Genomic DNA, 67,772 nt, shown 5'->3' with positions numbered 1-67,772 from the left:
CCCTGTACCATGGCAAAACGGACATGAACCGAACCGACCTGCAAATGTTCATCTCAAAGGAACACTACCACACTTCTACAGGCCTGGACGTTGGACAGGATTTGAAGTTCAACATCTCTCAGAATGCCGCCGAGTCTATAACAGGCTTGTTTATGAATGAGTTCGCGCGCCGCGCAAGCCCCCTGGCAACGAAGCAGCTTGTCTATCCTGCAGTTGGAACGGTTGGAACTACCAGTCAACCTCATGTGATAGACAGTTTGGGTACATCCAAGAACCTTACGGCCACCTTTGAGACAGTGGCAGCTAGCATGTCAAAGTACATACGCGACCTCTCTCTGGAAACCGAGCCTAATGAAGGCGAGACCCAGAATTGGATAGTGTTCATCCGAGTCGAATGGGGATTTCTATCTCTACCAATTGCGGCTCTTCTAGGGGGATGCTTGTTCTGTCTGCTGTCCATAGTGGAAACAAAACGACTAGGCCTTCCTGCGTGGAGAGGAAGCTCATTAGCAGGGTTGGCACACGGGCTTGATAAGCAGTCAAGGGAGCAGTTGAGAGAGGCGGATGGGCTGTCGCAGATGGATGAGCATGCCAAACTCTACAAGGTCCGCTTCGTGGACTCTGATCTAGGTCCAGAGCTGAAGTTGAGTCATGCGCAAGCGCAATAACGTAGATCCAATGAATTAGATTTCGTAATGTAACAGATAAAGTCTTTCAATAATTGACCGTGATAGCCTTGCGATGACCGTCTGTATCCTTTCATGAATAATGTAATTGGATGCCGCTCAGTGCCGGTAGTATTCGAGGAGTTCCACTATTCCTTCTCTGTCGAAACCAGTGACTCAAACACCATTCCACGAGGTATCTCTTTCCACTGCTTACTCTCGTCAAGGAGCGCCTGGCTCGCCTCCCACTCCTTGCGGACGATCTCCGCATGAGCCTCGCTCCTCGGTGTAATCTTTGCAGGGAAGGGTCTCGGCTGCACCAAGAAACCGTCGATGAGATTGTCCGCATCTGGTACAATTTCGGTCTCCTTGTCGTCAACGGCCCTGTTAAGATTGAAAGCCCATAGCAGCCTCGAAATGCTCAAGAATAGCGATCGATCGGCGATATGCATGCCCTGGCAGAGGCGACGCCCAGCCCCGAACACATAATGGTCACGCTTCGCGGGGTCGCCATTCATCGCCGACTCGAATGAGTTCTGGTCGTCGCCTTCGTACCGAGACGGGTTGAAAGCTCGAGGGTCCTCAAACTTATCCTCGTCCATGTTGATAGCCCAAACGTTCAGCATAACGCCAGCCCCTTTGGGAATCTTGTAGCCCATGTACTCATCATCCTGAATGGCAGCATGCGGCAGACCGAGAATCGCAGTTGGCATCCATCGCAGAGTTTCTTTGACGCAAGCTCGGATGTATGGCATTGAGTCCCAGTCATCTACATTCGGGAGTCTCTGAGTGCCGCACACCCGGTCGAGTTCCTCTTGAGCTTGTTTTTGTGCAGCAGGGTACAGAACCATGGCTTGGATGAAACCGACCAGTGTTGCAGCGGTCGTATCTGAACCGGCCTCAAGAGCAGAACCGGAGATATATCCAGCCAGCTCATCAGAAAATCCTAGCGCCTTCTGACTTTCAACAATTCCCACGGAGAAGCAAGGCTACTGAGTATTAGTCTGTGGGTTTTGTGCGGCATGTAAAACCTTTGGGACTCACTTTCGCCGTTCCCTGAAGAACGCGCTTCTTTGCATCCAACCAGTGACCAACGTATAGAGCGCTTTCTTCCTTGTGCAGCGCCTCGGCGTATCTCTTTCCAGGAGAGATGAAGCCCAGATTCCGCAGAGGCGGGTATACGTCGAGGAGAGCGGCTGTCTGTGACCCTACGACCTCACTCCACTTCTCGACGCAGTGATACAGCTTCTTCAACTTCTCGTCATGGATGCTCGTCGTTCGAAAGCCAAACACCATCTGTGTGGTGAGAGAATTGGTAAATCGGCGAATATGATCAATGAAGAGACCAGGCTCGTCCAAAAAGCCAGAAAGCATCTGCTTGCTCTCGAGATCCTGATACGGAACATAACCCTTGGCCGCGCTGATATGTAAAACCTGATGAAAGATCTTTCGGATCATGCGCCATCGCTCGCCGTATTTCTTTCACCTGTCAGTATTTGAAGCCCATAATTTCTCTGCATCGGCGACCTGAACTTACCATGAGAACCACACGAAGATTGTTGCTGACTACATTTCCAAGGTAGACATCGGTGCGTGACGAGTATATGCCGCTGCGCTTGTCTAGAAGATCTTTGACCGCCTTGTCTGAAGAGAGCACAATCATGACCTGGGTTCCCAGGATGAGGGAGTACACAGGGCTGCCGAAAATATTGTGGTTAGGAGAACATCGGTCCAACGCGCCTTTTCAATTGTGAAACTTACCCATACTCTTTTGCCCACTTCTTGAACTGGTGATGCGGCTGAGCTGAGGGCATTTGATGCAAATTCCCAATCAAAGGTAATGTGGGAGGCCCAGGAGGGTAATCTTTGGGTCGTGTTCCAACATTTCGCAGTTTAAAGACGATGATGGCAAGGATAGCCAGCGGAATAAAGAACGTGTAAGCCATGACGAGTGACACTAACCAAAGAGTGCGGTAAGCTATGTCGAGTCGAAAGACACGGGGAGACTGGCCCAGATAAACCATTCAGCATTTTCATGTGTGATTACTTCGCTCTAGATTGTATGCAGCCAAGATTTGACACAGCGGCTGCCTCCGAAACACTCTGTTGGCAGTTTACGATAGCCCTGAACCAGCCGCCCCTCATCACAAACCTATCATCTCTCACCGCGGGTAAAGCATTCGGACAGCTAACGTTGCGTTATGCAAGGACGGACGCAGAGACAAGGGAGAATTTCCACCTGTCTTTTGTCCGAGTGCTCGTATCAGACGACAGAAGAGCCACTTTTTGGAACGCAGAACCATAAGCTGCAGGAAGGTCTGTTGGTCCCCATATGCAGCCAACCAATGATCTACGGGGCGAATTCCGGCTGGGGAAATGCAATGTAACTGCTCGATGCGCGACCGTTGATCGTCGACCCATTTGTCATTACAAAGTGCCCTTGAAGTCGCGGCGTATGAGGATTACCGCGATGCCATCATGCAGTTGAGGTGACAGTATCACATAAGCTCTGCACAAGTGCTGACGCCTCGGCAGTGAGCCGATTGATATGCCGTGAGTTGCGAGACGAAGGGCCAATCATGTCTGCGTCTATCCATAAAGCCGGGGGGCAGACACGTCTATTCAAATCCAGGACAATCGCTCTCAGCCTGTTGGCATTCATTCATGTCAAAGGTGGAGTGCATGAAGTCCCACAGTCTTTGCATAATCCATCCCTGGAATGACACCGTCAGCAACACTCTCGATTATTCCATTCGCCTCTGTGACAAGTGATGACAGTATGTTCCACAGCGGATCAATCAAGAAGCATACTAATCAAATAGCAAATGATGTTAATCAATCCTATTCCAGAAATGACGACTGCTCACAAACTCTCCCATAGATGCTCTCTTGCAGTTGCTTGAGGGAATCATCGTAGTCCTCAAAGAGGTGAGACGCTCCAGAATTCACAATTGTGTTTTCGTAATCCAAGCTTGATAACGCTTTTCCCCTGCCGTATAATGCGTGTTAAAAAAATTAAAACCCCTATAGTAGAAACCCGTTCAAGTCATACAAGTCTCCTATCAAATGTTTCTTCGCAGATCTCTGTAGAATGCAGGATGTCGGCTCTCAACTGAGCATACAAGCACGTCGCTGTCCTCGAATTGACATCGATAAAGCCAGCAGGGGAGAATCATCCTTTTTGTACTAATTGGCTGTTTTGTCTCTCCTTCAGTCTCGCGTTATACTCAAAAAGGGAGTGTAGCATTGGAACTTGTTTCTGGCAGAAAACGAGGCCTTGCAAACCTTCGCATGAACCCCTGACGATGTTCATGCAGGGGCGTCACACTTGGCTCACCACGTCTTCAGCATCTTAAAGCTCCCCACCAATGTGCCCATCAATCGCACCATTGATATGATTGCTCTTACTAACACGAACTTATTGGAATTCGTTATATCTATTGGAGGCCTGCCAGATCTGCGTCCCTCTCCAGCCTTACCCGCGTGTCAAGGCACCGCTGCTCAGGCGTACTTGACGATGCTGCGACGTGAAACGGCTCACGATCTTTCACCAGCTTCGCCACAGATGTCAGCGAGTAATAAAATGCAACCAGAGTTCCTAGGCTCGAGACAGATTTACTGAAAAGATTTATCAACTTGACCTGACAATGCATCCTCTCAGCTGCCCAGCCAGAAGGCAAGACATTGTGGCGAGTTGGATCGTGAGAGCCCTTGCTAACATGAAGGAAGCTAGAGTCGTGGCAGGGGGCTTGGCAGGGCATGGTCGATAAACTTCCCGCACACTGGTTCCCGCTGCGGGTAATCCATAACATCCCCTTCAAAAGTCTAATGTGTTGAGGTTGCATCGCGCAAGGACTCGAGTGATGAATGCAATTGACGATCAGAAGAGAAGTGTTCATTAGAAAACTAACTATTCCTGTCCTAGGTGAAGAATTCTGGACCTGCGTCGTAGGTCTGAAGATAATGGTATCATCAAAAAAGTTCAAGTACCCGGCGCCAATAACTCCCAAGAGCCAACGAGACTTTCATAATCGACACATATTGATTATGGAATAGCTCATTGACATTATATTTTAAGTGAACACACGAACCGCCCGCCAGTGGCTACGCTCATGAAAATCCCTTCGGTTCAACGACTTTTGGTGATGAAATCTGCACAATGTCATGCTGGACTTCAATCGGGCCCGACGGTTTCCTCACCGGCCCAGAATACCTCCGACCCGCCTCGATGTGCGTTTCCACCATCGGAGTCTGGTCAGCCCCATATCCACCAACATCTATCGTATCGTGTTGTTGCTGACGGAACATCATCGGCGAGGGCACGCTCTCGCTATCCGTCTGGTTAGTGCCTTGAATCGGCAGCGGCGTGTTGCGGCTCGAATCGGTGTGGCTGAGGTCGTAGCTCGCAGCGCCGTAAAGATCGGCCTTGCTATCGGAGGAGTCGGGTCTTCGCTTTGAGTAGCGGTTCGGGCTGCCGCCTGTGCTGCCCTGAGGCGGAGTAATGGCAAGCTCGACATCCCGGTGCTTTGAGGTGCCGGCTGTTCTGCTGGAGCCGTAGGCGTATTGTCCTTGGTATTTGGAGGACTTGGTGATGCGGCTTGAAAGAGCGGGGATGAACTTCGATACAAGAGGGCGGAATGTTGGGAGGCACGCGCAGGTCAGGCCGCAGCAGAGCTCGCCGACAGACCAACCGGCTGTCTCGACGTTTTCCCAGGTAAAGTCTTCAGCTTGGTGGAGGAATCGGATTCGGACAAAAGAAATGGCGCATGTGCTGTCGATACGGTTAGATATTGTCATGGTATCACCACCGGGATTGGAGCACATACAAGAATCCAAGGCAGAAGATACCGACCAGAACGTACTTCTGGCCAGGAGCGAGCTTCAAGTTGCCAATGACTGGGAGAGGCAATACAAAGACGAGCAGGTCGGTAATGATGTTTCCTGCGGCGTTGATGTACCATTGGGGGTAGTTAGGAATGCAGGTGCCTTTTACGTCCTTATCCCAGAAAGTGGGAATAGGAGTGCAGATAAAGATCTCGACGAGGATTTGTGAGATGCTCCAGCCTCCGACGAGAATCATCGCGGCGATGAAGACCTTCTTCATCTTTTGGATGGCAAGTACGCGCCAGTACTGGAAGAGGAAGGTCATCTTGATGCCGGCAAGAGAGGCATTGTAAAAGACGATTGTGATGTAGAAAGTCTGTGAACTGTTAGAAGTCTGTCCCAACCAACTATCGAGGATTGGTGAATATCATACCCTCAAGTAGGACTTTATTTGATCCTCATTGAGGAAGTAGACATGCGTGCCGAAACCATTTCTCGTGTCTTCAAGGAGTCAGCAATAGAGTTGAAACAACAGCTGTGACTATTACTCACTTATCGCAACAGAGAAGCCGCAGGCAAATATTAAGAACTAGCACATGATATGAGCATGATGTTGAGGCTATGTGAAGGCCGAGGATGATTGCTCACAAAAGTGAAGATAGCGGCACCGTCATCGATACCAAACTGTCGAAGCAGGAAGACTCGGGTGTATGTTCGTATCGTTACGGCGAGGAAGGCGACTGAGAGCACAAATGATGTGACGCCGATGATGAGTGTTTGCCGGCTATCGTTCGGGTTGATACCAGGAGGAGCCTCCATGATGCTTGCTTTGGTGACGCTCTAGCAAGCACTGGCGAGTCCTGGGAGGAGGTGAAGAAAAGGAAGAGACCAGGTCGTGAGCGAAAGCAGCTGTGGCGGGTCTGGCATGCAAATATCTGGTTTCGTCTATATGGTTTGCGCTAGTCAAGCTCGGCGATGGGCAGAACGAACATAAACGTGGCGGTGGGATAGACGGACGGGGAAACAATGGGATGACAAGTCACTGAGGACGTTGGCCTGTCTTTATCCACGAAGCTTGGCTATCTTCTGCCCGGGCCACGGGGTTTCTCCTGGATCAAAGGATTTGGTTCGGACCCGGATCTCACTCACGTCTGGGAAAGGGGAAGAAAGGATAGAGGGTGTGAGACACTACACCACACGAGGCAAACCCGCAAAGAGTGCTACACCACAACGAGCGCAAACTCGAGGCCCGCCAGGTTTTGCCATATTCCGTGTCTCATATGGGTCTAACGTGGGGAACGTCTGTAGGGATCGACGGATCTATTCCCAAGGATCCTCCTCTGGTCGATTGCCTTTTGGAGCCTTTGGGGATGGCCAGGAACCGTGCGCACGGTAAGACATGTTGCGAGAATCAATGGGGCGTCTTTAACGGTGGTGGATTTGGACGATGCCACATGGACTGGCCCTTTGAGCGACGACACTACCTACGACTACTCGGACCTGTCGAATTGGATGTCTCGTTCCCCCACCGGAACACAGCCGTTCGCCGCGGCGGCGCGAAAGCTGTTGATATCGATTTTGACGTTTAGATGAACCTTGGCCACGCTCTCTTGCGGGCGGGATGTGGGATGAGGAGGGTGGCAGCAGCACCGGGCAGTGGACGGTCTGCGGTGTTGCAGCACTGCTTGTCAGCAATGCGCCTAGGGTTCCAGGGACGCAACGGTATTATTTTGGTCGCGGCATATAGGACGGTCATCTCCCGTTACGCTGGCATGGTGACGGCGCATCCATCTACCTCTTCCCACGAGCCAGGGCCATCTTGGTACGGCATCTTTGCCTTCTTGGAGGAAGGTGAACGCGATTCAGTATCACCGATAGAGAGACTCGTGGTGTCTCAGACCACCTCCTGGCATGTGCAAGTATGGGTCTCGACATGGAGCGGGCCTTGGTGGACTTGGTGGCCTGCCATCAAGCTGGAGCAAGACGTCTGTGTGTTGACGAGATAACCCAATGATGGCCGTCTAGACATGGTGACGACCTTGACCCGCGGGTGTCCGTAGTTGCATACCGTCCCTGCTAGCCGTTGGAGAGCGGCCGGGGTAAGCCCATTCCGAGGCCCGGTGAAATGAGGAGACTTGACGAGCATCGCGGGGATTTTCTCAGGGTCATAGCTGACTCGCATAGGGACGTCCCAAGAGCGCGACTCTGGTGGTATTCTGTATCGACGATCGTCGCTGGCGGGAAGTCAAATGGAAATGGGCTGGTCGGTAGGCACTCTGTTGCTTAATAGCAGAGTTTGGTGAGGATTAAAACAAGGCTGATGGTCCTCCAAAGACGCTATTGTTCATCTGATCCGGGGACAGACTTTGGTGGCCGGAATCGGGTGAAACAGAGACAGCGTCTAACACTACGGGCCGGACGGCGGACTTTCACTGCTGGAGACAATAAACGCGCGCGGGTTGCTCCACGATGCGGCACTGCAAGCGGGCTGAGGGTCGTTTCTGGACTGGGGCTTCGTCTAACCGGACCCAGAACTCGCAGGTATTTGAGAGAGAGGGAGAAAGGCGCATCGAGTTTCAACGTCCAGACGGCTATGAATTCTAACGCCTCCGACGGTACTGGCTGGCGGCGCTCAACTGGGCAACTTCGGCGACTCAAGCCGAACAAGTGGCAGGACTGGCGCTGGTTCAGTGGTTCTAGCCTCCCAAACTGGCGTCGGGGATTACCTTGTTGGCGTGTGAGACTAGGGTCTTGTAAGTCATGCCATCGAATGACTCTCATTCAGGGCACGCAATGGAGGACGAAGGTCTGAGCGCAAAGCACTTTGTCCTCGGCACGACTGGCCGGACACGGTCAATCTTCACCAACGCTGTTTTCTTCGGGCAATGAGAACAGATTCTTCAGCGAGAATCTTGATAATCTTGCCCAGTTGCCCAGGACCCTTGGTGATACTATCCCCCATTGAGGACAGTCCACAGCGGTCGCATGGGGAATAAACTTTGGCCCATTGCCCGCTGATGGATCAGTGGCGCTCGTCACAGCTCGAGATCGGCGGACTTATTGGCAGTTCTTCAAGCCTGCCCGGACGCCATGATGTGATGACATGCGCCTCTTTGCTGCTGGCACAGGGGCACGGCCCTGGTGTCAAAATGTCATGCTCCAATTCTGCGTTACTGCAGATAGTGTTGCTGTTCCCAATGTGCTTCTCGGGGCAACTTTATCGTCCATCAATGGAACAAAGCATGGCGAGAGCACCTGGTGAAGGAGGGGTGCGATTACCCCGCCTACCATTGACTCTGTCGCCTATCGAAGGACATGATGTCTGGCATGTGCACGGCCATCATGTTCGTTGTTGTTTGCTGCCATATCGCTCACTTCATCTCCATCGGTTCAATGCCATCCATCCCACTCGGATTGCAAGCGTGTGTGCACAGGGCATCTCGTGGCCATCATAATGAGATGGTGACAGTTGCATGGCGTCGTAGAACTGATCCTCTGCAAGCCCAATCACACCGGATGACGATATACAAACTATTGGGCGAGTCGGATGAGTATCCAGATCTCGCGAGGCAAGCTTCTTCTGGTGGACATTGCGCTCCGATGTAAGCCCGTCCTTGCTCTCTCTCAAAAAGCCTCACGAGGAAAAACGGGCGAAGGAGGTCAAAGCGACACACCGTCTGAATCCTGCATCCGGGCCGCACCGTCAAGGGTTCAACGGCTAAGTTGTCAAGAGAACGGTGTGTGGACTGTGGCAAACAGACGAGCGTTGACAATCTGGGATGGCCATGATGTCCGTGTTTGGTCTCATGAAATCGAATTCGCGATAGTCCTCCGTGGTTAGGATCGCTTAACCCCTCTTGCACATGACTCTGAAATCACCAGATTTTTCTGGTTCAAAAGTATCTGAAACAGCCTGAGATGTCGCACCGGTGGCCAAACGTGACTGCAAATCAAGCTGGTACGGCTCCGCAGGTGAGGGGCAGTGTGCTGTGATGGCTGTGTGATTGTGAAGTGAATGAGTCGCTCCCCGGATCAGAACGTGGGAGTCAGGACTGGTGATGGCGTCTGTTCCTGCTGCCCAGGACGGGGTTCGACCAAGACCCTTGGGCCCACGTGCGATACATGAACTGAAGCAATCGCGGATTGGCGACTCTGGAAGGTGTAGACACGGAGATGTGGTTCCTGCTTCATCGATTGTAAATCAATCACGAGTTGGCAGGGTGCTCGTTGAATCGCGAAAGCGACGATCCATGGCGGACCTGCGGAGATGTTCCCACTGAGTAGAGTAATAAGGTCGCAGGCAGCGAGCCGAGACGCAGCATGGTGCTTATCTCGCACAGAGTCGCTTGCTGGCGAAACGGGTTGCTCCATTATTTGCCCTGCTTGCAGTTGCCCAACTCCACTGTCCAATCCTGCTTGGTCAATTGGACGGATCTTGGTTGAGGTCGGATTTGCAAATATTACAACGGGATACGGCGGTTGTTTCTTGGGACGCATCTGCTGCCCTCCGTCATTTCTCACATGCGTATGGACACACCCTGCGATGGATGCGGCGGTAGAATGAGGACACCGAACTCCGTAAAGTTGCAATCGCACTAAATACGTGCAGAAATGCTGCTTCTATCCGCTGGTTCAATACACCCATGTTGGTAAACGGTTGGTGAGTGGTTGGTGCCTGATTGTTACTGAAGAGAGTGCCGGGATATCCTGAAGAAGTGCGGTGGTAAGCAAGTTACGGCACTGCGCGAAGCTCCAGTAGCGCATCCGTTGTAATTGCTGTTGTTCGGCACTGATTGTTGCTCATCTTAGACCAGTATGCTCAGCGTCATCTCGCAATCACCGTCCAAGTGCCGTGTGTGCGTGATCCAGGAGTAACAATCATTGTCCGTCCTCATTGCCGGGCATCAATGCCATCATCCCGATCCGAGGCTCCCCGGTGAATGTAGCTTGACCGATGTGACATTCTCGGTAGCAATGCCTGGCTCGCGGGCTGTGTCCGTGTCCTTTCGGTGTGGTCGGTGATAACAGTGGTACGGATGTCAATAATCAGGCTGGGCTCTTCGCAATCAGCGGGTCATCGTCCTTGATTACTTGCACGCTTGAGGAAATCCAGCACCGAGGAAGCAACCTAATGACTCGCAGACTTTGGGAAGAAGCCAGCAATCATGTTAAATAAGGAGGAATGCCGCTGCTTTTGATGTCTTGGGCCATGCAACGCTATGCTGACAGTGCCCCTGGCATGTGCATCCATAGCGCCTTAAGGCGCCCCTAGCCTTTCTAGCTTTTAGCGGCGTCTGTTAATGAAGGCTGACGACGCGGCCAGCTAGTTGCGGCTCGGGGCAAGACTCATCCGAGATGTCAGCTGTGGACGTCGTTTCAATCGATTTCGAATGCAAGACGTCTGGGCAGTGAATGGGCGAAAGAACATTCTGCATGTCCGGCGCACCGCGGTCCAATTAGAAAAGGCTCAAGTCGGTGATGTTCGCATTCACTCATTCAGTCGAAGGACCCCGGTCATTTGTCCGGGGGCACTGACATCACCAACGCAACTCAGCTGATCTTGGGTTTAACTCTCTCTCTTTAGCAGTGCTGTCAGTTACATTCACTTTAACTATCCCATTGTTTGTGCGTTGCATTCTGAGTTTTGTTTTTACTGCTTCCTGCTTCCTACTTCTCGGCAGCCTCACAATTACCCCACAACAGTTGACAATACGGGGACAACACTGGTGGGACAAACTCGCGATGCTGAGGTGGACCTCGTTCGTCGACCCTCAGAAATTGGAATAACGCTCCGATGTCGCAACAGCTGGCCGGCTGGCGCAATGGTAGCGCGTCAGCCTCCTATCCCATCGGGAGGTCTTCACAGCTGAAGGTTCTGGGTTCGAGTCCCAGGTCGGTCGAAGAGCATCACAAGATGAGTTGTCTCATTTGTTTTTTGTCCATTTATTGCGTTTTCCTGTCTCGCGCCACTGCTTGCCGCAGTCTAGCTAGCACTGGAAGAAAGATGCCTATCTATTAATACGCAAGTCAGCTGGTCAGCTCAGTACTACTTTTACCCACCACCCATCCGCGCTCATGTTAAACAACTATTTGAAAGTCTCGAGCTCGAGTGGAAAATCTCCAGCGAACAAATCAATTGTGGCAAACAAGTCTGCACAGTTCAGAGGCGAAATCTTAAACACGCCAGTCTGTATCACTGTAGGACTGTCGCATTCAATGACTGATTTAGCAGGCTAGCTTCGTGGACATGGGCAAGCGTTTGAAACCATTCGAGTTAATCCATCCATTCATCATCAATTTTTATTTTAGTTCACTCCTAAGATTTAAGGAAGAACAAAGCTACCAAGGTAATCCGCCTTTCCAACCGGGACACCCTTCGCTCTCAAGATAGCATATCCAGCATTGAGGTGGAAGAAGAAGTTGGGGATGCCATGGCTCAAAGCCGCCTCAGTTGCAGTGAGCTTAAGTGTCTTTCCACCGAAAATAGGCCTTGTAACATCATGTCAGTCTTCTGATTACAGATATGGCTCGGCAGCAAGGTTACTCACAACTCAACCTCGGAGCTAGCCTTGGCGTTGACAGTGGCGGCGTCGACCTTGCTGAGCAAGTCAAGCGTCTCCTTGATACGCGCGTGCAAGTCCGCAAACGTCTTCTCCTTGTTCTCGAAAGGCTCCAGCTCAACACCGGTCAGACGGCCGATGTTGGTCTTGACAGTCTTGGTAGCATTCTGCACCTGGAAGGTGAGGGGAAGCTGGTCTTCAATGATGCGAGCCTCGGCGTAGGTGTTCACGTCGACTCCATTGGCCTTGGCGTGCTCCTCGGCCTTGGTGAGAATGTGTTGAAAGGTCTTGAGACCCTTGGTGAAGGTGGGAATGGTTGCGTCGTAGACAGATACAGTGGCCATCTTTGCTTAATTGGGGGGATTTGATGATGAAGGAGGAGAAGAGGTCGGAAGGTTCGGGATTAGAATGATGGTTTTATTTATGGTCAAGGTTTATGTTGTGCATGCGCTGAAGTCGTCCGAAACAATGACGGTTCGACAGAACTTCAGACCATCTTTATATCGCGGGGAAGTTGAAGGGCTGTGATTATCGAATACTGATTTGTAATGGCGTGCTTGGTCAGCCCCAGATCAAAGCGTATGCAAGCCAATCTAGGAACAAGCGGTGACAGTCAGGCACAGTGAGATCTTACGCAGATCCTCCACTGTTATTCGACGTTCGTGTGTCGTGATAGTCTGGGGATTTTACGAATGCCCTAATCTGTCCTGCAGTGAGAGGTCCGGCTTGGGGTTGTCACCATCCTGGTGGAACGTCACGTTATCAGCTGTCAGATGGCGTCATCGTTTTGTATCGCGAACGCTGCGATATCGCTTCAACATTGACAACATGACATGAAACTCTGCATGATAGACAGCCAATTGACAATGCGACGCTCGAATCACGTAAACATAAGAGAGGGGAAATCGGATGATGCCACCGAGCTCGGCCATCGGCACCGAAAGCCTTGACGATGATACTCCAGGTTACCAACTTTCACAGAGATAGGCACCATGAGATGATGCCACGCAAGACTAGCGAGAGATTTGGATATTGTTTTTACTGATTTTTCAGACAGATAATCGCGTTGTGCCTCGAATCTTCTACCCGGCCTTGACAAGTCCAAACACTGCACCAATAGCGGACTAGTATCCACGATTCGAGTACCTTACCTATCTTTTGCGGAAAGCAACGCCTATCTCAGTCACCAGGCTTTTGAGAATCACTTTCAGAGATTTTGGACAGCACTTGATCGGATTGGAACATTAGTTAGAAAGTCGTCGCGAGATGACTTCACAGAGACCAAGGGAAACATGCACGTGTCTGTATCAAGCGATAAAGATAAAGCCAACGTTCAAGCTGAAGGAGAAAAAGCAGCTCGGAGACACAGACCGAATTCAGAGATTGATCCAAGTCAAGCTCTGTGGACATGAATCCTTTGCATGCGTGTATTATTTGTGCTTCGCATGCCGGCAAACATTCTAGCCTGTCGCGAGATAACTTTTCTCCAGAAGGTACACTCAAAATGTCCCCCATAGTTGTTCCCAGACCAGCATCTTCAGCTTAACCGTCCTCGACTATTGCTGTGAATGACTGACGCCGTTCTTACCTTCGCGGGGCAGGGCCGGCAGGATGTGAACGTCTACTTTGAGCATCGCGTTCATAATGCTCAGTCTACCATACCAAGACGAGATATCAACTGAAAGACTGGACTCGATGTTTCAAACGTGGACTGGGAAGGTTGCGCATATGCGCCTTCTTGAACCATCTACCCGACAGTCTTTCCTATCTCAGAGCGGGCCATTGTCTGCCGAGAAGTCACGTTGAATAAGCTTAGAGTTCCATTTGACAGGTTCGAGATGTCTGGAATACATAACGGGTAACTTCATCGTGCGTAATGCGCAAAGTCTATCGTTGGATGCTAGCCGCATCGCGGAAACACATGGGGAAACCGCCGAAATCATATTTCATTGCCGCGCGACAAAACAGCGAAGCAATGTTTGCTGATATTTGATTCGTCTGATTGCCAGCCGCGTTCCGAAGCTGCATTAATGGAATATCAGATGTTACCCGGTATGCCGCATCGCGCGGTTGGTTTATTCTTGGCCACACAGCCCTATCCGTCGATCGCTTCACTGGAATTCCTTCTTCGGTGGAATGTGTCTGGAACGATTTGTCACTGGAAAGCCTAGAACTCCGTGCCAAAACTTCAGACGACAGGTAATCAGAGTATTGCACCTCGACTGGGATGTGCCGTATCACGATTTGATTACTTCAGTCATAATACGCTCAGCCATCTTCAAGCGGGCCAACTGTGTTTTCAACACAAGCCTGTAAGGCAAAGAAGTATGGATTTCTATGAACGGTGTGTCATTGGGAAAGGCAGGAAATATTTGGAAGTAAGTTAACGATACCGCGAAATATTCTGTAACTTACTAAGTAACGGCCACATCATTGTGCTTGCCCGAGCGGCGTCTGTCGGACGAGACTGTGGGAGTTGTCCCTGAAATAAAGAGGCAGAAGTCTTTGGCTTATATCGATTTCACTCTTACAAGTTCTCAGATTCTGCATCGGTAAGGGCAATTCCAAACTTGGGGAGAAGTTATGCTGAAGACGGGCGAATTCCATAACGGAAGATGTATGGGAAACAGAGCTACACGTTCAACATCAGACTCGCGATTATGTGAAGTTTCATATAACCGATAGGCCTGATGCTAAATAACTGAGAGTCCTATTAAGGTTTGTAAAAGAGTGTTCCGGATTCACTCGACACGGTGCAGGTTTCCCAGCAGAATTGGAGCTGCTTTTATTCATTGAAATAGATGATGGCGTACTGTTGCAATTGGAGAACTCTGCTATCAGCCATGGGTGTTCGATTAAGAAGACAGTGCCGCACGGTCTTCATTACGAAGACCAAAATTCTAGAGTTAATGACAGCTATGGTAGTTGAAAAATGAATCACATCTGGTGCAGAACCCAGCGAAGCATCGCATGGTAGTAGCCCCTGAACAGTGAAAACGCAGGCCGAGGAAGAAGATTCAGGAATACTGGAGTGTGAACAAATCATACCAGACCTTCGACGCTGATTCTTCCCTCGCCGCAACTACCAGAGCGTATCCCTTCTACGCGCCCCCAGAGATCCTCATGCCCCCCCCCCTGAAGTAACCTCAAAAAGCTACACTTCGGACTCTCCTTAGCTTGCTGCATATCAGTTACTTTGATAGCGAGAAATAGCTACAAGGTGGTAAGAGTCAAGACAGAGTGATAATATTGCCTATCTTCTACAAGTCTATGTGACTACGTCTCTCGAATAACACTTAGTAGCCTTGAGTCTCAGTGTTACTAGAAACACGTCTGAAGACCAGTGGGTTTCTCACCAATTAAAATGGTATCATCGGTTTAGAAGGATTCGTTATCGGACTTCAAGGCTTCGAAATATAAAGTCGCCTCAACTATCGTAGAGCGAACGTACAACTCATCAAGAAGCTTGCGCAAGGTGTCGCATCAAATGATCAAAGTTTCCGGCTTGAATTCGATACAAGGACATCCGATTGACTGCTTTGATTTCCGAACATCACGTTGAAAGTCGAAGACAATGATCCCGCACAACCAAAATGCTTACTTGAAGTTTGTTTATGAGAGCGATAAGAAACGAGATATTCTGTCACATCTTCTTGCTACTGATCACACGCTCGACTAGCGATTGTCGTTGTATGTCTACTACTGCTATGGCAACGAAAAGCTTGTCACAACTCCAACGCAGATCACAAGTGCGTTTAAAGATATCAAAACAAGATCGCTCAGCCTGGATCGGGCTAAGATATCTCTCAAGTACCAACCAGGGTTCAATCCGATTGTCTCTGAACCATCTGACATCTTACAACTTACAGGTTTTGAAGCTACGGGCAATGGGCATCTCGGCCGAAATAAATCCGCAGTTTGAGAACAGCCTTGGCCAAGGCTGTCATAGTTTTGGCCCGCCGGCATGATGATAAAGGCAATTCGCCATTGGCAGATAAGACGTATAAACACCCAATGACATGCCCGAGAGGGGATGACGCACGCCTCCCATCAGCCGTGCGTTTTACCACGAGGAAGTTTGAGCATTGCGTAACGTTGTTATCTGCCCGGTTATAGTTCTCAAATCCTTTGCTAAATCTCCTAAAACTTACCGATAACGATGACAGGATCATCCAATCTTTTGCTCAGACTGATTGGACAATCCGGTCGGGCATTTTGATGTCGGTTTCGTCTTCATGTGCTGCAGAAAACTACCTTTTGTCAACCATTTAAGAATGTTTCACTCAGAGACCTGCAGGGGTTGAACCTTGGGCAAACGTAAATCTGGGGTTGGAAAGCTAGTTGATTCAAAAGATGCTTTCGCGCCTGCGGAACCGCTCCGCGACACGCGTTGTTGATGTTGCGGGGAGATTAGTGAACTAAGCTAACCTTCGTGGAAGTGATTGGATCAAAATGTTCAAATTGCTTTCTTTGCAAATCTTCCAATCGGAAGCATCCGCCATGTTCAGCCATCACGATGTGCACAACCAAACAGTCGGGTTATCCGATGCTGGACGCTGGATGGCTCGGAGATTGCTAACAGTTTTCAAGAAGAGTTGAGTTCTATCAAATCCGACGCTAGCCTCGTGTAAAATATTCGTCCAGTGTGCTGACATACGCCAACTCATGCCTTGATGCACTCGATGACCTGCATCTTCTTGTCCAAGCCATGAATTCCTTCCATCTTCAGTCCTGCCCGTGCGACCAGCTCTGCCCAATCGTCCGCGGTCCGTTCCTTTCCTCCAATTTCCAGCATGCCAAAGTCGTTCATAGCGGCCAGGGGATCCGGAGGATTCGACATAACCATCTCACTGATGAGAACTTTGCTGTCCGAAGCCATGGCGTCCGAGAGCTGCGTTAGCATCTTCACACAGACGTCGTCGCCGTAGTCATGTAGGCATCGGCGAATCCAGTAGATCAGTGCGCCTGCATAAGTCAACTAATGTCTGCAGCGGGAATGATGGAAATCTCTAGAAACTCAATGACTTACCCTTGACAGGCTGCGGCTTGTGGAAATCATGCACTTGAAGCTGAACGCCCTTAAGCTCGGGCTCCGTCAATGCGGCCACCTCCTCGATGATCTCGTCGCGATCCTCCAAGACAACTCTCTCTGCGGGAATGAAGGGGTTCTCGTTAAGAATAGCCTTGATGGCGTGGCCTTTACCGCCGCCAACGTCGACGAGAATGACGCGATCTTTGTCTTCCGCGAGCTTTGACTTGACCCAGCTGAAGTCGTACATGCCAACCAACGGGATGAACTTTTGCAACACATCCATCGCTGCCATGAATCGCTTCATGCGCTCAGGACTTTCCTTTTGGATTTCCCATATGTCCCTGTCGGGCTGGCCGTGACTGTACGCATGAGGCGTGTGGAGACGGGTAACTGGCTCGCGGCGACCGTACTCGATGAAGTATTCAGGCAGCTTCAAGGCTGGGAGCATGTGTTCATCGAATCTGAAGTGAGAGGTACTGGATTAGTCGATGAAGATAGGCGCCGGAGCAGTGTTACTCACACCATGGACAGAAGAAGGCCATCGGGGCTTCCTGGGAGATATTGGCGAGAGAGCGCCGTGTGCCCGACTTGATCGGATCCATACTGGCGCAAAACGCCACTCGCAATAGGAACCCAACAGATGCGTCCTAAGACAATTGTTAGTCGTCGAGTTCTGATGGCAGCTTAATCATCAAGAGCCTACGAATCAGCGATGTCTCTGATTTCACTTGCTTGGCAAGTTCCAAGAACGAGATTGTGCCTTGTTCCGGGATGGCGGCAAAAACGCCCCAATCAATGCAAAGCCGCAGTGCCGTGATCTCTACATTCGCAAATGCCTTCTCCATCCAATCAGGATAGGGAGTTCGGACTGTCTTGAGTATCTGCTTGGCGATTCCGGCAGCGGCAGCATTCTTTTCCGCGTCGCTGGCGGGCGAAGTGGCGATGCCAGAGAGCTGGGAGGCCAGGTCCGTGAGTGTTTCAGTGCAGGCTGCCATGGCGATTAGGCGATTACGATTGTTTGAATTCCGAAGGTCCAACTACACAGAATAGTGATCATGTAATATCGAACAGGAGATGCTGATAGAAGGCGGCGGCGGTAGTTAATCTTCTTTTCCGGGCGTGAAAATAAAGCTTGGTATTGTGCTATTTAACCTCTCTCAAAACAGGCCTCTTTTGGCTTCTAGCTTCTGTCTCGCCGCTGCTGCACGAAATCACCGAGCGGATTTCCCGAGCTTACTGACGGACTTACAGGACCGAATCCGGGCCGCTCGAGAGACAGCCCCGCATTTCACCGATAACGCCGCCGATGACCGGCCGTAGCGGGGCCGATCCTTCTCGGTCTTTTGACATGGAATGCGCTGTCAAATAAAGTGAAATGCGAGAAACAACTGGCACCGGCCGAAACCCGAAAGGGCCGAGGGAAGGATCTTCCAAATATCCACAAAATGCCAGACCCTCGAGTCGATCAGGCGCCCCAGCCACCCAGGCTCCATTCAACTGACAGGCGAATCGCATTCCGCGGACTGGTCCGCCTTATGGGAGGGCTAGTTAGTCAGTCGTCAACCCATCTTTCTGTCTTGCTGCCGCACCGAATCAGCGAATAATCGCACTCGCATCGGCAACTCTGCTGTTAAACGTAAGAGCTGAAAGAAGGGGTGGAAAGGGCCTGAGAACGGCACCACGGCAACAGGAAGTGTCAGACAGATTCCTTCTCGAACAAATCCCGCCTTCTGTGCAGCGACGCCAGGAGAACGGAATGGCCGTAGCTCCGCGACTCTGCAACTTGACACCAAACCGCGTTTGCCCATTTGCAAAACCTCGTTCTGTCACTATCCGCCCTCGAGTTGACTCATGGGTTGCCAAACTAGGAAGGCGGAGGGTAAAGGGAACTCAGCGACGTGGTCCAAGTTATGCGTGGCGCCCGTCTTGACAGGGCCTGGGTGACAGGAACCGATTAGGCCAACACGTCGCAAGTCTTGGCAGCCGCTTGTCTGGTGATCCGGCTATCCTTCTCTCCCCGTTCCGTGTTGGATGTTTGGGCGATGAACCGAAGGGCCCTGCGTCGCCAGATGTGGCTGCCAGCCGATCATCCGTGTCATTCAGCTTGGCTGGATGATGGTTCCAGTATGCTATACCGGACTACTACGCCATACGACATCATCGCCGCCTCTCCCCATAATCAGCCGAGACGATGCCGCGTATCCCCCAGACTATAATCGCCGGTCAAGACCAGGACAAACGAGCTCCTAGCTAGGGACCCTTTTTTTCTATTCGCGGGGGACCGGGAGGTTACTTCGATGGCCCCATCTTGGCGCGGTTGTGAGCGGCATCTAGAACACTAAGGTTAAATCTAGTGCTGTCGTGGAGTAGAGCCGTGAGCCGTGAGCCGCCAGCCGTGATGAAGCTAAGCCAGGACTCCTGCGTAACCCATGCGGCGATCCAGATGGCGACCCCGTTTGAACCTGTTTTGAGGCCATTCCCGGCTAACCGACGGGCACCCTCCTGGCGAAGGTTTTCTCCCCCTCACTTCCTATTAAGGCAACCCATACGCATCGCCTCCACTGACGCGTGTGGATAGCTGGGCTGAGGGCTCTGGGCTTGGGTCATCTGGCGTGCCATGTGTCGATGTCGTCGAAGAATCCATGCAAAAACGTTGGGCGAATGACAGATGTCGTCGCGCTTGAGGCTCCTTGACTCTCTGACTCGATGTCGTTAGTGCGGAGAGCCGAAACTGGCAAACCCATGAGAGCCTCAACCCTGTCGTCTCCCACGTTGCCACCAATACCCGTTGGGCATTCCTGGGCCGTCCGACGAATTTCTCCCAATAACGTCTCACAACGTCCGTAATAAGCGTTGCCGCTCGGGCATGGCACTCCTTGCCGATCTCGTAAAGGGTAGTTGCACTCGACCTTCTGAGACGACACGGTCGAGTTTCGTTTCATCTGAACTTGGACCAAGAAGCGCGCACGACTGACTATTCTGCTCTTGTGTTGGCTGCCCCCACACCAAACGACACAACGCAAATTCACACACACCAACTCTGTCTGCACGATGGGCCCTCCGACATGGCGCAATTCTCAATTCGTCAAACGGCCCCCGTGGAGACGCCATGGAAGCTATTGCTGCTCCCCTCAACTCTCAACGGCTAGGCCAAGAACACCGACTGACTTGTCGAGACCGGCCTAACGTGGCACGTCCTCCGTGCCCTCCCCCTGGCTCACCAAACAAGGGAGGTCTGTCGAACCACTTGAGACGCCCGAAAACAGCGCGTTGCTCGTTCTTTGCCTCTGCCTTCTGCTAAGGTGCGATAATAATATCCACACTCGATGGTTTCTTTCGTCTCAGACTTCGGAGGGGCTGTGTCCATCCTGGTTCGCCTGGCATCCAGCATCCCCCGTCGCCTCGATCGAGGAGGGTGGTTTGCTGCCGAGGTGAACTCACGAGATGAGCATGCCTGTGGCCCATGAGGTCAGCGCGCATCCATCCGGTTTGTATATTATGCTGATAGTTCCCGCGGTCATTCGGGGATAAAAAAGGCTCATCACCAAACAAACTTTGTCGGCACAGACACATTCGACGCTCTCACATATATACTCCCGGGTTGGAGATTCACCTTGAAGGTTCTACTTCTTATTCCCTAATCCAATACCTCTTACCGTATTAGCAGAATCACTCTGGATAGTGAATCAAAATGCAGCTGACCAAGACCCTCATCTTCACCCTCATCGGCACGGCCTTTGCCCTCCCGACCACGAACGAGAAGCGCCAACTCGCGACGATCCAGGGCGCTGTCACATCCGTTCAACAATCTCTCCAGAAGCTTGATACCGCTGTGAAGGTACGTGCATCCCAACGTCGGGCATATGCAGGTGCGGGATCAAAAGCAGCCATTTGGCTCAATTTCCCACGCGTCCGCTCCAGATAAAAATCAGATCAGTCAGATTAACACGAACAACCTGCAGGCTGCCAACGACGCCAGCACCGTCGCTGCCGTCCAGACCGCCGCCACAGATGTCCAGTCTGCGTTGACGAAGGCTCAGACCGACATCCAGGGCGCCCAGGCCCTGCAGCTGCAGGAGGCCCTCGGACTCCAGCAGCTCGCTACCGACCTCACCAGCACCGCCACGACGACCGTTGATGACCTGATCGCGAAGAAGGCCACCTTCGACCAACTCGGTATCTCCCAGGTTGTGGCCCAGCAACTTACCGCTCAGAAGCAGGCCTCTGCTGGTCTCGGCCAGGCTATCGTCTCCAAGGTTCCCGCCATCGGCCAGGGCATTGCTCAACAGTCTATCGACCAGATCACCGCCGCTATCGACAAGGGCATCCAGGCCTATGGCGGTGCCGCCGGCGGTGGTGCGTAAACCACCCCCCCTATGTCGCGCGCCGCGTCCCCTCGCTCTCCCCCCCGTCCGCTCGCTCGTCCGTCCGAAGAGAACCGTATAATCGAATACTAATGAATGTCTCCAATACTCTCCAGCAACTCCTGCAACTCCTAGCAAGCCTGGTGCTGCCCCCCCTGCTTCTGCTCCCGTTGCCTCTAAGGCGCCTGTTGCTGCCCCAGCTACTCCTAAGACACCCGCTGCTGCCCCTGCCGCTCCCAAGGCCCCAGCTGCCGCCCCCGCCGCTCCCGCCGGGGGCCTCGAGGGTCTGCTCGGAGGTCTCCTCGGCGGTGGTGGTGCTAACGGTGCTGCTGGTGCTGGCGGTATTGGTGCTCTCCTTGGAGGATTTACTGGTGGAGCTGGGGCCGGAGGAGCGGCCGGTGCAGGTGGTGCTGGTGGATTTGGTGGACTCGGTGCTCTTCTCGGTGGACTCGGAGGTGGTGCGACGGGAACCGGCGCGACTAAGGCGAACGTGGTGGATTTCTCAGAAGACGCGGCATTGGAGGACGAAGAATAAAGTACGGACCGGGATACTCCTTGCAGCTTAGTTAGCCTGTAGCAAATCATCATTGTTGGATCTTTCACTACTATTCTGTCTGTTCTCGTACGGCGTCTAGCGTGAATCTTGTTGTCTACTCTACTTCCACAACCATTCTCTGGCTGTTCTCAACCTGTCAACCTGAGAAAGCATGTGTTGAAGCTACATCATCTTCTCATCATGAGGGGGTGGGTAGTAGTGAAACGTTACTAGCGGGTGATCTTACGAGGCCCGGCGCGATCGGCCTCACAGTCAAGTTTCGTAGATCCTTCACAGCCCTGTAGATGTGAGCCAAGGTACTACCCCAGATTTTCAGATTTAGTCCCGCATACCACCCAAAAGTCGCCGTGTTACGCTCCGGGTGATATCAGAAATCTGTCGATCCTATGGGGGCTGAGAATCGATTTGCCCCGCGGGGCAGAGACACATGTGCAACTTTGCCTGTGATGCCGCGGCCGAAGCTTTGACCAGGCAGGCCATTCCAAAAGATCATCACATCCCAGTCTCTCAACAACCACAACCCATCCCGTCAGAGGAGTATTTGACATGATTATATTATCTGGCGTCTTATGCCGTTCTTGGGGCCCTACATGGCATAGGTCATGACAGAACTTTCCCCGCGTAGGATGCAAACTTTCTAGTGACACAAACCAAGGCACTATCACGACCAACCCATTCCACGTCATTGCCTCCTTCGCCTCTGTCATGTCTGTCATGCTCTCATGACAGCCTCTTCGCCACGTGCTCTTACCGACCGCCGCCAAACGCCGGTCTTTTGACATGGTGGTTGAGGTCTGGCCTCCGCCGAGGACACCGGTGACTCTCCCGGAACACCCCTGCATCAGCCTAGTGTTACATGGAGGTCCGTTGAAGCAGATACTGACAGGGCCACGGAAGCCGGGGCCCCCGGTCGCCCCGGGTCCCGTCGGGGCCCTAAGAACCCACCCACCTGGTGTGCCAATCGCATCTTGATCTGCCAGTCATTCGATTCCGGGCTGCTCCAAACACTTTAAGCCCAGACCAGTGATCCATACGACGGGCGGTCTGGGAACAGGAATCGACTCATCGGAAAGATCCAGAAACGAGACTCGTGATTCGCGCATGGGCAGCTGAGGCCTAGTCGAGGCTTAGGTGTCTCGTCGATCTAAGCGACGTCAAATGATTTGGCAGGATCGACATCAACATCGGATTAATGTCAAAATCATGCCCTCAAGAGTTGTAGTCAGTATGGGGTAGTACTCGTCCGCCCGCTAACGTAGTAGCAATGTCTTGGTCAAACTGGTTTGCTCTCACGATCCGCATGACTTCCCATTTTAAAGTCGGAAGACGGAAGACTTGATGTTATTTCCAGATGGCAAGTTGAACATGAAGCATCATCGAAAGTTGTCTGTAATCGACTGGTGATCGGAAGGTCCTCAGCCGGTGCCTAATAGATTGGGCTGCTTATCAGCCGGAACATTCAACTCAACTCAAGGCATCATGCTGGACCCTCGTTCCATGCATTCATCAACCCCAAAAAGACCAGTTCAAGCGAAAAGAGCACCAATTAGTCACTGCTTTAGAGCTGAGATCCGGATTTTGGCTATGAAGCAAGTCTATCAAATTAGAAATCACACATGCATTTACCCCCACAAACGTTGCGTTCATCCGACGTCCTCGGCTACACCTTTTCAGCTGCCTGGCTTTCCTCAGCCTTTGGCACTTCCTTCTTTGTATTCTGCTTGACGCTCCGCCATTCCATCGCCAAAGCCCCAAGAATCGAGAGACAGGTCAAGATGAGTCCAAGCCGGAAGACAACACGCAACGACTCATTGTAGCCAACCAAAACAGTCTGCTTGACCGAAGCTGGCAGATCTGTCAGGGAGGTGGCACCGCTGCTCTCTATCAAGGCCGAATTGAAGCCCGGGACCGACGACAAACGCTCAAGAAGCTGGTTGTTGAGGACGTTCTGGCCCACGGAGATGAAGATGGCACCTCCAAGGAGCTGAGAGAAGAACATGAGGGAGGTGCCGATGGGCACATCCTTCTTCGGAAGTACCGTCTGAGCGGCGATGTTGGGGACCTGAGAGGCACAGCCGGTGCCGAAGCCGTATAGAATCTGGTACCCGATCCACTTGGCGCTGGGAGTATCCAGTTGCAGGGTGTTCAGGAGTCCAGCGCCAACGCTCATGAAGCAGACTCCGATGATGAGGAACGGCGTGTAGTAACCGGTTCGGCGAATGAGTCCTCCCGTCATCAGCGACGAAACGACCATGGACAGCACCAGTGGGAGCAGGCGAATGCCTGATTCAACAGCAGAGACTCCTTGGATGGCCTGGAACCAGATGGGCAGGTAATAGACTGGTACTTGTTAGTTCAAGGTATGGAATATGTAAGTCAGCGATGCTTACTTATGATCATGTTCTGCGATCCGATGCAGAACGTTGCAAAGACACCTGCCAAGATGCTTCGCTGCTTGAAAACTTTGGGAGGGATAGTTGCTGTCTTGGGCAAGAAGACCTGGACCATAACAAAGCCAATCAGAAGCACGCAGGCGAGTACAAGAAGCGCAACAATACGTCCGTTGTTCCACTACACGCCATGTTAGGATATAAATGTCATCAATAAAAGAATCATCGCGACTTACAGCATAGGTCAATCCGCCCCACTGCAATGCCAGCAGCAGACAGACGGTTCCGGGGATAAGCACCGAGGTTCCGTAAAAGTCCAACTGCGCCAACTTGGCCTTGGTGGAGAGCGTGCTTGCCTCTCTGTCGGGGAGCTTCAAGAGGAAGACAATCACCAAGGCAGCGACTCCGCCGAAAGGAAGGTTGATATAGAAGCACCATCTCCATGTAAGCCTTGTTGTGAAAGCACCTCCAACCAAAGGCCCAATGATCGAGGCGATGCCGAAGACAGCGCCGAACATGCCTTGGTACATGGGTCGCTTATGGAGAGGCACGGCGTGCACGATTACAATGATCTAGGCGGAGGCTGCATTAGATGGCGAATTTCTTACTAGGAGGGGCGTATCTTCCAAAGCACTTACCACGCCTGTGAGGATTCCCGCCGAGCCAACACCTGCCAGGGCTCTACCAAAAATAAAGACATCGGAACTGGGAGCGGCACCACAGATTGCGGAACCAACTTCGAAGAGGAGTACCGAGACAAGGAATGTCGCCTTGATGCTATAGAAGGAGTATATTTTGCCGAAGAGCAGTTGAAATGCGCAGGTTGTCAGGAGGAAGACAGAGCCATACCATCCGACGTCGGTTACAGAGTCGAATTCATCGGTAATTTTAGGAATAGCGGTCGTGATAATCAATCGATCCTGGAAGATGATGCTGTTAGCTAAGGACATTCTTAGTACAGGAGGATCTTCAAAACTTACAAGCGAAACTAGAAACATGCTAATGAACAGGGAGCCCAGGACCAAAACAAGACTCAGCCCTGAAGGATATTGGACATCTTCGGATTGATTCGTCTTCGTATGGGTTGCTTCCTGTGTTTCCATTGTCATATCGGTGTCTTCAACGACTGGGTTTTGGTTGGGATATGTCGAAGCGTCAGATTGCTGCGCTGACACATGGGATTCTGTGGACTGGTTCTTTTTGAAGAACATGTTGAAGATATGAGAGGGGGGTACCACTATGTTGTTGTTGAATGGGTGTTCTGAGTGGAAATCTGAGGCACGATACTGAGCGAGAGAATAGATACATCATTAGGTTGGCAAGTTGTGTCTTTTTGTATATTGATTGTGTTTCTATGTACCATGGTATTCTCGGGCAGCCTAGTTGATGTCCCGAGAAGATCAACACCCAAGTCTGTTGTTTGATTGGCCTAGCATGAATGTTGAAATGCCTTCGGGCCCGAATAATCAAAATGGGGTTAGCGCATACGCTGCTGAGTATCCGCATGGAACGGGCCGGACTCCATATTCTCCATTTCATAGTCAGCAAGTCTCTGGCTATTGCCGCCAATCTTGGTGCGGTTTTGCACCGGACAAACCACGGAAATGTTTGCAGGTCCATCCGGCGGAGGATCTGACCGTCACCCCTTATCCACCCGGAAGGAGGTAGCGCCATGACGGCCTGAGCGTGATTGGTTTACCGGGTCCCGAGAAGGATTACACTAAGCTCGTTTCGTGGCCGAATCGCCCGAAGCCACATCCCGTCATCTTAAAGACTCTTTTGTCCACGGCTCTTCATCGTTATCTCCCTGCGTAACTGAAGATTAGCATTTAGCAATCTCATTTCCCGAGATCACGACTGATGTTCTCCAACTATTCACCGCCCATGAGACTGCGCCCTAACCTCAAACATGGCCTCCGGATCACCATCACCACACAAGCCTGCCTGCTCTATCTGCTCACGCCGTAAAGTCAAATGTGACAAAGGAGACCCCTGTTCCAATTGCCTCAAATCGCAATCTCAATGCGTTTACGAGGCTCCCGCCTTGCATAGAAGACCTCGAAAGCGGGCCGCCGACGATGACCTTCTCCATAGGTTGGCTGCTTACGAGGACTTAATGCGGAAGAACAACGTTGACTTCGCATCTCTGGCGCATACGTGGATCCCGTCGAAACTGGAAGCTCAAGTTGATGAGCCGGAGCCGATGCGATTCGTTCCTTTGACGCCAGCACTTACCAGCCCGGGCTCAGCAGTTGGTCGCTCAGAAAATATCGATAATTCGTTAGGAGACACAGAAAGGCATGTCCACTCCGTAATGGTAGCATTGCCCCTCCACTGACTCTTCAGTAGATGTTCATGGTCAAATCTTAGCCCAGAGGTACGTCAGTTACAGCAATTGCGACCTTTTTAGTACCAGATCTAACATCCACCAGCTCAAGTATCCTCCCATCTACGGCGTCTGCCATAAAGACGATCCCATCCTGACACCGATGCCGTCACTTCATCAAATGTTCTCCGCCCAAAGTACCTCACCCTCCAAATCTCATCCTGAACCTCAACACATATATCGACTGTGGCAAATCTTCGTCGACAACATCAACCCTCTCTTCAAGATCGTCCACATCCCCACCCTACAACAACGCGTCCTTGATGCAAGCTGGAATCCTTCTTCAGCGCCTCAGCCCCTGCAAGCAACCATGTTCGCCATATACGCCCTCTCCGTCACCTCAATGTCGCCGGAAGCCTGCCAAACAGCTTTCAACGAGAGCAGAGTCGCGTTGATGACGCGCTACCGCACTGCAGCCTTCCAAGCCCTCGTTGAAGCGGATTTTCTCACGACAAAGGACTTTGAGGTTGTCCAGGCTTTTGTGTTGTTTCTCTTCATCAACCCCGAGTCCGAGCTGACGGCTACTCTAACCGCCGCGGCCCTGAAGCTATGCAGAAGCCTGGGCATTCATCACGCCAAACCAGATCCCAAGGTATCCTTCTTCGAGAGGGAGATGCGTATTCGGGTATGGTGGCAGTTATACGGACTCGAAGCGCGAACTCGCGCGTTGGGAAGCCCAGATTCGAGGTGTCCACCGTCGAGGAGTGAATTTGGCGATGTGCGCTCGCCCTTGAACGTCAATGACGCGGATCTGCACCCCGACATGACGGAGGCACCGATCGAGCACAGTCGTCCGACCGAGATGATGTGCGTGCTGATGAAGTACGAAGTCTTCAACTGGATTCGTTCGACACCTGCAGCATCGCTGGTCTTCGAGCATATTGCTCAGAGCCGGGCGAGAGACAAAACCATGATGGAGGTCGAGAGCAAGGCCATCAACGAGATTGAGGGCATCTACTACAACAAGTACCTGAAGGACGGAGACAAGCGTATACCGATTCATGCGCAAACGTTCAACATGGCGAAGCTGGTGATTGCTCGGATGAGGTTCAAAGTCTATCATCCCAGGTGTCGAAGGACCGGCACCAGCGACGATGTTGTCATGAGTCGAGAGGAGAATGATATGTTATTTGAGTTGGCGATGAACTGGGTTGAAGCGGCCGAGGCAGGTTTGCGAAGCAAGTTCTCGGCACATATCTTCACACACATGACTTCCAAATGCCACATCGACGCCTACATCTACATCATCAGCGAACTTCGGTATAGATGCACTGGAGATCGAGTGAAGAAGGCATGGCATTCTATTGAAACACTCTACGAGGAGTATCCAGAAATGTTGGAGTCGAAAGGTACTTTCTTTGAGGCCTTGCGAGACTTAACCCTCGAAGCTTGGGAAGCTCATCACAACGCAGTGACTGCAAGCCAAGGCTTACGGGACCTAGAAGCTACATCTCGATTCATCCAGACCCTCAGGCAAAGAGCGAGGGAAAGGATGGAAACTGAGGCGCAAGCGTCAATGGCTCCCAATCAGCAAAGTCTTGATGGTATCGGGTTAACGGATGATGGAAACTTGGATTGGGACTATTGGAACAATTTCTTGAGCCTGTAAAGATTTTAGCAGCGACCTACTCCGCCAGAGCTGTGCGGTCCTACCATTTACATGCAGTTGTCGTATTTAACGCTCCAGCAACATCAAACCATGGAAGTATTGTTAGAATCTCCACAAGCAGTCACGAAAAGAAGAATCTTTGTCCATGAGCCTAAAGTACTTCCTCCCAACGATCTCTTCACTAACGCTCGCAAATGTTTCTCCTAGTGCCTGCCTGACAAACCATGCTGTCCTTTGGCTTCAAACACTATCAGCAGACTTTTGCAACAGATCCACGACGTTTGCTCTGAATGCTTGCTGCAGCTTGAGATCTTCTTTGGTGTCATCGAAGACCTTGAAGTCCCCTTTCAGGCAATTGAGGACGACCTTCTGATAATTGTCTCCCATTTTAGCTCCCAAACGCTTCTCTGCATGCTTGATAAGATGCTTTTTGATGGCATTCGGGTCTCGAACTTTGGAGAACCCTGACTTCTCGAGAGTCAACACCGGTTGCCATAGCCCTATGGTGCGTAAGCAATTTTATTCAATTCACTTTGGTTCCAAAGCAACTCCACATACCAATCTCAAGAAGCACCACGCCTAGAGCATAGATGTCATGGATTTTGTTGAATATCTGAGTTGGATTTTGCTGTCGCTCGGGATGACGATAAATATCCCGAGACAAGCATGCATCGGCGTGCCCATGTGAGAAATATTGTTCTGGGCGGCTGAATTCAAAGCCCAAAAGCCAAGGCTCTGATAAGTCAGATTGGTTCTCTGGAGGTGAAACGCTCCCCTCTGAGTCAATCCTTCGAAAGAAGAGAATATTTTCGCTTCGAAAGCTCTTGTGGACCTTGAAGGCGTCAAATTGCAATTTATCAGCTCAAATGATAGAAGGAGACAGAGCTTGGAATGCAATCATGAGATGCAGACGTACCCATTTTACCAGGTGCAGTTGCGATATGCATCTAGAAGGTTTGGCGGCCAGACAGAATCGCTGGCTCAGGGATGGTGGGTGCGAGTTATTCGCAGAAAGAATGTTCAGGAGACTGGTCGGAGGGGAGTCGGCGGCTTCCGGTAAAGAAAACATGTATGCGATCCTGTTTTGCTGCATTTGTCTTACCCAGCCGTGGCAGCTCGGAGTCCTGAACGCAATTTCTTTAGGCTGGTGAAGCAGATTGGCAAGCATGTCGACAAGGGCGCGAGTTCGATCATCTAGCGGCACGGGAACTGGCGATTCTGGAGAATAGGAAAGATATTCAACAAGGTACACCTTGTCTTCCCAGTCAAAAATGCCGAATTTGCCTCCAAAACCTCTGGCATTCTCGACACATCCACGCAAGGCGGGGTCGTTCATCTCGAGACTTGTGGCGGTGGTTTGGCTCTGGCTAATGGTCAGTTGAAGCCTAGCATCGACGTCAAAGCCCAGCGCTCGAGAGTTGTCATCGGTTTCGAGGCGGTTAAGATGTTGAAGATTGACGCCAATTGACGTTCCGAGACACCATAACTTGATGCTTTCGTGAATCCTGCTGTTCAACTCGCTAAAGTCTTCGATGATAGTTCCAACCCGCTTCTTGTCCATAAGGGACCACTTTATCCGCTGGAATGACTTGGGGCGTTTTAATATGGAATCGCCAGAGCTTAAAGAAGTGCTACTCGGAGCGGGCGAGATGGCTGCCATGAAGTTTGGTTTCGCTGGTGACTGAGGGTCTTTGTCCTTGATGTCGGATTTCTGTCGGCGATTGAGAAGCCTGTAGGCTTGTTCCAACACATCAGATGCCTGCTCAAGGAAGACAAGGATCTGGTCTTGGACATCTTTGTCAAACTGCTCGAACAGCGATTTGCCCCCGTAAGTCTTTGGTTCTCGCGTCAGTTAAGGGCAACCAACGCACGATGGTATTTGTGTGGGCCTAGCACTTACGCTGGAGAGTTCGAATAAGAGCAACTGCAGAGCTCTGGTCCGGTTATTCTCGTCTCGTAGCTTGTTCTCCAATATTCTCGTGTCCTAAGGTAATTACCCAATGAAGTCGGATCAGCCAAACAGTCAAGGGCTTCCGCTGGGACTTGCTGAAGTTCTTACCGTGTCGAATCCTCGATAGTCGGACACCAGCTCCGCTGTTCGATTACCGACTTTCCATAATTGGTCGAGGACAGCAATCGTCAACCCTGCAATACTGAGAGGGTCCATGATGGTTCCCGCTTAGATCTTCGGGAGTCGGGGCTACGAAGTTCTTGAATACTTCAAAATTTTCAACGCCGCTTTTCGCATTCGAAATTGAGGGGGAAGTAGACAGCCCTGATTTTAATTCCACCAGTCATCTCGTATTTAGTCAGCATATATGTAGCATGATGACTGCGCCACGCTGTGTGATCTAGTCTTGGCTGGAGCCATGCAGCCTGATTCTCAATCCCTCATGTGACTAAAGGGTGGGTGGGAGCCAGGCAGCCTGATTTCGCGTGAGGCAAGCCAGAGGTTCGCTGCCTTTCCCCTCTCCATCCGCACAGGAAGACCAAGGCCAATGCGTTTCGGCCATATGTCCTTGCTTCTTCTCGACTTTGTATGGCTGGATTGATGATGGCGGCTTGAGAAACGACATCTTGATCCTCCTCGTCCATGAACCTAAGCAATCTTCGACGTCATGGATTGTCCGCCAGCATCGGTCGGCTCAACCTTGAGCTGGAATACGTTCTTGTCTCGAACATCTGTTTCGACTCTGACCTGCGCGGCTTTCTCGGGGCACCAAAACCAGTCGGTCCATGGGCTCGAGGATGTCATCAGGGCAGTGGGCTCGCTTCATTTACGCCGCTATGTTTACGAAGACCTAGCCAGGGAGGAGATTCTCGGTGAGGGGGAGACATACCTGGTAGAGAAAGCAGTCCAGGGTGGCAATGTTGTCGCCGTCAAGCACTTGAAGATCAGCAGCACTCCAGACGACAAAACCTTCCGGCGGCGGCTCACCGCAGTGGCCGTTGAGGCGCAAATCATGAGACACTCACCACTGAGAGCTCATCCTAATCTCCCCACTGTTATCGGCTACGGTTGGAGTGTCCGGGGCGAATTGATCATACCTTTCCTGGTTGTTGAGTACGCCCCGCTTGGAACACTGAGAGAGTATATTCAGAAGTTTCAGCCGCCGCTTCCTGACATTGAGATTCTCCTTGGCGATGTTGCGTCAGCTCTTGAGGCCCTGCATGTATGCGGTATAGTGCACGGCGATATCAAACTGGACAATGTACTGGTGTTTCCATCATGGGATCGTCCTGCTAAGGCGTTGGCAAAGTTGACGGACTTCGGTCACGCGCTCATTCTGAATGACCACTCGAAGAAGTACGATGATGAAGCAGTTAAGTATGGCGGTACTGCTATGTAGGTTAAAACATCGCCTTTCGTTAAGAAAGATCTTGAAGCCTCTTGACTTACCATGTGAATAGTTACAATGTCCCCGAAGTGAGACCCCAAGACGTTTTCCCAATAAACCGAACGGAGGTTTGGAAATGTGGTATATGGGCATTTGGTCTTCTCGTCTGGGAGGCTTGTATCGGGGGCGAAGAATACATCAAGTACCTTGCAAAGAGCGGCGTTGTCGTAGACACTTCAGGCAAGGGTTCTGGCATCAGTGCAGCTGAGATACTCCGCCATGCAAACTTTTGTCTACCCACGGGGCAATTGGGAACTGCCATGTTTCTTCGGATTGTCCTACACAAGACTATTCAAGAAGATCCTTCAAAACGAGCTGGAAACATGCGGGATCTCCCTCTATTCACAAGATGGAAGTATGCACACTGTCGTCATTCATCCCATTATTGACCTCAGCTGACAGATCAGTAATGGTAACTTGCTCGGCCTTGAAGCTGATTTGGCTCTGCACTTTGAGGTACCTACGCCAACCTACGAAGTATGTTTTCCAACTACACATGAACACTCACTTCCATCCATGTATAAGCAACTGACTTCTAGTAGATGTTTCGTCTAGATACTGGGAAAGAAATCCTTTGGGATCACCAACGACAGATATTCCAGGGTTTCGAGCGCTCACATACGAACAATTTGGCAAAACAGCGTGGCCCTATATTGTGGCAGATTGCTCTGTGCTATTACGTCGGATTTGGGACCACGAAGGATGCTCAAAAGGCTTGCGAATACTCTGAGATGGCCAAGTCGGAGTTCCACCCACTTGCCATGACCTTCGGACATTTACTCGATCCTCGCAATCTCCGCTCGTCAACGTCGCCGGATGAGCAATATGCTTCAAAGATCTCAGGCCTGCTACGACTCAACACGGATTACTCAAAAGCAATGCCAAGCCTAGTAAAAGCCTTCTTTAAAGGAAACTCGCCAGCAATATTAAACCTCTTATCACAAGGTATCTCTCTGAACAATTCTGCCGTCGACGGATGCAGTCCCTTCCACTGGCTGTTCCTGTTTCAAGATGCAGCCCTGGAAGACATAGTCAAAAGTCTCTCTGAAAAAGCGGATCGACGTTTAGTAAACCTTCCGATGTGTTCTTCAGGACCAATTCACGATCAGTGGCCTTTACAGTTATCAGGCAGTCCGCTAGCTGTTGCCATATCTGTCAATAGTCTCCCAGCTGTTAAGGCACTTCTTTCCCTTGGAGCTGATCCGCTTTCCCCTGTTTATAGTTGCGCACAATTTCCGAAAGGGGATTTTCGGTCTTGCTGGACAGCGTTCCATGTTGCGGCGAAATACCATTGTAGCGATATTCTTGCCTACTTACTACAGCAAATGAGGGCCCGAAAGCGCACAATTTCAAGCATCAACTCTCTTGCCTGTGCTCTTAGTGCATCAACCGCCCTAGAGCGTCTTGCTATGCATGGGCCAAGCCACACTAAGCAACTGGATGAGACAGTGCGACTTATCGGTGGGATCAGGCCTCTTGAGGCTGTGGATGCACATGGAAGAACTGCCCTTATGATGGCGATTGATTTCGAAGACCATCAAGTCATTGAGGCTCTTCTATGTGCCAATAGAGGGCTTGTAAAGATCCCTTTTCGATCACCGAATGGCTTTGACGTCTTCACATATCCCATCCACTTTTCGGCTCAAATCGCTGCCCGGCGCGATGTTCCCGAAACGCTGACTATTCCAAAATTACTCAACTCACGCATTGATGATCTCAACTCCGGATTGTCCTCCCGAGATAATATGGGCAAAACGCCACTTCACCTAGCTGTCACTGGGCCTTCGAGTGTTGTTGCCTCCTGGATCTTGGAGAAGGACCTTGGACTGATACGAATTGAGGATGTGTTGGGACGAACCCCCTTGCATTACTGCGCATCTGCTGCTAACTTCGATCTGCTCCTTAAGCAAGGCGCAAGTGTCAACCATGTCGACAAGAGAGGAATGGCTGCTCTTCATGGGGTTTGCTATCTAGGAGCATCCGATCTCGTCGCTTGTCTCTTGAAGTGGAAACCTAGACTGGACCTCAGAGATAAGACGTATGGAACGCCACTGCACTGTGGGGTTATCAGCGGCTCTATTGACGTGGTAATGGCCTTAGTGGAAAAAGGTGCGCCGCTCAACGCTGCCGATGCGAATGGAAACACGGCCGTCCATGTCGCAGCTAAACTCGGACGACATAATATCTTGCGTCTTCTAATTCAACAAGGAGCCGATATCAGCTTACAAAACACCAACGGGCGATATCCAGAGGCCATCGCTCTTGACGCAGCCGGTAACGTCGGTATTCTAAGCATCCTAAAACATAAAAGACAAGACTCCCCTGAAAGTCAATCGATCCTCAACATCGTCGATGAAGACACGAAAGCCTCTAGTCTGGACAATCAGGTCACAGGCAATGACTCTCCAGACTTTCTCTGGGACGAAGATTCGATGGGCGCTGCGGAGCAGAACGAGTTGATGGGTTTGAGCCAGAGTGCCAATGACGACCTCTACACATATGAAGAACAGCAGGAGGTATACTATCAACGGAAGAATAAATCGAAGACACTTGATCACATTGCCAGTACTGTTCTACGACATTTCCCAAGCCTGCGCCAGAGTCGCAGAGCAATAACGGCTTTGGTAAAGCTGCTTTCTGTCTTCCTCGATGACATGATATGGCAATCGAATGTTGCCAGCCGAATGATCGAACTTATCGCTAGAGCAGCTCATGAGTTCGCCTGTATTGTGCTCTTTCATTTCGAGGAGGCACGTCGCGTCCCACAGCGCATCAAAGCATGGGTTGATTTTCTAACCAAGCATGATGGAATCCTTTTGGAGAACAAGAAACAGTTGGATTGGTTTTGGTCCCATATGGAAGGAAACGATCCGGTCAGTTTACCTGATCAGGTGGACCATAAGGTAGGGTATTGGCCGAACAAAAAAAGATTCGTTGGAGGAGTCTTTCGGAAACAAATACCCCTGCAGTCCCTTTTATGTTACATGAAGGAAACGTTCCCTTTCGAACCTGCTTACAGGAGCATACGTAATGTACAGGACCGGAAGAAGTTTGACCTCCGCAATATGGTTGAGGGTTGGGAAGAAGAAATAGAGAATGTAGAAAGTAGCCGGGATGTGGAACGAAGGCTAGAGGTAGTGAAACAGCGTGAGGTAAAACAAAAGGAGGCGGAGAAAAATGACAAGCTTGTACGGGCACTAGAGAAACAGGAAGCAGAAAGAATACGGGGAACAGCAAGAAAGCTGGAAGTCTCGGAAAAGAAGAAGGGGAAGTTGAGGCGAGAGGGACCTAGGCAGGACGAGCGGAAAGAACAACCTCAACCAGAAAAGCCGAAGCTGGACGATGTATGGCGTCAAAAAGTAATGAGTTACTCCGACCATGTCAACCTGGCGATCAACTTGATTGCCACCTTAGTGATGGACAGAAAACCTCAGACGGCATTTCCTGGGAGACAGAAGTCGGACATCGAGAACATGGCGCGATGGGAAGTTGATGCATTGAAGATGCATGTACCCAACTATGAGGTCCCCAACTGTTCGGGGACATTGTTCGACTTTTTCCCGCAGCTCTCGGGGCGTTCTTGGCGGGAAGAGTCCTCCCGTGATTACCGTAAGTGGAAAGATGAGAAGGCTCTCGTATTCTTCCGGGAGGAATATGAAGATGAACGGGTTGCTCGAGTTGAGTTCTTCACCAAGGTATATAAATCTTGCATCCGAAGGATGGATAATGAACAATCGGACGTTGATGACGTCGATATCGACAACGACAAAGCTTCAAAAGCATGGCTTAAGAAGGCAAAGGGGAAGTTGAAAGTGTTTAAGTCAGTTTGCTGATCGTTTCGTGTTAAGAACTTATGGAGAAAAAGAAACCAGGAATTTCCTACGCAACTAGGTTTTTCAACATAAGCACCGATAATTTCCAAATGCAATTCCATCTCAGTGCCGAGTGTTAGGTAGGGTCAAAGGCACAGGCAGATGACACGCATAATGACTCAACAAGAAAGCCAGGTTGCCTAAGGTATTACTTTACCTCGCGGTAATAGTGTGAGAATTTGAATGTTTCGGTTACTTCTCCAGGATCAGACGTTATATCAGTCTAACAAGGCGAGACGACAAAAACATAGACAAGCTTTCTCGTGATGTTCTATACAATACCGCGAGGTAAAGGTTTCTCAGGAAACAATTATTTCAAAGACACCGTAGGCATCCTGACCAGTGTCCAAATCATACAACATTCGATATACGCACTAAACAATCCTTACAGTGCTGGAGACAGCTTTTTGTCCCTATCATTTTGTAATGAAGAGGATGAGTAAAGTCTTTTGAAGTGCTGGATCGTTGAAGATCTCGCCAAAACACATGAGTCATTATTTGTGGTTCTTTTTCCTTGCGTTGTCTCAGTTGAGGATCCCAGCTGAGACTGCAATGGGTCACTGATGATTCTGCGACAGGCTGGCGATGCGAGCAATTCCAGCCAAACAGAGCAACAACATCATGCTTCACCGACAAAATACCAAAGTTCCATGCCAGGTTATGTTACGTAGAGTCTGACGAAGCGCCCAAGCGCTCATGCGCTTTACGGCATCATTCCTCATCTAGACAATGAACCGCAGCGTGCCATCACTCAGCAACCTCCTTGGCAGACCCTTGTTCACCCCGCAAAGAGGGTCCCTCCCACATCCCCCAACGAGGAAGATGTCAACCGTCCTTGGAAGCTCATTCGTCGGGGGGCCACCGGCGCAGCTCCTCGGGATGGATTCCCGTCTCCCCCTCATCCCCCGCATGCACACTGAATCCTTCGCCGCCCCCAGAGATCGTCGTACAAACCGCAGCACGTTGACACGTCCAACCTCGTTGAACTCTAACAATCTTTCGAGTCAGTAATAGTTCTCCATTGTTTTCTCCGTCTCTCCCCAAGCTCCCTAAAATACGAGGGCTCGCTTCCGATGGCCCTTAGTCAATAGCGCAGTTACACAGCAGCTTGCATGCCCCTAACACGCATCCCGGCTTCGCCCTGAATGGTAAGGCTAAACCCAAGAAGCATTAGGACCCTTGAGAGCTGCAGCGATTAGCAAACACGTCGACATCCATTGGCTATACACACGAAAAGGCCCCCTGTCTAAGACACAGCGTACGAGGTCTCTACCTTGGCCTGCTTCCACGATGCAACGCGGCACAGCTCTAGACACATCACCAAAGGACACCCTTCCCCGCACCCGATGCACCTCGTCCGCCCGTCCGCCTGGCGCAGCTGGCGGCCGCCATCATCCGTGCGGCCATGTGCCCCAACAATGGGTATCAGAACGAGAGATCAGCGCGCGGAAGCACTGCGGAATGAGAGATTTCAGCAATGTCTGGGCGCGTTTTCGTCTCCAATGCAGCTTTGGCGGTGCGGAGTAGGCATATAAAACCCAGAGTCCGCGATGTGTTTGTTGCTACGGTCTTCGTCCCGACTTTCTTTGGCCCTGTTGTCTCTCTGATCCATTGAGAACCAACCGTCTTTTTTTTCTGCGATACCGACACAATGGGTCTTACCAAGAAGCTGGCCGATGGCCTCGACGAGGTGGACATAATCATCGCTGGAGGTAATACCGAAACTTATCTCGAACGACAAGGGCAATTGCTGACAATGAACAGGAGGAACCGCAGCTTGCGTTCTCGCCAGCCGCCTCGCGACAACGGCACCAGACCTCTCAATTCTGGTCATCGAGGGCGGAACCAATAACCGCGATGTCCCCAACGTCGTTCATCCGGCCTTTTTCCTCGACCACCTTGCTCCCGACAGCAAGACCGCAATCTTCTACCAAGGCAGCCCGTCGGAGCAGCTGGCAGGCCGCAGCCCCATTGTTCCATCCGGGGGCATGCTTGGAGGCGGTTCCTCCATCAACTTCATGCTGTACGTAATTTTGCCCATAATTCCGCCCTTTACCCCACGAACACCGTACTCAACAGCTCGTCAACGGTTTCATCCCGCCCCCAGATCCGAAATGCGGGGGAACGCGGCATATGAGATCGGGAAGGGGGAAAAGTTGGGGTAGCTCGGGGTCTAGCTCCAGACGATCGGCCTCCTTCTGACTCTGCTTTGCCTCACGAGATCCATTGCTAACGAGTCATACTCACAGCTACACGCGCGCCCAGAAATCCGACTTCGACTCTTGGAAGACACCCGGCTGGTCATCCCAAGACCTCCGCCCGTACCTTAACCGCTTTGAGACGTACCATGGCAATGGTGACCCGGCCGACCATGGCAAGTCAGGCCCCGTACACATCTCTTCGGGAGGCTTTCGGGTCCCGGGCGCCGAGGACGACATCCTTGCTGCGGCGCAGCAGATGGGATACTCCGAAATCCGCGACTTGCAGAACATGGAAGCAAACAATGGCTTCGAGAGATGGATGCGTTACGTCTCGCCCGATGGCAAGAGACAAGATGCCGCCCATACCTTCTTGCACCCGCTCCTCGAGGACGGCAAGCATCCCAACCTCCATGTTCTGGTTGAGTCAAAGGTAGTGAGGGTGATCTTCGATGAGCACAAGCGTGCCATCGGTGTGGAGTACACTCCGAACCCCGACTACCAGGCTGTCCTGAACACCACAAGGCATCCTGTCAAGACCGTGAAGGCCAAGAAGCTCGTTGTCGTCTCATGCGGTGCATGCGGTACGCCTGGAGTCCTGGAGAGGTCTGGTGTCGGTAACAAGGAGGTTCTCGCCAAGGCCGGCGTTCCCGTTGTTACCGATCTTCCCGGCGTTGGGCATGACTACCAGGACCACCATCTCATCCTCTACCCTTACAAGACAGCGCTCTCAAAGGATGAGACACTCGACGAGATCTTCAGTGGCCGCATAAGCCACGAAGATGCGATAGCACAGAAGCACAAGATGCTGGGCTGGAACGGCGTCGACATCGTCAGCAAGATCCGCCCAACAGAGGAGGAGATTGACACCCTGGGCCCTGAGTTCCGCGCCGCATGGGACAATGACTTCAAGAACGACATCAACCGCCCGCTGATGCTCAGCGGTTTCTTACATGGGTCAGTTTCCAGCCTATCTTCACTTGAGAAAACTTGAAACTAATATCCTACAGATTCCTTGGTGACCACTCAGGCATCCCAGTAGGCCAGTACACCACCGGCGCAAACTACACCGCATATCCCTATTCCCGCGGACACATCCATATCACGGGTCCCAACGTCTCCGACCCGCTCGACTTCAACCCCGGCTTCCTCACGGACGCCAACGACATCGACTTGAAGAAGCACATCTGGGCGTACAAGAAAGCCCGCGAAATCGCCCGGCGCACAGCTCTCTACCGCGGTGAAGTCACCGGCGGTCACCCTGCCTTTGCGCCCACGTCCAAGGCCGCGCTCGTGGACGACGTTTCTGCAGATGCGCACAAGAATGTCGTCAACATCGAGTATACTGCGGAAGACGACAAGGCGATCGAGCAGTTTGTCAGAGAGAACCTCAACACGACGTGGCACTCGCTGGGAACGGCTAAGATGGCGCCCAGAGATGACAAGGGTGTCGTCGATTCCAGCCTGAGCGTGTACGGTGTGGAGAGGCTGAAGCTCGTGGACTTGAGCATCTGCCCGGAGAATGTGGGCGCGAACACGAATAATACTGCCTTTGTTGTCGGCGAGAAGGCAGCGGATATCATTGCGAAGGAGTTGGGCATTACGGTTCCGCCAAAGCTATGAGTGGAACTTTCTTCGTAGACATCCATGAGGCATTTGAGATATTTGTAGCGCAGCGATAGTACAGTACACGACAATAATGTGACAGAGACATCTTAGATTACATATTATTACAGCTCGCATCAACGGCCTGTACCTCAATCCTACTGGCAGGGCTGGTGAGCCAGCTGGCATTGAAGATGACCCTAAAGGAACGATCATGGCAAACATCCTTTAGGCAATGGCGAGACCGAACCATTTCGATCAGCCTGTCCCAGCTCCTCGTAGCGTCCCTGGCGTCTTGGTATATTGCCCATCTCAGATTCTTCCATGATGACTCGGTCGAAAGCTGTTTGAGACAACATTCGACCAGGATGGAAAACATTCAGCATAACCAGTGCGACCGCCATGGGCACAGCGTCGAGGCAAATCGCGTACACCTCTGCAGTCATTATCGTCTCATTCATTCCGCCGGGACCAAATTCAACCAGTCGAAAAATAAGTCGAACCTAGATGTAGGTTAGCACGTATCCTTACAAGACACCCCCGGAGGTGCTTACGAAGATGAGAATCAAGACGATGAAGATAACCCAGATCAGCTGCAACGAGTTGGCATTCCAGGCCGAAAGCGGGTTCTTCCGGACCTTGACGTGCAGTTGCACAGCCACTGCAGTGAAGACGGCGATAAAGATGAGTTGAACTATGCAACCTGCAGTGTAGAGAATCTTTCCCGTCTGCATCGTTGAAGCGCTCCCCTGTCCTGATAGCATCGAGCCACCGGCTCCCTGAACGCCAAAACAAACCAAATCAGCACCGACAAAGAGCTTCGTCATATAGGAGGCTTTGATGCGGAAGACTCGTCGGTCGGGAAGAGAAAAGTGAACGATGCGAGCCCCGACCATGTAGGCATATGCATTGATCCCTAAGAAGACGGCGATCAGTCTCGACTTGTTCGCAGCCGTACGTCTCCTGAGTGAATGAGCCAGATGACTTACATAAGGGGGCGAGCATAAAGGTGAGCGATGAGATGATGTAGAATGGCAACACACGTCCATTCTTCGCTCCTAGCGTCCTGAGGACGAAGGCAGAAGTCTCCCAGACGCCGGCCATGATGATAACCCAGCAGTAACGCTAAAGCAAAGTTTGAGTTAGATATCAGGCCTAACCTGAACATTAATTGCGGAAATCGATAAGCGCTTACTTGCTTGTACATGACTGCCTGGACAAGGTGAACCAGGGCCGATAGGCCAAACAGAATGGCGAGAGCGAGGTTTCCTTCAAAGCTAGGGATATAGGGCCAGAAACCGTGGCAGACACCATAGGGAACATGGCCATTTGAGTCCGGGGCGATGCTGATACATGCGGCCGCTGTCGTCTCAGTCGGACTTGGAGTTGCGACCAGTGTCGAGGCGGATAGTGTGGCTGACATGTTGCGGGCTGTTGTCGCTAGCTGACTTCAACTTGAGAAGGGAACAAGGTCAGCTCTGGCAGAATGAAGATGCTAAAAGATGCACCTTTAATCACCGTATATCCTCCATTGTCTTTATACATGATTATCGCCAAGGCAACAACGAAATATTCAACTGGTGTTCATCAACACGAGCTCTTGGCACCCCCAAAACCATCTCCCCAGAGCGCGCTCTCGTTTTCCACTTTGGGAAATATCTCCACTTCACCCGTCTAAGCCATCCCCTTACGCAAATGTGGCCCTACTCTATGACAACCATCTCGCGAAAGCCCTTGCCAGACTCAATATCCAATCCCACAACTAGCACAAACCTCTTGGCCGCAGGAGATCTCGCCTCAGAAAGCTCAATACTAGGCCCCATATCCCCAAAAATATGCACCGCTACCCGCCCGCGCTCAAGCAGCCCCCTCTGCAAAGCCAGGAGGGGCCGAAAGAGGTCTTTGGGCATGAGAGATCCCCAATCTTGGCTTGCCGAAGCCAAGAGCTCGAGGTGGCGTTCGATCCACGATATAACGGAGGGATCTAAGCAGCGCAGCCCGACGACTTGGCCAACAATCCACGTCAGACCCAGGTAGTTGTCGTCATCGCCGGTGCACGGTACTTCTTCTAGGCCAGCGAGGATCTGGAGGATAAGGTGGTTCCATTCGTCTCTGTATGCGGTAGGAGGTGAGGTCGCGCCGGTGACGATGTTGAGGGTCTCGTCGGAGGAGAGGGCTTGGGCGGCGGCGTAACGGGCGTAGTTCATTGCTGCACGATAGGACTGGAAGGTGAGTGGTTCAATCCGTGCACCGGGTGGCTGTGAGTAGAGCTTCTTCTTAAGCCTGGATGTCGTGCCGTAGATGGGTCGGTCTTCTAACGGAATCGAGTCGTGCCAGGCATCCAGCCTATCGCGAAGGCCGGCCACTTCTGAGCGGTACGATACTTCCTCGCTTTTGCTAAGCCCAGAGGAACACTTGTTGACAACTGTTTGATACAAATCTGGCCAGCTCGATATGTTATCTGTGCTAGAACTCGTCTTCAGCAGTCGATGTAGTGATACGAGGGCGTACAGCCGTCGACTCTCGACCAGAAGCGCAGCCAGCTCATGGCTCTTGTCGTCCGATGACTGAAGCAGATCCCAAGATTGACCAAGAGCCTCGGATGGCAGGACGCGAGCAAGTTTGTCCCATGGCACACACTGAACAGAATACCAAGCTTTGATGGGGAACCACGCGGCAACCACTTGTTTTCCCACTGCTGAAGAAGAAAGAATGCCTAGTTTATCGGCAATGAGCGCGCCAGCTTGCTTGGCGTGAGTGAGGCCGCCCAGATATGTCCCAAGCTTCATCTCTACGATTGACAACACGCTGAGGATGGCCAAGGAAAGAGCCATGTGGTCGGCGTCTTCTACCGGAAGACACTTGGCAACGTCTTGAAGGGACAAGTGGTAGAACTTCAAGGCCGTGACTTGCGTCTCGTTCGGCGCATCGCTGCTGAACTCGACTGGAACGTGCGCCAGAGCATACACCGCTGCACGATATGCGACGCTTTCATGTCCCACACCTTGCAAAATCTCGCGAAAAATGCGTGGAAGCTGAGAGGGAAAGTGCACGCGCAGCCATTTCTCGTCGTAGCCCTCTGCCGTGAGCTCTTCTTCCAGTGTAGTTGACGATGAGCCTGGCGAAGCGGATGTCCCACTTTGCCGCGAGACCACCGGCGCTCCCCGCTTAGCCTGCCTCCGAGCCTTCAGACGCACCGGCTGGAGATCTTCTTGAAACTTGAAGCCCGTTTGGTACCCGGCGCACGGGATGTTCAGCCGCATGCAAGTCTGACAGTGAGGCTTTCCTTCATCGCACTGCATCGATTGATTAGCCTAATTGAAAACACCCAAAGCAGTCATAAAGAAAAGTGTAACCGACTTTGGTGTGCCGCTTACGACATGTTAGGCATCCGGAACGCGTTCTGGTGATTCTCGTCTTACGCTCGTTGGTCATTTCGTGGTGTGTTGCTCCGAGACATGCTGGAAGCGGTCGGTGATGGGGAAGGGGAACTACCTATTTTAAGAAACAAGGGACCGCTTGAAACCTTGTATAAAAAGGTTAGCCAAGACAAGGACCTTGCTCTCGGTGTGGGGAGAACATTATTCCCGCGAATATGGAGGACTTTAGCTTCTCTTCGGGACTGGAGATTGCATTTCAGAGGCACAATAATCTAAATCTCAATCCTATCAAGTTGAACAGTGAGGCACTCGCTCATGTTTCAGAGCGGCAGTAAGCCGGAGTCTCGGCGGCCGGACCGGAGCCAATGGTGGGGCCTATCGGAGCCTGCCGGGCGGTGGCTGTACGGATCCTTCCCATACGGGCCGACCGTGTTTTCTTCCGCCTGTCAGATGACGCAGGGCGCACTCGAAAGATCGGACCAACTGCGTTCATCCAAAGTATCCTTCCGGATCCTTCGTATTCCCCAACATCCAACACATCACCAACCAGAAAACAGCCTCGGCACGCCTCAATCATACCGAGCTGAACCGGCCTGGGCAGCCTACCGTTTTACCCGCCTCTTTAGCCCCCATGCTGCAAAACCTTATATCACACCCTACCATATGATGCCTGTGTTGTTAAACCGCCTTGCCGTAGTAAGCCTCTCCCACGAAGACAGTCTCACTCCGAAAACGTCCCACCTGAAAGGGCGTCACAACGTAAGAGGAGGAAGATCTTCCCGCGTGGCCTTGGCAGCCGCTCAACCATTCCCCGCGCGGAAGCTGCCAAAGCACAACGAAGCCAATGCGCTTCTTCTACGATCACCAGCTGAAGACTAGATTTTGAAAACTAAACATGCATCTATGTAGCCGGAGTGTATTGAACGGAACAAGCCTCTTGGGTGTTACATATGGCCGTATTTCTATGCACCTCTTGAGATAGGAGAGGAAGTGCAACGTATGTTTGTGGCTTTCCGCGACAGTATCTAAGCCGCTTTTGAATTCTCGAAACTGGATTCTGGGCTGTCGATCAGGGCCTGAAGTGGTTACACGAAAGGCGTTTTCCCTCCCGCCTTAGCCTCCTTTGTAGCATGTTTCCATTTTTGGAGACGACAACCTCGGGACCTCCTCCCTTGCACTCAACGTCAGACATGACCCCAGAAATGGAAGAAGAAATGATGATGTACCCCGTGTTTGTGCCCGAAATGTCGGTCGAGACTGGAGCTGGTGCGGTGGCTGGAATGCAGTATATATGAGGCCCATCAGACCGCATTCCTCCCCCAAGCCAAAATCAACAAACCAATCACTTAAAACTTCCCAGCCTCGTATCAAACTTTCAAACGTTTGGTTCTTGAAACTTTGTGTGTTTCTCCCCATCCAAAAAGCTCACCATGCACGTCTCCTTCATCCTCTTCGCCGTCCTCGGCCAGCCACTCCTCAGCGCCGCAACATCAACCATCAAACCAGTCCTCCCAACGACCCTACTTTCCCTCCCAGGCTCGCCTCTCCCGACCATTGTCGACCCAATCCCAGGCCCGGCCTCAACTCTGCTCTCGAGCCTCACCCTCCCCGCGACGCTGACCAGCCTCGTCCGGCCGACCAAGACGATCCACCTCCTGCCGAGCAAGACCAAGAGCTACAGCGACTGCGGCGGCTTCCGCCCCACGCCGGCGCCCGTCTGCGCGGCGGGCTTCGCGTGCATCGACGACCCGTGGGTGGGCGGCTGCGGCCAGGCGTGCGACATGCCGGGCATCTGCGTGCAGGAGATCCAGTGCGGCGGGTTCGTCGGGAAGGCGTGTCCGGCGGGCAAGTACTGCATCGATGACCCGAGAGATGACTGCGATCCCAAGAGGGGCGGGGCGGATTGCATCGGGATCTGTATTTGAGAGATGGATAGGAAGGAGGGATGCAGAATTGGATTGTGGGTGAGGGGTTTCTTTTGTCGTAAAGCCTTCTTTGTATCTGCTTTGGTACGATGTTGTAATATTTGGTAGACTACTCCAAGGTGAGCTTGGTGATGGATTCGGTGTGGAGGCGGCGAGCTTCGGTGAAGGGCAAGCCAAAAAGGTGCGGAGGCAGCGGCGACCTGAATGGTCCTTCCTATCTTTAACCATACAATTCTCATACCTTGTTTTTGTTTAATGGCCACACGATGGATCAGATAATTCCTAGGTCAAAAATGATAAAAAGCTCTTCTCACCTGTTGACCCGAGTTTGGATTCTCGTCTGCCATAAACACAATCTACCAAACAGGCAACATGTGCCGTGAAGTATTCCTCAATTTTACGGTATGCGGCCACGATCGTCAAAGAAATACGCCATGCGAGAATGCAACCTACGTTTTCGAGAGCGGCTACCGATTGTGCGGCTCATTAACCACACGAAACGACTACTTCGAGGATACGTTCTGCGAGCCAGACTGCTGTTACCGCATCTGCAACCAAATGTGGCACTGCTGCGAGTGTCGTGTGCCGAATAGGAACAGACACGACTGCTACGGCTGTAAACACATCATTTGCCCGGAATGCTACCCTGGTAAGAATACCTCATATGATTTCACAGACCGAGTTGCTGATGGTTGCCCGTAGCGGAGGATCCAAAAGAATGGGCCGCCAGAAAAAGGCAATGCAGGGTTAGAATACAAGAGGAAGGAACAAATCCGGAGTTCGCACCTATGGAGACTAAGCAAGACGAGCCACACCAGGAGCCAGAGGATGAAGGCCCGAGTAGCTGTCAAGATCAAGAGAACTCAAAAGTGCAGGGAAACACCGACAACCATGCTGACGCCCAGAGCCATGGTAACTCGAAGGACCAGGAAGGTCCAGAACATACACAGAACAAGGACAACGACTCTCAGCCTTCAAGTCGAGCATTACGTCGGCCAAGGCCACGAATTCCAATCTACGATCCTTCCGTTGGCGACTGGGTTTGAGCACGAAACAGGCGAAGGAAAGTGGCAGAACTCGGGATTGTGATGGTGTTGGCTGTATTTCAGCGGCGAGGAGAGGACATGCAGCAAGGTGAAGAACAGCAATAGCCTAACTCTATGACAATCGGTCTATTTGCATCTGGGCTGCTCAAATTGAAGGGTCTATATGGGATCATGGCTCTAAAAGATATAAAACGGAATGAACAAAAGAAGCTCACTTGCCGGGCGAGAAAGACACAACTGCCCACTTGCCGCTCCATCCCCACTTTCTGCAGCCGGAGTCGCCGCCGCCATCAGGCAGGGCCTTCAGCCTCTCATCCTCGCCAGGCTGGAGGCCGACGACGACGTCTGCCTTGCAGGTGCGCAGAGCGAGGACGTTGACGCCGGAGCCGGGGCCGAGGTTCTTGATGGCTTCCGTGAAGGGCGTCGCGGCGTCCCAGTCAGCCTGAAAACGTGTCAGCTTTGTCGCATTAGTAGAGCACAGGGCAACTTACATCGCCAGTCAGCTTGCGGTAGTTGAGGTCGCCCTTGAAGATGACGACCTCGCTGGCCTTGAGGTCCTCGTACAGATCCTTGGCCTCCTCGGGCAACTGCCAGAAGGGACCGGGATGCGTCCAGTAGCGGTTGGGTCTCAGGATCAGTTGCCCCTCCGCGTGAAAACGGCTCCACTCCTGGAACAGGAACGACAAGTTGGCCTCGTCCGTGCTCGACAGGGGCTCAGGGGTCTTGTTCTGCAACTGCTCGTCTTCTGAGGGTGTCTCGTAGAAGGGCTTGGGCGCGGCGATGGCGCTCAGAAGCTGAGCAAAGTCGCCCGGCAGGACGTCCGAGACGAACCAGGGGATGGACTTGGGGTGCAGGACAACGTGTGTTGCCAGACCGGCAGAGAGGAGGTACCCAGCGAGAATGAGGTCGACGTACAGCTCGAATCCAGCGTTGTCGAGGACGATGTCGACGCGGCGCTCGGCCTTGCCCTCGGCCTTGGCCTTCTTCAGCAGCTCGTACACAGCGGGGAGGTCGTTGGCGATGATGTTCTTCTCGGAAGCCTTGCGGGCCTCGGAGCCCTGCAGCTTCTGAATGTCCTCGTACGTCAAGCTGGTCAAAAGCGACAGGTCTGTTGCGTTGCCCCAAAGGCAGATCTCGCACATCTCAGTGAAGAGCAGCTTCTCGGCAGCCTCATCGTTGGCGGCGCCCTTGTTGCTACGGATTTGCTCGACAATATCCTTGTACTTGGAGGCAAGCTCGACGACCGCGGGGCGAGACGAGCGGAAGGTGCTGATCTTCTGGCGGGCGAAGACATCGTAGCTCTTCCAGTGAGTGGACTTGGCAAAGTAGGTGCTGATGCGTCTGTGTTTCGCACTCTTAGCACATAATCCGAGGTTGTTGGGCACTACTTTGCCAACGGAGAACTTACCTGAACAGATAGCACTCGCAGTAGAGCCAGGGAACGTTAAGCCAAGTTGGCTCGCCGAGCTTCTTCAGGTCCTCGTTGTAGATGGCGACATCAGGGTATCCGTCGTCCTCAATTGGCCTGCGAAGGTCAGCATATGCGCAGCCTAGGGGCTACCGGTATGGCTCGTACGTAAGGGCGCGGTCGTGCTGGACCTCGTACTTGAGGCGGGCGATCTGCTCGACGATCTTCTTGCCCTCCTCCTGCTTCTCCTTGGCATCGGTCGCTGCGACGGAGCGGTAGAGATCGTCAATGGCCTGGGTCTGCATCAAAGCGGTCAGCAAAAGCCACAGTCTCTTCTCAAGATGGGCAGCACAAACAATAATGACAGGCCAACGCTCGCGGGCGGTGACCCAGCCGAAGGACGTCTTGTCGCCGGTCGAGTACGGGGCTGCGGGCGCGAGTTAGCTTGGTCCCGGGGGATCTCGTCGGCGGGAGGCAGTACTGGGCATCTTGGGGTGGTGAGGTGGTATCTTGCAGCAAAAACAACAGTGGCTTGAAGAAGAGAAGAACAATTTTGCAGCTTCGCGTCTCGAAAAAGAGCTGCTGGAACAAACACCGCTTTCTCTGTGACAAGCTCCAACGTCCCCTAGACGCAATGGTGGGGCAGGAGCGCGGGGCACATTCCGGTACTAGCATAATCCGAGACGTGACGTAAGCGCCCCGTTTCATGTAGATTTGCAGCTGCTTATCAGGTGTATTCCAATAGGCGGCATTGTCTTATCGGATCTTATCTGGCATTGTCCAATCAGCTTCGTCTTATTCTTTCCTAGCATCTTCCTCAGCGTCAACCTCATCGCATCATTCCACCAGCTTCTCATGTGCGAAGCTGATATCGAATTCCTTGCAACAGCGGCATCCTCAACATTGATTGACAGCCTCGAATGAATGAATTGATGTTATTCCAGTCTTGCCGCATCTGCCCTCAGACACGCTCAGGCCCGCCGATGAAGCCGAAACTCGACGTCTAAGTAGGTATGTTCGAGCCATCTTGAGGCCCGCAATGTGAGTAGGAGAAGCGATCTTCTTGATATGGACTAACCTCGTTCTAGGCCGCAATTGCGAGTACCTTGGACCTTGGACCGTATTTGCTGGAGACCCGAACGGAGTCTTAGGCCTACCTGGGGCTATGCTGGGTGCTATCGCTACGCAGCATCTTGCAAAACGAGAAGAGAGTTTCAGGAAAGCTATCTTCACTTTAGTTTCGACGATGCCCGGACGCAGCTTTCAATACTCTGTACCTACCATGCTGGGTTGAGCCGGGCGAGCCTCAATGCCACCCAACTTCAGCCGCACGTCCTCCGCCACAACTGAACGTCTCAGCCCGAAGAGTTGCCGCCAAAGACCAATTGATCGGCAATTACCCTGCAGCAGACGATTCAGTCATGCAGTCTGCGGTCGCTCCCGCTGGAAACATGTTGTCATCGCATGCATCGTTACATCCCCACGTTTTACCCCAGCCTCCCGGGGACATCCGGGGAAGCCCCAAGTCGAGGGACGACGCTGCGGGGAGCCACAAGCAGCACATGGGTGAGCCTCTTGTCGCGAGTCCGGCAATTTCCAGTCACTTCGCCAAGGACTCCGGGCTATCACCCACCGACATCTACCGACATCGTGTCAGGCGGGTCTCTCGACGAGATCGTGCATGCAGAACAAAAGTTCGAGCAGATAGTATGGCTAGCGATTGCCCATCATTGGCTGGATGAGTCGACTGCATGAGGCCCAGCTCCCACCCGGCGATCTGGTTCATCTCCATGGCTTCTGCGACCGTCGCGATCCACAGTGATCCGGTGGAAAGAACGACATTTCATCTTTTTGAAAGGCAACGAGGAAACCTCACCAAGACTTTGCGTTTATCTCAGACCAGCAGATGTACCAGTGTACTCCGTCGGCCAGTTCTCGACGCTTGCTCGAGAGTCAAAGTGCACCTTGAAGCTGCCGTCCATGTTTGTTGAAAGAGCCAGGGCTTTACAATCCAGCTCTAGCTCTCTGTTTTACGCAAGCCTTCGGCATCTCCATGATGAGCAAGTGTCATCGCGATGTGAGCTTTGGATCTGTGGATCTGGGGGCTAGTGGCGTTGAATAAGTGCGCTGAAAATGTCCATTTGGTCAACCGAGTACCGAAAGCAAGCATTCGATGAGCCGAGACGTGCTGGATTCGAGATTCAGTCACATAGCGTGAGACCTTCGTGACGCAAGTCGTGGCTCTTCATGCTACTCTCGTTGCAGGTGGCAGCCATCGCTCATGACTGCCGACGCCCGCGCGGAGGACCAGCTCATGAGGTAAACTTCTGGTCTAGCACGATTACAAGGGATATCTTGGGCGAGGGCTTAAACATTCGTACGATCAAGCCGGCAGCTGCAAGAAGCTATCGGCACGAGACCAAACATAGGTCCGCATCCGACCCGACGATCGGCTGGCATGAATCAGACCCATGAGCAACTCCGCCAAGATCGCCTCAATCAATCTCGTCGTTGCTGGTGTACGTGGATGCGACATCTCGGAAACCGACTTCGTGGGTCGTTGTGCAGCAGCTCCGACTTCGTCCGCAAGTGGGCGGCGTGCCGCGAGCCCCCCGCCTCGAAGAGTGGATGATTTCATGCGAAACGAGTTCCAGGTACAAGTCCATCACTTGAAGGATTTGGTAGGCAAGAAAATGGGCTTTGTCTGCATCGATGCGGTCTCGAGGACATCGAAATCATGTCGCCAAACCGATAACAAACTAGCGTCAAAGTTTACTGGGACATAAAACAGCCGGAGAGAACACCGCGTCGTCGGTCGAGAACGGTTGATGACGGCCTTGACAAAAGGCTCGGTTTCTCGGCCGGGCCCTGCCGACCGGGGACTGGCAGCCGACCGCTTTCTTTCTGGCAGACTGATGGTGCAGAAATTTTCTTGAATGACAGGGACCGGTGAAAGACTGTCCCGAGCAAACAAGGTCGAGCGTACGGTTGAGTGGGACTTTTAGTCAACGAACACCAGACCTCAGGGATTCCATGACTCCTGTAATCCAGCATCTCGGAATCGACAACCATAATTGCGCGTCTGGAAGCATCGAGCGGTGGGCGCTTGAGTAATAGCGCGTGTCCTGGACTCATCGCCAAGGGTGCGGCTCAATTTAACTTTTTCTGGTCCAGCGACGAACATCCTGGATCGTGGGAGGTTCTCTCATCCTCAATATGGAAATAACGTGGCGGCCATGTTTACGACCGAGCTTGACCTCGATGACCCTCGACATTGACGACCGCCGATCTGCTGTCTGCCAAAAGGGCCGATTGCCCGCGTTTGGGGGTTGCAGGAGTGGATTTCCCCCTCATAACTCTACTGAGGTGAATCTGGGCCAGCGGGATCCCCAGAAGCCAAAAAGTCCCCCATGGTCAGATCCCCATGGGCACACTCAAAGGTTCGATTAGTCACGAACGGGTTCGTCTCTCATGTTTGGTGGGGTGGTTACAATTTCTGTTTTGATCCACAGTTCGGCCAACTTCCGCATCGGTCGATAGCTCCGGGCTCTTTTTCCCGACCTCGCAAACGACCAGACCCTTCGACGCTCCAGTGCTGCTTTGCGGGTGAGCGGGGTACGGAGACGTCCACGGGGGATCACGGAGAAGCGCCGCCACTCAAGTACACACCGCACTCTTCCCCGTGTTGGAGGTGCCGAAGGATTCTGAGGGGGTTGGAGATGCTGGCGGTCGTTTGTGCAACGCTCCGCCTCTCGGTATTCTCTGGGCGAATGCCAAAGACTGCCAAACTTGGCCGATCAGCGTTCACGAGAGCAGTTTCATCGCTTGTTGGTAAACGCCGACGGCCGAAAATGGTCAACACAAGCACCCAAGCATGTCAGATCCTCCCTCCAGGCTGACCTAATCAACCCCAGATTCAGGAACACGCTGCACACCATTCCATCACAATGAAATCCCCATATACGCGGGTGAGTCTGGAGCATGCAAGATGATGGCGGTCTGGTCCAACTAGCTCCAGTAGGACCGAAAAAGCTAGCAGGACCGCGCAACAATAATACGAAAAGTAGCCCACGAACCAAGAGCATGGGACCCATCTCGTTCGAGTTTGCAGAGCCCTCAAAACAGAGTCGCATCAAAACCTGACACATCCAATCCCGATCAGGCAAAAACGGCCCCATCACGAGAGGATGTCTCCCTGGTCAACCCGCCCAGGAAGGCAGTCCTTAGCGTCAATCGCCGTAACAATAAGTACCGATGTCATCCCATGCTTTTCACCATGATCATCGTGTCTACTCGGCTCGTCTCTAGCGATTGCTTGTTTCACCAGCACAAGCGCGAGAGCCTTCAATCGCCTTCTCTCGATCGTCGACGCACATCTCGGCCATTGCCCTGTCACTACGATGGCTGTCGAAGCGACGTCCGCCGCTGAGGCGCGCACGAAGCTGGCTTACCAGAACAGATGGAAGACCATTGCCTCCAACCCCAAGATTGTCGTCATCGCGCTGTTCGCATCGTAAGTCTCTTCCATCTTCCAGAAGATCATTCGGTGTCACAACGCCACAATGCTTCTTTCCGTGTGCCCGTGACCCAGCTAACTCTGGGGAAACAGCTTTGGTGGCTTCGAATATGGATACCAACAAGGTGTGCTCGGCCAATCGCTCGTCATGACGCGTTTCAAGGACAACTTCCCGTCCGTCGTCGGTTCCTCCAGCGCCACCGGTTGGTTGACCTCCATTCTCCAGCTTGGAGGTATCCTGGGCTCCGTCAGTGCTGGTGTTTTCGGCGAGGTCTTCTCTCGCAAGTACACTATGTTCTCCGCCTGTCTTTGGGTTGTCCTCGGTAGCTACCTGTACACTGGCGCAAGCTACCACAAGCCCGAGCTCCTCTACGCCGGCCGATTCTTCACTGGTCTCGGCGTCGGAACCTTCTCCGGTGTTGGGTAAGTTCTCGCTTTATGTGTTCGGTTCTGGCGCACCCAGACTAACCTGTCGCAGTCCTCTCTACAACGCCGAACTCGCCGCTCCTGAGATGCGTGGATTCATCGTCTCTTTCTACCAATTCGCCACCATTCTCGGTATCATGTTGTCTTTCTGGATTGGATACGGCAGCAACTACATTGGCGGTACCGGCATCGACCAGTCTGACCTTGCCTGGAAGCTGCCCTCCTACATCCAGGGTATTCCCGCCGCCCTTTTGGCCCTCGGCATTTGGTGGCTTCCCTTCTCCCCTCGTTGGCTCGTCAAGCAGGGCCGTGACGAGGAGGCTGTCAAGACCATTGCCTACCTCCGCAAGCTCGATGTTGAGAGCGAGCTCGTCCAGGTCGAGTTCAAGGAGATTAAGGCTGAGGCCCTCTTCGAGCAGCGTTCGTTCCAGAAGGCGTTCCCTCAGCTGGCCGAAAAGGAGAAGACCAGCGTTTGGATGCGCGAGGTTGCCCAGTACTGGCAGATTCTTCGCTCGTGGTCCCACTTCAAGCGTGTCGCGACCGCCTGGCTGGTCATGTTCTGGCAGCAATGGTATGTCAAGCAGCGCTAGTCAAGCTTCTTTGAATGCTAACGATTCCGCAGGTCTGGTATTGATGCCATTATTTACTATGCCTCCAACGTCTTCCAGAGCCTGGGTCTCACTGGCGGCACCACTGCCCTCCTTGCCACCGGTGTTACCGGCGTCGTCTTCTTCGTCTCCACATTGCCTGCCATGGCCATTATTGACAAGGTCGGCCGCAAGCCCATCTTGATCGTCAGCTCAATTGTCATGTTGATTTCTATGATCATCCCTGCTATCATTGTGGCCAAGTTCAGCCACGACTGGCCTGGCCACCCCATTGAAGGTTGGGTCGCCGTCGCCTTCATCTGGCTCTACGTAAGCACCCCACCATCACGTAACTATCCCAAACATCGTTGCTAACAGTCCTGTAGATCGCTGGATTCGGTGCTGGATGGGGACCTGTCAGTTGGACCCTCGTCTCCGAGATCTTCCCGCTGTCTATCCGTGCCAAGGGAGCGTCTATCGGTGCTTCAAGCAACTGGCTCAACAACTTCGCCGTCGCCTTCTACGTGCCCTCGATGCTCGAGGCCTGGGAGTGGGGAACCTACCTCTTCTTTGCCGTCTTCCTGTTCTGCGGCATTCTCTGGGTGCACTTCTGCCTGCCCGAGACCAAGGGTGCCACCCTGGAGGAGATGGACCGCGTGTTCGGCAGCAACACTGGCGCTGAGGACAGTATCATGCTCGAGCAGGCGAGACGCGATGTCGGCCTCACCGAAGAGCTGGAGGAGAACGCTATCCACGCCGAGAAGAAGGGTCTTCACGAGACTCAGCATGAGAGCGTTTAAATAATGCGGTCGGAGTGACGAATAATGTGATTCGATAGGAAGCTTGATACCCATTCTCTCATGATGCGGTCATGGGAGATAGTAATGTAGTGCGCAGAGTAATCCATTCCTTGTGGATTCTGGGCTCCAATGAGATATATGATGTTTTCTCACAATACTGCCAGCTTGCTATGTGAATCGTGATTGCCATCTGACCCATCCTTCGTTGCATCTCATTCTTTTACAGGGCGCCCGCTATCTCTTCGAACCTCCGTCACCTCTCCCCAGAACGAATCCACAAAATCGTCCCCGATACCAGTGTTCCTAGCCTTAACCGGCACAATAGCCCGATCATCGCCGTCAACAGGGACATCATCCTTCACAACATCATCCGGAGGATATCTGTGGACGATCTTGATGACATTCCCTTCGTTGTCCGTGTAAGTGATCTCCGATCTTACGATGGGACCGCTCCGCGCGGGAGTAGGTGTGCGGTCACCGGGACTATCGTGCTCAATGGCCGGCTTGACTGCACGCTCTTCAGTGGGTTCTCCTTCGTCCCATTCGTATTCGATTTCTCAAAAAATGTCAGTTCACACCGCTGGTCGGAAGTTGGGCAAGGTGGGTGCGCTCACCTCCGTTGCTACGGGTCCGGTAACAATAGTATCGCCCGTGGTCCTCGGACCATATCCAATCACTCCATGGATTGCTCTGCTTCAGTTCCTTGGAGACTTTGCTTGATTTGGCATGTTTCGTCATCGTGCCTTGTTGACCGATGAAAACCAGTTAGGGTGATGAGTGGTATGGGGTGCGACACATCTGGCATTGCGATGAGTGGTGCACCGTGTCAGAGGTGTTTTATACTTGACCGTAGACTACACATCCATTAGGCTGACGAATTTGATGAGTTCAATGTTGCACTTATAAGATGGCGTCATGGCGAATTTGAGGCGAGATTTATGCCACCGAAGCAACCACTCAAACCCAACAAAAACCATCAGAACCATTCGGTTCACGGATAGTAGATGATTCAAAGTCTCGGTTCCCAAGATACGAGTTTCCATGCACGTACACAATAGTAGTTCATACTGGTTCATAGCCAATACAGAGGCCCGGATTGGCTAGATTTGTCTTATTGAAACAGCAAAGTGCACATTGCCTTGCGGTTGTTGCCTGGCGCAGCATGGAAAACCGTAATAGTGAGGCGAACTGTTCCGTTAAATAGTTGCATTTCTGACAAACCCCACGTCTGTTCCATATACTTTGAGCACAAATGCCACCTGAAATCTTTAAAACATGACTACCGTTCTAAGGCTAGCCCGCAGATCCTCACAACTGCGTATGAGTCTGTGTCAGTGCCTGCTTGATCAACCACCGCAGCGTCTTAGGATACAACCACCTCGGTGCCATCCAAAAGAACCACGCAAAGGTCCACAAGTAGCCAAGCCATTGACTAGCCAGGCACACCCGTGCTTCCGCCCCAGGCTTCAGCTTCGCTCGTCTGACCACCTGCATCCACGCGCGGGACACCACGATCTCAACCGCGATCGCAAAGAAATTGGCACAAAAGAACATTACATCCAAGTGCACGTATCCTTCATCGGTTCTCCAGGCAGCCGTCATATGCATGATCCCAGAGAGGAAGAACACGCCAAATGCGACGGCCGCTTTTTCGAACGTGGTCTGCGACTCGTCCTTGATCCGCAGAATGGTGTGTGTCCATGTTGTGAGCGTGGGCGCCGCGATCCGGTGCCAGAAGCGGCCCCAGAAACGTTGGACGGTCCAGGCGTCGGTTATACTGCCGAAGAGAGGTGGCCAGTCTGCCGGGTTGTCGATGCCGAGGAGGACGAAAGTTGTGGAGAGGATGGCATGGTATGATTCGAGGATGAGGAAATTGGACCATATCCAGGAGAAGACCGTAAAGATACGTAGGAAGATTTGGCGTTGTGATACCGGGCTGTATGTGCAGTCATCACGGCTGCAATCGAAGACTATTTGTGAGATGATGGGGCGGATGATTGGATATTTATCCGGAGTAAAGTCTAAGAGGTCGGCTTTGAGGTATATGTGGGCTTTATTCACAAAGCTGTTGGCGACGAGAAGCAGGCCGACCTTCAATGCTCGCCGAATGATGAAAAGAGCGCGAGAAGACCATGTCGCCGTGGTGTTAAGGCGAAAGGTCAGATGACGAGGGTTGTTCCAAATCCAGCATGCCGCTGAGATGGTCTGTGACTGAGGCCAGTATACCCTCCTTCGTGTCTTTGGCTTGTCGCATAGCACTGAGCGACTCTGTCCGAGGAGGATGTTGGGAAGTATGAGCATGAATATGAAGCTTGTGATGACCGTGTAAGAGCCTAGACCAATCAATGATGATGCGTTGTCCTCATCAACAGAGAGTAACGACCATGCTGCAAGTAGCCATGCCGGAAAAAAGAATAACTTGTGTGTATGAGTCGGGAAGTGTAGGGCCACTGTCGTTAAAGTTGCAGAGGTTGCGAAAAGCAGTGGCGGTCTGAGGGTATCGTTAGATAAACCGGCCGACAACGCCATAGCTAACACCAAATCTGTTCATTACAACCAAACAAGTAAGATTGTCAAACGATCTCGTGATATAAAATAGCTAGTAGGCCGCTCTCTTTTAGACACTGGGAAAAGTCTACCTCCATACTATCGTCTGTGCTCTTCAGAGGATGCGCCATCAGCCCGTTGGCTCAGTCGAACGACTGATTAGAAGCGTAGCACCAAGACCTGCTTCCGCTGAAAGCATCAAGACAAACGAGGCATCTTCGAAAATAGACTTAGAGGGGAGCTTAAGCGTGATAATAGCCCCTGAGCAGTGATTGTCAACACGCCCACGAATGGGATGTAACCTCGCACGAGCCCAACCACCTGGTCTTGGCGTACGTGTGTCTGGCCAAAGGGATATAGTACCACATCGTTGACTTCGTTGTTGTCGCCCTTTGTCAAGATCAACCGCTCCTGGTGAACACTACAGAGCTCGTCAGACCATTGTGTTTCAAGACCCTTGATTCAGAAAAAGAGCATGTCTTCCAACGCATAAAGGGACTACCGGAGAAAGAATCTTGGTTGTCCAAACTTACTCAAACAGGATCTCAACGGCTCGATGCACCATAGGGAGGGGCTGTCCCTGAAACCAAATCACCGGGATGTCGCCGACCTCGACTTCTTGCCAGTTGGCAAGCAAGATGATGTCTCCTCGGGAGAAGGTAGGCTCCATCGACTCTGAGAGGACTACCATTGCTGGGTAGGCGCAGTTGGTAGCCAGACTCAAGGCCTTCCAGGCCATGAAGCTGCGCTCAAGAAGGCGCAAAACGGAAGGGACGCGGCGCGATGGCATGTTGACCTCGAACGGACCCTAGAATAAGAAGCGTAACGCGGACGGGATGGAGAAGGTGATTCAGTTGGTACTTGATAATAGGAGCAATTCGCATGAAGAATTAGTAAACACGATTTATGAACGAACGTGGTGGAGTATATCAAGTACAAATTGCTCAATTGGCAAGTTGCCTTTGGATTTTACTACACGAGGGCTCCAGGTAAATCAAGCAGAAGACTCATTCAAATTTGACAGTCCGGTTTGGGAGCACGGCTTGCCACGGTGATATACAGCCTCAGATTGATTCATTTCCATTCATGGGAGCAAACAAGCATTTAAACTATCTCAGAGAAATCATCGCACGGTCCTCATTGCTCTTTTGATTCCTTTACCCTGGCTCCTAATCGTCAAGGAAGCCCGTCGGACGGTACCAAATGGTTTTTTTGAATAGGTGCCTCTGTGTGTTCTCGACGAAAACGGCTTGATCATGCCTCTATCATCGCCAGCATCGAATCATGGATAGCCAACGTCGGCTGTATAAAGATGCTACAAATCTCAATAATCTTGGCTCTCATCTATCCCACATGGGCCATCGTCACCGTCAACTCCTCCTCGACCAAGCCTGGACTTTCGCTCTCTCCTGATCAGCAAAATGCAGACCAACGCAATTTTTGCCGGTGTCATTCTCACCGCAATTGTCTTCCTCCAAGGCACCCCCGCCCCACCGGCTCTCATCGGCATCGCAACTGTTGCAGGCACGAAAGTCGCCGGGATCATCAAGGGAGGACTCAAGGCGGGCGGCAAGGGCCGACGAGCCGATGTTGCCTTCCTACACGCCCGCCGGATGGTCATGGAGATTGAAGCAGAGATCAGGAAGCGAAAAGAAGAAGACGGATCTGGCAGCGCTCCCGCAGGAACTTCTCAGTATGCCTGGGATGCTTGTTTCGACCAAGTCCAGGTCTCGAACACGCCGATCAACGTCAATGGGCCTATCAACGAGAACCATATCCGCGTAACTGGTCTTCCCCCGGCCTGTATGAATATGGCTTCAGCTCTTGGGTCACTTGAAGGACAACGTGCGGTGCCTGTCCCGTGTGGCTCTGACTGCCTCGAGTATGGGGACATGACGCCGGGTTATTACGAGGCAGTGCGCTCTTTTGTCAATGAACGATTGATTGGGAACAAAACCTATGTGGAAAAAAGAGACTTCACAAATGCTTGAAGAGAGAACAGTCACGGAGAGGGGAATGGAGGACCCCGGAAGGATCGTTGTGCCGATACCCGAATACCCATGGCGTTCTGGGGATCGGCTATAATTGTGCGTATATAATTCTAGAAGTATTCTCTTGGATAGAGAAGGCTACTACAGCAGTTTGGCGGTCTCTTCGTATTCATCTTGAGCTGATTAATTCAGCAGCCACACTGGTTCAGCTTCAAAGGGGCACTTGCTCATGACGCTCAAATTCAGTCTTTTTTTCCACGGACAAAAGACATCCGTCATGGGCCGCGTGTGTAACGATTGTTCTCTTGTATGTATCGCACCTAGTCGACTCCCATTCTTGTTCCGCTCACTAGGGTTATGCGAGGATCTCGGGTAAGGATCATATGTGTTGATGCATGACAACCGCGGTTGAAACGTCGATCACACCCAATCTTCTATCCAGACAGGAAGGCTTCTAGAATGTGAGATGTGATAGAATTGGCCATATGGATCTCTCGGCTAGTCTCTCATGCCATTAAGTTGCAAGGAGAGGCCTGTCGCAGGATGTGAGTGGTACGACGCAACCTTCGCAACTTGGATTAAAGACACACTCAATGAGCGAGGAAAGTCCGCAATTTTGATCAAGGGGATGCAGCAACGTTCATGAAAATATGTCATTGAACTGAAGTCATTACCTATGTAATCTATTACATTGTAGTATACACCTCCCTTATTTCCCCTCCAGCATGAAACCTGCGCGTCTCGGCTACGCGTAACGGAATCTCTCAGGAAAGCTCTCCTCCTCAATCGGAGTTTTTGGCAGTTCCTTATTCGTCGTCATCATTGTATGTGGCCGACTGAAGTTCGAGAATTTCGAGTGCAGACTTGGGCTGATAACACTGATCCCCGTCAACCCTGTCATCGGTCGAGGTGGCCGCGGTGGTGGAGGTGCCGAAAGGCCCGCCGGACTGGGCTGAGGGAATCCCGGAGTAGAAGCGAACGTTGATGTAGTTGGTGCATAGCTAGGCACGTATCGTGAACTGGGCGCATATCGTGGCGACCCGGCTCTTGAACCGGGATTTGACTGCATTCCGTGTGGTTGTCTCGGGCTCAGGTTTCCGTCACTAGAGTATTGGGGACTGTAGTTTCCCATGGGGAATTTTGGTGTGAGATCGCTGAGAGTGAATTGGTCCACTGCCTGGCTCGGTCGCTTGGTGGGTTGTACGTGCGGTGATTGTCTCGAGTTGCCGACTGATATCGACAGATTCTTCTTCGCTCTCCTCCGCTTCTGGAGACTCCTCGGGACGAATGTTTCATACATCTTTCGTTGGAATGTCTTCGTAGTTCCAAAAACCAGAAACGCGACGAGACTCGGCGTAACACCAGATACATATCCTCGGACGCTCGAACGTCCTCGCTTGTCGCTTAGATCGGGCTGCAAGTCGTCGGCGAGATCGATTGTGTGGTTCGAGGCTGCGATTTTCGGGATAACGTTTGTGTATTCGAAGACGCTGCATTTGAGATTAGTCGTCTGGCTTAAAATGGTTTGGGTATCAAAAGCCTACCAAAGAACGCAAAATGCAATGGAAAGCCGGATCACGAGCCAGCTGTCGTACGTGTTGTTGGCGCCAGCGCCGCTGTAAGCCCGACTTCTTCCTCCACCACTTCGGCTCGTATTGCTGCCTAGCCAAACAGACCGTGACTTGCTGCCATTTGCGCTGCTCTCCAAAGAACCGGCATTTCCATAGAGGACGTTCCATGTCTGAAGGTTTCGGCGGGAGTGGACGTATTTAAACAAGATCATGAGTAGTAAGACGGCGCTACCCAAGAGGCTAAGCACGACTACGTTGCAAGTTAGTCCAGATGTCTTGTCTTGCAAAGGGGATTGTGAGATCTCGCTTACATTGCGTGTTCGCAACAATCATGTACACCAGAAATGAATTTTGTGCCACCGGCGAGTGCATCAAACCGACGGTAATCGCTGTAAGCATGAAGGGCAAGACTCTGCCAATGATCGAGATCGTTCGTGTTGTCCTCGGGGTCGTCGCAAACCACCCGTAAACACTGGCCGCCAATGACAAAGCGCTACTCGGAATTAGACATTTAGTCTATCCCATCATGCATGGTGAATTGACCTACAAAAAGAAAACAAAAGTCGATTCGAGAGTGAAGCCGAATATTCCTGTAAAAGTCTGTCAGACCCTGCTAGGTTCTTCCCGTCTCCAAGTAAACATACGGACGTAGCTCAAGATGAGTTTGACACCCCGAGACCCCTTGAAGTACTGAACTTCTGAATTGTCGGCATGTTGCCTAGCGTAGTAGAACTGATCCGTCAGGATGTCTCTCCATAACGCGTAGTCGTAGAATTGTTGTGCAATGCTGGTCGTGGTGACGACTAAAGTGGCATACGAAATACAGGCGATGTCTGTGATCGTCTGATATTAGTCTCATTGGTCTACACGCTCGGCCTCGATGGTGGCCTCGATGGCGGCCTCGTATCGGACGAAGATGAAGGGCGTTTGTACATACAGCTTGTCCTGTCATTGTGAATCCAGGTCAGCCACACCAACAGGATGTTGGCAATTAGACAAACAAAAGAATAGAAGATGACCCCGGCGGCGTCTGGCAGGACGGCCGTCGGGAGTTGGAACACCATCACGACTGCCTCTCGCGCAGCACCGTCATCGATGGAATCCAAAATAGCATGACGAGCAGCAAGAACCAGAACGGAGGGGCCGAGCTTTCCTCTGCTCACTCAGACGGGGACCGCCACGTTTTTGATGTATCACCCGACGGCCATCTCGAAACGGCCCACCAGGGGGCATCGCAGCCCCCTTGTGGGGTTGACGGCCGCGGTGTTGGCGGGATTTCCTGCTTGCTGCTGCTTGTCATCCGATATGGGCCATATGGGTTCCAAGATGGCATCCTATTGCACGGGAAGATGACTCGCTCTCGACGCGGGAGCCTTTTTGGGAGCCGATTCCCCATCTTCCCGAAACGAACCCCTGGCCCTGGCCAGTCGCCTATTCCTGTGGAGGAAACACAAGGTATTGGTGCTAATCCGGAAGGGTAGCCGAATTCGCAGCCTGACTCGCAGTTTGGCCAATACTGCAACCATACCTGCCGTCCTACATATTAAAATAGTGACCACTATATTGTTGCGTCAGCATTAAGCCGCCCGCACGTGGTTTCTTGGTGACACTGATACGCCTTGAGGTGATTTAAGTGTCAACAAGGTCGCAGCTTGGGACTGCAAACCTGAACTCACGTAAACTCTGAGACGCCCGACGCTTTTCTCAACGGGACCTCTCATGCAGTAGTACTGCGGTAGAAGTGGGCGGCTGGAGCCTCTGCAGCCTCTGCAGAACTCGCTCAGCCGCTCTGCAGGAACTTATGATCGGTCCATCGGATCCTGCACCAAGCCACCAACACTTTTCGGCACGCAGCATTTTTGTGGATAGAGCCCATTGCAACAAGTAGTCAACTCCGCGCGGGCGACCAGCGGCCCGGAGATAAGCTTCGTGTGTTAACTTCCGATGGATTTCGATTTTCAATAAATATCCAGCCGTCTGGATCAGGCGTCTGGTGCCATTCCGATTCCTACCAAACGATTCATTGCGCCAGACTTTTTTCGTGTCGGATGAACCGAAAAATAGAGTGCAGACAGAGTTCGTCCCACGGGGGAACCGACACGATGGATGCGTCTATGCTTGCGACCGGGCAGTCCCTCTTCAGAGTCTTGGCGGAAACCGACTGCAGCCAGCTTATCCGCCGCTCGGCGATTTCGAAAACCCGAAGTGCTTCTTGAATCCCGTCCTTACTCATCCACCGGCCATGACTCTCGCACGCCGACTTTGCGCGACTTTTCTCGCTGCTGGTGGTTTTCCGGTCGCGAAGGACCGCGCGCGGCAGTTCTGTCTGAACCAAACTTCAGGGTGCCATATTGGGCGCAAATGTTTCGTGGAAGGACGTTGGATCTTGGTAGCGAGGCGTGGGGCGAGCAGGTGAACAGTGCAGAGCTACCCTGAATTCGATTTCACAGCAAGGGTGCGGACTTTTGAAGTTTGTCTTGTGGAAAATGCGCCGGCGCCCCAGCGTCCAAAAGAGTCGCGCTCCGTATGTGGGTGCAAAGATCGGCATCGAAGTCGGCCTGTCCTGTAAACAACGTGGAATCGAGTTAATCAACAGGTGGAACTCGGCCTTTTTACTGGATCTACACGGATTGAAAAGACGGAATGATGTCAAAGCCCGATGTCAAAGCGCCGGGGGCTTTGATTTCGCGATGGGGATCGAGCCGGGGGGGTTAAGGGTCTTGCGTGCCATCGCCGACTCGCCGACTCGCCGACTCCGCATAGACGAGGCGGGCCGGCGGCTGTGTGAAAAGGCTCCTTGAGCAGAATGTCTCGTGTCTTTCAAGTCGAGGATGACAGCGAGCCGGCCTGGGTCAATCTCGTTATCGTCAGTCTTTATCTTCCGACTCAACTTGTGACCCTAGCCGATGTTTTGGATGATTTGCCCAGACCCAGAAAAGAAGCTCAGGATGGACCCCCTTGCTTGAAGCACGACACTGGCCAAGGCACCCACAGACTCCAGATATTTCGAAAGCTTCACTGCTTCTCTCACTAACAATGAACCACAGCCCCCTCAATCCATGAACGGAAGTATCAACGGACGTCGCTCACTGCATATGTACCATACTGTTCATCATTCGCCCCGCTTATTCAATGATGCAGTCCTACAGGCTGCTGCCTCAAGGCTAGCAGGACGGCGTTGGCTCGAACAAGAGGGTTGATCGCAAATGAGGCATCTTGATGAGTCAATTGACGTGGAATTGATCGTTTGGAAAAGGTTGCTGGATATCTCGGAAACACCCCGTCTTTTCCTTGCCATGCCCCGCCTAATTTAGGCAGAATTGGGGTTCATTAGGCAGCCATAGACTACCTTATATACAAGTAAACGCGGCGCACACGACAAAGAAGTCATTCTCGTAACAGACACTTGGGTGCATCATTGCACTACCTTAACAAGCGACGATTGTGCTTGCAAGTATCTCATGATGAGAGTCAAGAGCTGCAAGCATTTGCAACATGCTTGGTTCGACTCATCCCTTGACTCACCGGACCCATCCCCTCGACAACCTCAAGACATACTGAGAGAGCTTCTGACAAACACCATGATAGGCGGGAATCTCGCTGATGACTGTCGTTTCATGACCGAGCTCCTTGATAAATCCGACAGTTTCCGAAGTTTCCCACCTTCTGCGCCCCCTCAAAGCTTTCCAAAGTTTCGAGAGCTACTACCAGAAATTCGTCAAACGATTTGGCTATTTTCGGTTCCATAACGAACGATTCACATCAGCGACATTCTGACGGAAGCTGTGTGCTGGAATCGTCGTCTTTCCATCCCCGCACCCGCACTTGCATGCTGTGAGGCTTGGGGAGTTCTTAGGCCACGCATGCACGCAATCTTCAACAGAGCATCGTCGATGTGGCTCTTGGATAACGAAAAGGACGTCAGAGCGAGACGGACGACATGGATCACACCATCTGACAGACTGAGTATGGGACCATATGGTACACATTACCGCGGTGTCACCATCAAAATTGGCGACGCCATATCAACTTTCGGCAGCATTGCGATTTCTTTTAAACGACTCAAACAAAAGCATGCATTTGCCCGATTCGACAAGATCCTTAGCCTCGGCATTCATCTAGTCCCAAAGCTACGCGTCGTCGTGCAAACAATCGTCATTGTGATCTCGGACAAACCAACTCGCTATGGGACCGTCTACCCTTTGAGGAATCGGACATCAGGAGATTTGACGGCCTCTGCTTCATTTCTTGGCGAAGATGAGTCGTCGGAATGGACTTACGAGAACATGCACGGGGCTTCAGCATGTGACACCCCGACTCATTTCGTGGAAGTTGTCGATCTGCATGATCGACGTCGACTGAACGAGCTCACCACTCTCGTAATGGCCCATGGAGGCTCGTCATGGACTTCACAACATAGAATGGACGCAACGTATCACTGGAACAGAAGTTATTCTTTTGATTGCTTGATGAGGTGGTGGGAACATAACGGCAAAGGAGTTGCGGTTGCGGCAGTACACAATGCGTACAAGCAGCTGTATGTACTATCGGAAAACAATTTCATTTTGGAAGAGTCGGCCAACTACGGGACGGAAATGATTCCTGCAGTCAAATTCCTGATCAAGTTTCCAGAGATTGACCCGCCAGGAATCAATCTTGCAGATGCAAAGACGTTGATTGGACCAGTTCCCGCCGGATACCCTCCGGGAGAGTCTGACTCGTCGAGTGAAGGTCTTTAATTAGCATTCGGGAGCAGTTGCAAAGAGCGCCGGTTTTCTTTATGTGGAAGATGAATACCAATATGGCCAGGCGCTTATCCAATTACACCTTGAGATTATTTACGTTATTCTGGTTGAATGAATATACAGATCAAATTGAAACGTTGTGATATCGTTGCTGGATCAAGTCCTATGGCTCAAACAGGAGACGTTGACCAAACAGACGACATGCCCCATCATGAGCACCTGCAGTAGATTCGCCTTTATACCTGGTCAACTACTATGACTTTCCGCATGAGGCATCAGCGAGAAAAATTGATGTTCACTTGGCTGCCGGACAGGTCTAAGTGCTTACTACCACGTGATGTCAGATGGTTCACACTTTCCTTGAGGCGAGACCACACCACATTCTCAAGCAACAAAGGCTTTGGAGACCTCGATCCTCGAGTTAATTGTACTACATGCAGAAGCTCCCAGCCGGTTTAGTATCAGCACACTCAGTCCAGCATCCGCAAATATGCCGCGTCCTTTCAAACTCGCTCATCTGTTTCCGCTGTCCGTTGCTGTCGCCCACACCATCGGCGGAATCGTTCCATTCTTCGCCGAGGACGCTGGAATTCGCTCGTTCGGGCTCCCAGAAAGATTTGCAGAGTCGTCTATTGCGCAGGCTGGCTTCATTCTTGATGGCGCTCGGTTATCTGTTCTGGGAACGGTACAGCTGATCATGTATCTTCGCGGGGATTACGTTGCAGTGGACATCATCATGGCCCTCTTGGTATACGTTGGGCTGGTCGATGGATATGTCTGCTGGCGGGAAGGCGAGATGGGATCCGCTGTTTTCAGAGCCATGTCAGGAGTAGTCATTGGGACTTGGGGGGCGTTGGGGTTGACATCCAGACTGTGAATACTCGAGGTTCCAGCTTGTCATAGGGGATAGACGCGGGCTAGATTCGCGGCACCACATTCAGCCGAGGGAGATTGTTCCTCCAACATAGATCCCAGGAATATTCGGTCATGGTCTCTATCCAGTGATCGATCACATGTAATAATTTGTGATTCGGGCCTCCACCGTTTAGATGTCCCGACCAGCCCTGGGGAATTTGAAGATCCAAGCGGTCGCAATATGATTATGAAGTCCATGAGACAACTTTTCACGCATGAAGGATGTGGACAACGGCGAACTACATTTACTCTACGTAAAAGCAGAATTCGTCTGTCTTTCTTTGGTTTGGAAGATGATAGAAGAGATGGTTGTGGAGATCAAGTAGCGCATGCAGGAAATGCACTGGTCAATTGCAAGGTTATCAGCAGTTCGCTAACGCAGTATGGTTTAGACTGCTACTAGCGTGTGGTATCATCGTCATGGTTGGTAAGCATCATCGGTTTCTAAGGCTCTCATAAAATGTTGCAACGTCAGGTACGTGAGCGGATGATACCTAGTGACTACTTCTCGTCCGCGCCTCATTAATCGATTATATCCTCGGCGTTCGACCAACACTACCATACATCATGACAAGCTTACTAGGCTTAAACAACAACATATCGTATTTCACGGTAAATTTGAACATACCTAATCTATGAAACACGGGTAATTGACGGCTATTGTTAGATTCCATTGGCACTAGCGCTTGCCCTTGTCCCGCGATTCTACTCGGGACTTGCAGGCCCTGGAAAAAAGCTTTTCGATCGACAGAATCCAAGAGAATTCTCTGAAACCCTCAAGAAGGCCGATTTGGATGAAAAAGTAAGCGAAGAAGTCGAACCTGAAGAGCTTAACGTTGACTGGGAATTAGCTTCGGGGACGGTTGCTGCGGGCTGAAGCCTGCTCAGCCAATGGTTTTGAGGCTCTTCCTCTGTACGCCGCCGCAGTGACGGCGGCTAACTCTGCGGGCATCTCCACACCTGTCATGAACTTCCTCTCGATAAGTTGGCTGTCAAGCCGTGTGCTGTACACGTACGTTTATGTTTGGCACCAGGAGAGCGAAACGCTTGCGCAGGACCAAGCTCCGCTTCGGTTCAAGGTGTGGGCAGTCGGTGCTGTGATCTGTATGTCCATGTTTGTGCTGGCTGGATTGAAGGTTCGACCTTGAATGCCCAACGTAGATAAGGGAAATCAATACGCTATGCTATCCAGATCGACTGGCAAGAAGTTCGATGATTATGACTATCTGATGCATTTGCACTACCCTCCGCAGGTGAGCACACGAAAAGGACCAAATGTTATTCCTATGTGTCCCTGATGACGACTTAGACTCCACGCAGCCAGAGGCAACGTGATGGTATGGCGTGTGGTCACAATGAATGCGAAGGGAGGCGAGTGATTGGTGGTTGGTAAATCAAGCTGGTCGAATCCAAGGGTTCTGCTTTCGGCTTATTGGAAGGGTCCCAAGCTGCACTTAACTTAGGATGCGACTGTACAACGTCGAAATTACCAAGATGGCGGTCAATGTAACTGGCCCGAAACTGCCCGCATGTCGAAACATGCCGAAAGAGCGGTGGCTGGTGCTGTTGACAAAACTGCTCTGCCCAATCCTTCAGTCGAATGTGACATGGGGGGCGTTCTGCAATCAAAAGCGGCCGCACAGGTCGAAATATGCACCGTTTGTTTTTCGTCCCCCACTGGCCACGCGACTACCCCATGGGGATTGCCAATCTTGAGCACACAATCTGAATCATGGATATTGTTGGAGCCTTCGTTTCTGCCGCTCAGATGACTGGCAGTGGATATCCAGCTCGGTCAAGGGCTCTCTCTCTGGTCTGAACATCCTGACCGGCCTTCCTCCCGCCGCCACTGACGGCATTCAGGCCGGAGTCAGCGACAAGCTCCAGGGAACTCCAATGCCAACCATAGCCAATCCTCGAACCTTACTGAAAGTGGCCGTTGTGGGGGGCTACCGGGGCTGGGCTTTGGGGTAAAGTTGGGGGAGATGGAGACGGAATGGGGTCATCCAACGGTCATTGAGTGCCCGCACGATGTTCTCACGGAATGAACTAGCTCAACTTCGTGGTTCACTACATATAAAACTCCCTCGCTCTTCCCCTCTCGCCAAGTCGCCGAGAACAAGCGCTGGCCATGCATGCCCAGCTTTGCTTTCTGACGCTGGGCTTTTCTTGGCCTTCCACTTGGCCGCTGAAATTTACACGAGAATGTCTTGGCGACGGGCGATCCAGTCCTTTGCCCCTCGCGGGGGTGGCTGAGGCTGCGCAAAGATAGACGGCGAGAAAGGAATATGCCTCATACTCATGAGAAGCTCAAGCGACGCGCTTGTTGGCGCTACTTTGGTCCGCGATGGATCGAGCATACAGTCGGACGCACATCAGAGGCAATGTCGTCCCAGATGTAGGGTCCGGTAAGAGCTGGGATCCAAATACGGGGCTAGAGATCCGGGGAATCATCG

At 52.0% G+C, this 67,772-nt stretch overlaps 18 protein-coding genes and 1 non-coding gene across 19 annotated transcripts in view; 8 read left to right on the top strand and 11 right to left on the bottom strand.

The window, feature by feature from the left end:
• The window catches only part of COL26b_010386 (uncharacterized protein), a gene marked incomplete at both ends in the record, with an annotated part of 1,146 nt that extends 478 nt beyond the window's left edge, over nucleotides 1–668 (top strand). The window contains one exon of the mRNA XM_053183090.1: nucleotides 1–668. This exon is cut by the window's left edge and continues 478 nt beyond it. Within this exon, the coding sequence (XP_053032994.1) occupies nucleotides 1–668 (668 nt within the window).
• Nucleotides 669–814: 146 nt separating this feature from the next.
• Nucleotides 815–2,479, bottom strand: COL26b_010385 (uncharacterized protein; the record flags this gene model as incomplete). Its single annotated transcript, XM_053183089.1, has 4 exons — nucleotides 815–1,654; nucleotides 1,710–2,144; nucleotides 2,203–2,362; nucleotides 2,427–2,479. The coding sequence occupies 4 exons, from the start codon at nucleotides 2,477–2,479 to the stop codon at nucleotides 815–817; spliced, it is 1,488 nt and encodes a 495-aa protein (XP_053032993.1).
• Nucleotides 2,480–4,775: 2,296 nt separating this feature from the next.
• COL26b_010384 (uncharacterized protein) lies at nucleotides 4,776–6,308 on the bottom strand (the record flags this gene model as incomplete). The annotated part of the gene is made up of 3 exons (XM_053183088.1): nucleotides 4,776–5,436; nucleotides 5,492–5,865; nucleotides 6,138–6,308. 3 exons carry the CDS (start codon nucleotides 6,306–6,308, stop codon nucleotides 4,776–4,778), a joined length of 1,206 nt encoding a protein of 401 aa, XP_053032992.1.
• Nucleotides 6,309–11,297: 4,989 nt separating this feature from the next.
• Nucleotides 11,298–11,389, top strand: COL26b_010383. Its single transcript has one exon. It is a non-coding gene; the product is annotated as a tRNA-Arg (tRNA).
• A 423-nt stretch (nucleotides 11,390–11,812) lies between these two features.
• COL26b_010382 (uncharacterized protein) lies at nucleotides 11,813–12,393 on the bottom strand (the record flags this gene model as incomplete). Its single annotated transcript, XM_053183087.1, has 2 exons — nucleotides 11,813–11,978; nucleotides 12,038–12,393. The coding sequence occupies 2 exons, from the start codon at nucleotides 12,391–12,393 to the stop codon at nucleotides 11,813–11,815; spliced, it is 522 nt and encodes a 173-aa protein (XP_053032991.1).
• A 4,319-nt stretch (nucleotides 12,394–16,712) lies between these two features.
• Nucleotides 16,713–18,076, bottom strand: COL26b_010381 (uncharacterized protein; the record flags this gene model as incomplete). The annotated part of the gene is made up of 3 exons (XM_053183086.1): nucleotides 16,713–17,014; nucleotides 17,079–17,519; nucleotides 17,785–18,076. 3 exons carry the CDS (start codon nucleotides 18,074–18,076, stop codon nucleotides 16,713–16,715), a joined length of 1,035 nt encoding a protein of 344 aa, XP_053032990.1.
• A 2,696-nt stretch (nucleotides 18,077–20,772) lies between these two features.
• COL26b_010380 (uncharacterized protein) lies at nucleotides 20,773–21,980 on the top strand (the record flags this gene model as incomplete). Its single annotated transcript, XM_053183085.1, has 3 exons — nucleotides 20,773–20,919; nucleotides 21,044–21,437; nucleotides 21,562–21,980. 3 exons carry the CDS (start codon nucleotides 20,773–20,775, stop codon nucleotides 21,978–21,980), a joined length of 960 nt encoding a protein of 319 aa, XP_053032989.1.
• A 1,681-nt stretch (nucleotides 21,981–23,661) lies between these two features.
• On the bottom strand, nucleotides 23,662–25,602 carry COL26b_010379 (uncharacterized protein; the record flags this gene model as incomplete). The annotated part of the gene is made up of 5 exons (XM_053183084.1): nucleotides 23,662–24,341; nucleotides 24,392–24,572; nucleotides 24,628–24,963; nucleotides 25,030–25,311; nucleotides 25,372–25,602. 5 exons carry the CDS (start codon nucleotides 25,600–25,602, stop codon nucleotides 23,662–23,664), a joined length of 1,710 nt encoding a protein of 569 aa, XP_053032988.1.
• A 1,296-nt stretch (nucleotides 25,603–26,898) lies between these two features.
• Nucleotides 26,899–28,280, top strand: COL26b_010378 (uncharacterized protein; the record flags this gene model as incomplete). The annotated part of the gene is made up of 2 exons (XM_053183083.1): nucleotides 26,899–28,126; nucleotides 28,243–28,280. 2 exons carry the CDS (start codon nucleotides 26,899–26,901, stop codon nucleotides 28,278–28,280), a joined length of 1,266 nt encoding a protein of 421 aa, XP_053032987.1.
• Nucleotides 28,281–29,387: 1,107 nt separating this feature from the next.
• Nucleotides 29,388–30,553, bottom strand: COL26b_010377 (uncharacterized protein; the record flags this gene model as incomplete). The annotated part of the gene is made up of 4 exons (XM_053183082.1): nucleotides 29,388–29,414; nucleotides 29,489–30,220; nucleotides 30,287–30,370; nucleotides 30,446–30,553. 4 exons carry the CDS (start codon nucleotides 30,551–30,553, stop codon nucleotides 29,388–29,390), a joined length of 951 nt encoding a protein of 316 aa, XP_053032986.1.
• A 6,754-nt stretch (nucleotides 30,554–37,307) lies between these two features.
• On the top strand, nucleotides 37,308–39,477 carry COL26b_010376 (uncharacterized protein; the record flags this gene model as incomplete). Its single annotated transcript, XM_053183081.1, has 4 exons — nucleotides 37,308–37,368; nucleotides 37,421–37,679; nucleotides 37,906–38,811; nucleotides 38,865–39,477. The coding sequence occupies 4 exons, from the start codon at nucleotides 37,308–37,310 to the stop codon at nucleotides 39,475–39,477; spliced, it is 1,839 nt and encodes a 612-aa protein (XP_053032985.1).
• A 509-nt stretch (nucleotides 39,478–39,986) lies between these two features.
• COL26b_010375 (uncharacterized protein) lies at nucleotides 39,987–40,882 on the bottom strand (the record flags this gene model as incomplete). The annotated part of the gene is made up of 3 exons (XM_053183080.1): nucleotides 39,987–40,375; nucleotides 40,449–40,584; nucleotides 40,655–40,882. 3 exons carry the CDS (start codon nucleotides 40,880–40,882, stop codon nucleotides 39,987–39,989), a joined length of 753 nt encoding a protein of 250 aa, XP_053032984.1.
• Nucleotides 40,883–41,162: 280 nt separating this feature from the next.
• COL26b_010374 (uncharacterized protein) lies at nucleotides 41,163–42,894 on the bottom strand (the record flags this gene model as incomplete). The annotated part of the gene is made up of 2 exons (XM_053183079.1): nucleotides 41,163–42,667; nucleotides 42,882–42,894. The coding sequence occupies 2 exons, from the start codon at nucleotides 42,892–42,894 to the stop codon at nucleotides 41,163–41,165; spliced, it is 1,518 nt and encodes a 505-aa protein (XP_053032983.1).
• Nucleotides 42,895–44,269: 1,375 nt separating this feature from the next.
• COL26b_010373 (uncharacterized protein) lies at nucleotides 44,270–44,764 on the top strand (the record flags this gene model as incomplete). The annotated part of the gene is made up of 1 exon (XM_053183078.1): nucleotides 44,270–44,764. The coding sequence occupies one exon, from the start codon at nucleotides 44,270–44,272 to the stop codon at nucleotides 44,762–44,764; it is 495 nt and encodes a 164-aa protein (XP_053032982.1).
• A 1,257-nt stretch (nucleotides 44,765–46,021) lies between these two features.
• COL26b_010372 (uncharacterized protein) lies at nucleotides 46,022–47,706 on the bottom strand (the record flags this gene model as incomplete). Its single annotated transcript, XM_053183077.1, has 5 exons — nucleotides 46,022–46,252; nucleotides 46,302–47,151; nucleotides 47,219–47,335; nucleotides 47,387–47,645; nucleotides 47,700–47,706. 5 exons carry the CDS (start codon nucleotides 47,704–47,706, stop codon nucleotides 46,022–46,024), a joined length of 1,464 nt encoding a protein of 487 aa, XP_053032981.1.
• Nucleotides 47,707–51,618: 3,912 nt separating this feature from the next.
• On the top strand, nucleotides 51,619–53,547 carry COL26b_010371 (uncharacterized protein; the record flags this gene model as incomplete). The annotated part of the gene is made up of 5 exons (XM_053183076.1): nucleotides 51,619–51,731; nucleotides 51,828–52,157; nucleotides 52,213–52,731; nucleotides 52,783–53,077; nucleotides 53,134–53,547. 5 exons carry the CDS (start codon nucleotides 51,619–51,621, stop codon nucleotides 53,545–53,547), a joined length of 1,671 nt encoding a protein of 556 aa, XP_053032980.1.
• Nucleotides 53,548–53,759: 212 nt separating this feature from the next.
• On the bottom strand, nucleotides 53,760–54,285 carry COL26b_010370 (uncharacterized protein; the record flags this gene model as incomplete). The annotated part of the gene is made up of 2 exons (XM_053183075.1): nucleotides 53,760–54,103; nucleotides 54,162–54,285. 2 exons carry the CDS (start codon nucleotides 54,283–54,285, stop codon nucleotides 53,760–53,762), a joined length of 468 nt encoding a protein of 155 aa, XP_053032979.1.
• Nucleotides 54,286–54,855: 570 nt separating this feature from the next.
• Nucleotides 54,856–56,833, bottom strand: COL26b_010369 (uncharacterized protein; the record flags this gene model as incomplete). The annotated part of the gene is made up of 3 exons (XM_053183074.1): nucleotides 54,856–55,880; nucleotides 56,397–56,515; nucleotides 56,628–56,833. The coding sequence occupies 3 exons, from the start codon at nucleotides 56,831–56,833 to the stop codon at nucleotides 54,856–54,858; spliced, it is 1,350 nt and encodes a 449-aa protein (XP_053032978.1).
• Nucleotides 56,834–57,515: 682 nt separating this feature from the next.
• COL26b_010368 (uncharacterized protein) lies at nucleotides 57,516–57,990 on the top strand (the record flags this gene model as incomplete). Its single annotated transcript, XM_053183073.1, has 2 exons — nucleotides 57,516–57,875; nucleotides 57,916–57,990. The coding sequence occupies 2 exons, from the start codon at nucleotides 57,516–57,518 to the stop codon at nucleotides 57,988–57,990; spliced, it is 435 nt and encodes a 144-aa protein (XP_053032977.1).
• Between the last annotated feature and the right edge of the window lie 9,782 nt (nucleotides 57,991–67,772).

Source organism: Colletotrichum chrysophilum (genome assembly GCF_026319265.1).
Source record: "Colletotrichum chrysophilum strain AFK26 chromosome Unknown scaffold_110, whole genome shotgun sequence".
Classification (NCBI taxonomy): Eukaryota; Fungi; Ascomycota; class Sordariomycetes; order Glomerellales; family Glomerellaceae; genus Colletotrichum; species Colletotrichum chrysophilum.
The sequence above is the reverse complement of the archived record's forward strand: the minus strand, read 5'-3'. Positions and strand labels throughout refer to the sequence as shown.